Source organism: Hemiscyllium ocellatum, chromosome 2, assembly GCF_020745735.1.
Source record: "Hemiscyllium ocellatum isolate sHemOce1 chromosome 2, sHemOce1.pat.X.cur, whole genome shotgun sequence".
In the NCBI taxonomy this organism is placed as follows: domain Eukaryota; kingdom Metazoa; phylum Chordata; class Chondrichthyes; order Orectolobiformes; family Hemiscylliidae; genus Hemiscyllium; species Hemiscyllium ocellatum.
Window position 1 is genome coordinate 139,737,300 of NC_083402.1, and position 71,196 is coordinate 139,808,495.

The following is a 71,196-nucleotide window of genomic DNA, read 5'->3' on the forward strand; positions in this document are numbered from 1 at the left end:
ACTTTGTGATATACATAAATTACCTGGAAGAGGCCATTGGTCTGATCAATAACTTTGCAGATGACACGAAGATTGGTGGAGTAGCTGAAAGCATAGGGGACTGTCAAAGAATACAGGAGAATACAGATAGAGTGGAGAGTTGGGCAGAGAAGTGGCAGATGGAGTTCAATCCAGGTAAATGTGAGGTGATGCATTTTGGGAAGTCTAATTCTAGAGCGAACTATATTGTAAACAGAAGAGCCTTAGGAAAAGTTGATGAGCAGAGAGATCTGGGAGTTCAGGTCCATTATACCCTGAAGGTAACTGCACAGGTTAGAGTGATCAAGAAGGCAGATGGTATGCTTGCCTTCATTGAACAGGGTATTGAGTATAAGAGCTGGCAGGTCATGTTAAATTGTACAAGACTTTGGTTCGCATTTAGAAAACTGTGTATTCTGGTCGCCACATTACCAAAAGGCTGTGGACGCTTTGGAAAGGGTGCAGAGAAGGTTTATGAGGATGTTGCTTGGTATGGAAGGTGCTAACTATGAACTGAGGCTGAGTAGGATAGAATTGTTTTCCTTAGGAAAAAGGAGATTGAGGGGGAACCAGAATGAGGGCTAAAAATCCTGAAAGGTATAGACACGGTGGATAGAAATAAGCTTTTTCCCAGGGCGAGGGATTCAATGACGAGAGGTCACGTGTTCAAGGTGAGAGGTGAAATGTTTAAGGGGGATACACATAGAAAGTACTTTGTACAGAGGGTGGTAGGTGCCTGGAACGCGTTGCCAGCAGAGGTAGTAGAGGTAGGCATGGTAGATTCATTTAAGATGCATCTGGACAGATGCATGAGTAGGCTGGGAGCAGAGGGATATAGATGCTTAGGAATTGGGTGATAAGTTTAGACAGTGAATTTGGATCAGCTCAGGCTTGGAGAGCCGAAGGGCCTGTTCCTGGGCTGTAAATTTTCTTTGTTCTTTGTTTGACCAAAACTCTGGTGTGGCCACATTTGGAGTATTGCGTACAGTTTTGGTTGCCGCATTATAGGAAGGACATGGAAGCATTGGAAAGGGTGCAGAGGAGATTTACCAGGATGTTGCCTGGAATGGAGGCAAGGTCTTATAAGGAAAGGCTGAGGGACTTGAGGCTATTTTCATTAGAGAGAAGAAGGTTGAGAGGTGACTAAATAGAAGCATACAAGATGATCAGAGGATTAGATAGAGTGCACAGTGAGAGCGCTTTTTCCTTGGATGGTGATGGCTAGCATGAGGGGTGATAGATATAGGACAGAGGTTAAAGGTAAGTTCTTTACTCAGAAAATAGTAAGGGCGTGGAATGCTCTGCCTGCAACAGTAGTAGACTCGTCAACATTGAGGGCATTTAAATGGTCATTGGATAAACATATGGATGATAATGGAATTGTGTAAGATGGGCTTGAGATTGGTTTCACACGTAAGCACAACATCAAGGGCTGAAGGGGCTGTACTGCGTTGCAATGTTCTATGTTCTATAAATGATTCACTTTCACATTTATGAGTAGTTTCAACTTTATTAGTTGCAAGGTTCATTTCTGCAGAATAGTTAAACAAGACATTCCACTTTTATAAACCTATAACTAATTAGCATTGCATAATGTTTCAGGACACAAGCTCTACAACAGAAGTCCCCTCACAGCTAGGGCACAACCTCCAACCTCACAAGGTCAGCTCCTTTGGCATCGGTTCATCTTTGAGGCCAGCCAGGAGATTATTGGCAGCCAGCACAGCCATGGTAGTGCGAGTGGCGAGGGTGGCACTTGCAATATGTGGCAGAATAACTGGAAGTACAATGTAAGATAAACCATTTTTTAGATATGGACCATGGCTCACTTCAAGCTATTTATAAAGTGAACATCAGAGAGCTGAACAAATTGGATTGTGAGTGATCACATTTACTTCATTTTACAAAATAGCAACGTCTAAATTATTGGAGACATTAAAGGACAGCAAGTTATTCCCAATATTGTAACTTACCACAGTTTTTAAGGGCAAATAGAGGATGGTTGGTGGGTAATGGCTCAGGAACCGTGACATCTAATCCTGCTGCAGCAATCTGACCAGTGGAGAGAGCTTGATAAAGATCATCCTGGTTCACTACAGCTCCTCTGTGGAAGAAAACAAGAGACTTAAAAGTTGAGAAGATCTTAGATGTTTTCCCAAGCTCCACAAACAGGATGAGAAAGTTTCCCTCACTCTTACTGTCTGCCATGAGCATTTGTTAAATAGATTTAAAAGGTGATAATCACCTTTTTGGCCTCGTTGGGAATGTGCCTTCCTCACTGTCAAATCCTGGGTTTTCTGGTTCAGGGATAGGGGAGTTACCCACTGCCCCATACAACAATCCCATCCAAGCTCTGAGAGATAAAATCACTATAGCTCGAAGCAGAGGGTTCTTCATACTTCTAGCTGCATTGCTGAAGCTTCATGGCAGGTTCTCCAAAGCCAGGTATAATTGCTGGTTTCCTTTTCACAGATAGTCCCCTCAGTTCTGTCCTGTTCAGAATTGGAAGAAGGCCTCACTCTCCAGCAAGCTCCCTCCTGACATGTCTCAGGGCCTACTGCTGCTCTTTGGTGGTGGGTGCAGACCATTATTCATCACCATTTAATTCAGGTAGAGTGGCAATGTCTGTGCTAGGGTTACAGAATTATAGAATCCCTACAGTGCAGAAGCAGGCCCTTCAGCCCATTGAATCCATACTAGCCCTCCGAAGAGGATTGCCCAAAATAACAAGCTTTGGGATTGAAGGTGATTTAGCGAGTTGGATAGGAAATTGGCTATCTGAAAGAAGACAGAGGGTGGTGGTTGGTGGGAAATGTTCATTCTGGAGCTTAATTACCAGTGGTGTGCCGCAAGGATCGGCTTTGGGGCCAATGCTGTTTGTCATTTTCATAAATGATCTGGAGGTGGGCATAGAAGGATGGGTTAGTAAATTTACAGAGGCCACTAAGGGCGCACAGTTGTAGATAGTGCTGAAGGATGTTATGGATTACAGAGGGACATAGATAAGATGCAGAGCTGGGCTGTAAAGTCACAAATGGAGCTTAACGTGGAAAAATGTAAGGTACCTCACTTTGGAAGAAATAACAGGAATGCAGAGGAGAGTCAGAGAGATGTACAGCATGGAAACAGACCTTTCGATCCAACCTGACCAGATATCCCAACCCAATCTAGTCCCGCCTACCAGCACCCGGCCCATATCCCTCCAAACCCTTCCTATTCATATACCCATCCAAATGCCTCTTAAATCTTGCAATTGTATCAGCCTCCACCACTTCCTCTGGCAACTCATTTCATACACGTACCACCCTCTGCATGAAAAGGTTGCCCCTTAGGTCTCTTTTATATCTTTCCCCCTCACCCTAAACCTATGCCCCCTAGTTCTGGACTCCCCCACCCCGGGGAAAAGACTTTGTCTATTTACCCTATCCATGCCCCTCATAATTTTGTAAACCTCAACCTCCGATGCTCCAGGGAAAACAGCCCCAACCTGTTCAGCCTCTCCCTACAGCTCAAATCCTCCAACCCTGGCAACATCCTTGTGAATCTTTTCTGAACCTTTTCAAGTTTCAGAACATCTTTATGATAGGAAGGAGACCAGAATTGCAGGCAATATTCCAACAGTGGCCTAACCAATGTCCTGTACGGCCGCAACATGACTTCCCAACTCTTGAACTCAATACTCTGACCAATAAAAGAAAGCATACCAATCGCCTTCTTCACTATCCTATCTACCTGCGACTCCACTTTCAAGGAGCTATGAACCTGCACTCCAAGGTCTCTTTGTTCAGCAACACTCCCTAGTACCTTACTATTAAGATTTGCTTTCCCAAAATGCAGCACCTCGCATTTATCTGGGCTAATGGTAAAATTCTTGGCAGTGTAGATGAACACAGAGATCTCGGTGTCCAGGTGCATAAATCCCTGAAAGTTGTCACCCAGGTTGATAGAGTTGTTAAGAAAGTATATGGTGTGTTGGCATTTATTGGTAGGGGGATTGAGTTTTGGAGCCACAAGGTCATGCTTCAGCTGTACAAGACATTGGTAAGGCCGTACCTGGAGCATTATTGGAAGGATGTAGAAGCTTTGGAACAGGTTCAGAGAAGATTTACTAGGATGTTGCCTGTTATGGAAAGAATGTCGTATGAGGAAAGGCTGAGGGAACTGAGTTTTTCCAGCAATTTCTATTCTTGTCAGTGGAAAGGTCAGTAAGCTTTTTACTTTTTACAGACTACCAATTGAGATACTGTCTGATCAGAGTTCTAACTTCATCTCTAAAGTTTTCCAGGAAATCATTAATAGTTTGAGTATAATTCAGTTGAAGTCACTGCATCTTATCTGCCAACACAGGGAGATTTGGAGAGATACCATCAGACTCTCAAAGACAGTCATAATGTCACACAAACCGATAGGATTGGGACAAGGAATTAGAATTTTTAATATTTGCTACCAGAGATTGCCCAGATGAACTTGTATGATTTAATCCAATTGAATCGGTTTATGGTCATGAGATTAGAGGTCTATAAAAATTGATTAGGGAGAAGTTCTTAAATGAAAGAGAAGTCTTCAGTGTCTATGTTTCTAGAAAGACTCACAGGAGCATGTAAGCTAGTACAGGAACATTTCACAGGCGAAAATCAGAGAATGGGCAGCTAAACATTCAGCAACCTGAATGTTTCAGGTGGGAGATTAAATATTGGTACCGATACCTTTACAAAGTGAACCTTTGGAAGTAAAATTCAGTGGTCTGTATAGAGTAGTTAGAAGGTTTATTAAAGTGACCTATAAATAGTCCTGATTGTAGGAAGAAGAATTGGTTATGTCACGTAAGACATGGTAAAAAGGTTTTTTTAATTCATTCATGGGATGAAGACGTTGCTGGGCAGGCAGAGTTTATTGCCCATCTCTAATTGCCCAGAGGGCAGTTAAGAGTCAACCATATTGCTGTGGAGTCTGGAGTCACATGTAGGCTAGGTAAGGATGGCAGTTTACTTCCCTAAAGGACACTCGGGAACCAGGTGGGTTAGACAATTTATTCCAGATATTTATTGAATTCAAGTTCCACCATCATACTGAGGCAAGGTTCGAAGCCAGGTCCCCAGAACATTATCTGGGTCTCTGGGTAAATAGTCCAGCAATAATACTACTAGACCATCGCTTCCCCTATCATCCTGGGAATGAGGATAAAGAAGAGCAAGTGTGTCGGAACATAAGAATAGTGAAAAATGATGGCGATAATGAAAATGAGGTAGAGTGACAGGTAGACAGTTCTCAAAATGAACTTTCAATAATTCACTGAGCTAACACAGAAATACTGGAACAATTAGATAGTGTTCTCATAGTTAGAGCAAGGACAATAGGAGGCTATTGTAAGACTTACTGAGAAAGCATGAGGTAATCGAGAGGTATACCTGATTGCACTACACATTAGCAAGACATGATGTGGACATAGTAGAGTCAGGATCAATAAATGGTTAACCAATCCTAATTGGTTAAGCTCAGAAAAAATAAGCTCAAGTGTAAACAGAAATTCAGTACATGCTAGTGAACTGTTTGTTTGAATCTCAAACCAGCTGGATTTCAGCATTGTATAGATTATAGAAAGGTGAATGGGGTCACAAAGACAGATTTATACCCAATTCCATGATGGGAAGATTGAATTCATAACATTGGCAGTGCCTCATTTCTTTCTAAGATTGATCTTTTGAAGGGGCATTGGCAAGTGCCAGTAACATCAACGGTGAAAGAAGTTTCCACTTTTGTTACACCAAATGAGTTATACCAAATGGGTGATGCCATTCAGGTTAAGGAACATCCCAGTTACATTCCAGATGCTTATGAATTGTCATAGCTGGAGTTTGTAACTGCATAACAATTTAGATAATTTTGCAGTTTATAGTAGTACTTGAGAAAAGCATGTAAGACAAGCTGAAAACCTATTTAAGCAATTACAGTTTGCTGATTTAGTAATAAATTTAACATAAAACGAATTTGTGAAATCAAGACTTACCTACGTGGGATATGTGGTTGGACAAAGAGAAGTCTTGCTAAGAACAGTGAAAATGAAGGCTTTAATAGAATTCCCTATTTCTAAAACTAAATGAGAAATCATGAAGCTTTTAGGAATGTATAGATTTTACTGGAAACATGTGCATAATTTCAGTACAACATCTCTATCATTAAATTGCACCTTTAAAAAACTTAATATTTGGTATTACTCCAGGAATTGCAGGGTTCAATTTACAGCACACCATCCTCGTTGGTCATAACAATATCTGTTTGAGAACCTCCATTCATAGGGAGTGTTGCTGAGCCATTTCTAATTTGTAAAACACTGAAGTGAACAACAATAAATATAGACCTTTTTAAAAAGTGTGCACAGAGGAAAAATCTCAGCTAATACACTAACTAAAAACAAAATCTTATCAAAAAAACCTTAGTAAATCACAATGTTCATGTCTCACCTGCTCACATTGATAAATACGGCCGTCCTTTTCATTTTTGAGAAAAACTCTTTGTTGCACAGACCAACTGTCTCAGGCGTCAAGGTACAATGTATTGTCACAAAATCTGATTGCTCTGCCAGTTTATCCAAGGATACTGCAATGGAAGATTCAACATCAATACTTCTATTATCCTGAAACAAATTAACTTTGTTAACATCTTCCTGATTATTGGAATGAAGGATTTTTCACTTATTCATAGAGTCATTGAGATGTACAGCATGGAAACAGAGCCTTCAGTCCAACTCGTCCGTGCCGACCAGATATCCCAACCCAATCTAGTCCCACTTGCTAAAACCCTGCCCTTTCTATTCATATACCCATCCAGATGCCTTTTAAATGTTGCAATTGTACTAACCTCCATCACTTCTGCTGGCAGCTCATTCCCCCCGTGTGAAAAGGTTGCCTCTTTTATATCTTTCATATCTTACCTCTCTCACCCTAAACCTATGGCCTCTAGTTCTGGACTTCCCCACCCCAGGGAAAAGACTTTGTCTATTTATCCTGTCCATGCCCCTCATGATTTTTTAAACCTCTATAAGGTTACCCCCTCAGCCTCCAATACTCTAGGGAAAATAGCCCCAACGTATTCAACCATAGTTCAAATCCTCCAACCCTAGCAACATCCTTGTGAATCGTTTCTGAACGCTTTCAAGTTTCAAAACATCGGAAACCAGAATTGCACAGAATATTCCAACAGTGGCCTAACCAATGTCCAGTACAGCCGCAACATGACCTCCCAACTCCTGTACTCAATACTCTGACCAATAAAGGAAAACATACCAAATGCTTTCTTCACTATCCTATCTATGAACCTGCACTCCAAGGTTTCTTTGTTTAGCAACACTCCCTAGGACCTTACCATTAAGTGTATAAGTCCTACTAAGATTTACTTTCTCAAAATGTAGTACCTTGCGTTTATTTAAACTAAATTCCATCTGCTACTTCTCAGCCCATTGGTCCATCTGATCAAGATCCCATTGTAATCTGAGGTAACCTTCTTTGCTGACCACTACACCTCCAATTTTGGTGTCATTTGTAAACTTACTATCTATACCTCTTATGCTCACATCCAAATCATTCATATAAATGGTGAAAAGTCGTGGACCCAGCACTGATCCTTGTGGCACTCCACTGGTCACAGGCCTCCAGTCTGAAAAACAACCCTCCACCACCTTCTGTCTTCTACCTTTGAGCCAGTTCTGTATCTAAATGGCTAGTTCTCCCCATATTCCATGAGATCTAACCTTGCTAACCACACTTCAATGGAGAGCCTTGTCGAACACCTTACTGAGTCTTTAAGCCCAGGGTTGTGTCATTATCTAGGTAAAAACAATGACTGCAGTTGCCGGAAACCAGAGTCTAGATTAGAGTGGTGCTGGAAAAGCAGTTCAGGCAGCATCCGAGGAGCAGTAAAGTCGACGTATTCCTGATGAAGGGCTTTTGCCCGAAACGTCGATTTTACTGCTCCTCGGATGCTGCCTGAACTGCTATGCTTTTCCAGCACCACTCTAATCTAGACTCTTGTGTCATTGTCTGAACAGGGTTTTGTTCATAATTTAGTATTTAATTGATTAACATATCTTCCTGAAAATGTCACTGCGTGAATCTTAAACCAGATGATGCTAATTCATGCTTCTTTTTTCCTGTGGTTTCCATTCTCCATATCACACCTCATTCAATGATGGAGTTTTCCAAAACTACACGAAATTAACCAGTACCAGTGAAGAAGTGTTACTTGGGTTGGCTCATCTTTGAAACTTAACAACAAGCATTTGAAAAGGCTCCCAACCTATTTGTTCTGACTAAAATTATCCTGTGAGAAATCTACAGTGCACAAACAGTTTACTGCGCCATCACATCAGTACATCTTTATGGAGAAATTCCAGGTATTCAGGTCCATGAAAAGCAAAATCAATTACATATTATGCTGATAGCCTACTTCCAGTCAACTGAGTGTTGCATTGTTAGGTTAAAATCCTGTAACTAAGACTTAATAGTACTGTAGGAAAATCTTCACCCTGCAGACTGTAGTGAAGGTACAGCACGTTCTCAATGAAATCTACAGACAACAAATAAATGCTGGTGTTAATGCGAATATTCCAAAAATAATTATATTTTAAAAATTAAAAGTTTCTAGTTGGCTGTGTTCAATTCCTATGTCCATAAAAGGAGCCACTTAAAAGCTTAAAGTAGGTGTGGAGATGAAAGCCAAACACAGGAAAAAATGTACAAAGTCAGAAGTAGCATTGGGCGAGTTGCTATGGCTAGACGGAATAAATTGGATTGAATATCCTTATCAAATATCTTGTGCTTTTCTCATAGTTGTTTAATCCAACCCTTGAAGTAATTTATTCTGATTAACCCACACAATTTTTAGTGGAGAGGACCGATGACTGTTCAAGTGACATGTAAGGGAGATGAACATGTTGTCAGCAGCATGCTATTTAATCTCTTCAATCTGCTATTTTTATAGAAAAACTATTATAAATTATCAACACAGAACAATGCTGTTTATGCTGGTAAATAAAAGAATAATGCCACATTGCACATATAAATCATCAATCTCACGTACTATTATAGAGAGGAAGTTAATATGAAGGACTTCTCAGGGGCTTCTTCTGTAATGTTTCTCTAGAAACACATTTACTAATGTGAACAGTTTTCTTTTCATTTAGTGAAGTTTTACTGCAAAGTGACTGAATCAAGAGGAAATTGCTTTCCCCTGTTCTCCAAAAGTAATCTTTAGGATTACAGAGAAATTTATCGGTTCTCTGTAAACCCATGCCATCTGTAATAATTAACTATTTTATTGTTCTATTAAATAAATTGACAAATTTGTAAGATCACATTTATATAGGTGTTGGACGGGATGGGGAGGGGAGGGGGTGGGGGTGGGGAGGTGGTGTTGGATGGGGTTGGGGCGGGAGAGGGGTGAGGGAAAGGGGGTGGTGTTAGAGGGTGGGGAGCGGTGTTGGATGGGGTTGGGGGTGCTGGCAGGGTCGGTGCTAGGGCAGGAGAGGAGTGGGGGGAAGGGGGGTGGTGTTGGACGGTCTGGGAGGTGTGGGCTTGCATGCGGTGTTCTGCGACCTTGTCTTCTGAACGTGGAGCGGACTTACCTGAAAACTCCAAGCCCCGGAGGCAAGGCATTCAATCAATTAACTGAATAATCAATTATCAGAACGAAATAGATAATCGAGGTTCCTCTGTATTCTATAGAATTGAACTAATATTCAATTCACAATGTGACAGATTCTTAGGATGTGTTAATAAATCCTACAAGTTTTTTAAGAAGTTATAAAAGAGGGTTACTGGAATGATTCAAGGAAGAGGAATTGTAGCTATGTGTATATATTGGAAAAACTGGGGTAGTTATTGTTACATGTCATAGAATCATACGGTACAGAAGAGACTTTACAGCCCATCAGGTCTGCATCAACAAAACTACTGTGAATCCACAATAGTCCCACTTGATATTACAAGTCCTCATTGAGGTACTTTTTAAAGGTGGTGATGTTTCCCACCAACTGTCCTCCCACAAGGGCCATTCCAGATTCCCACAGCCTTCAGTGAAAACCTTTTCCTCAAATGTCCTCCAATTTTCCTGCCTTTCACCTAAAACATATGCCATCTTGTTACTGACTGTTCAACTAAAGTGGCATTCTATCCACCCCCTCCATGCCCTTTATAACTTTATTGTAGTGATTGGGACCAGGTGGACCTCGTTAACTATGAGGCTCTTGACTGGGATTATTAACCTGGGCCCGAGTGTCCTTGGAGAAGGAGCACGCAGTGCCCACCAATACCCTGGAGTTGTTCAGGGAGAGGTGGGCGCCGCAGGGAGTGGAGTGCGTCATTTCCCCCTCCAACTCTATTTTGATTTAGTCCCTGCCCTCCCCTTCACTGTTTGATCACACAGCATTGCCCTTTGTGAGGGGCACTGCTTGTCACAGGCCACTCGGCTGTTTCCTTTCTTCCTGGTGGTGGAAATTAAATAAAGATTTGTGCACTTTGTGTCTCTCACTGTGTCTCACACCTGCACACACACACACCATGGGTGCTGGGGAAAAAATAAGCACTACCGCAGTTAGGCGGTAGTGTGGGGGTTAATAAAAAATAAACAAAAAGAAGAAAAAAATATATAGGGTGAAGGCTGATCACACACACAAAAAAATAAACAGGAGTGTTAGCACTACTGCAGTTAGGCGGTAGTGCGGGGGTTAATTTACAAAAACATATAACCAGGAGAACTCCCCTTCACTGTTTGATCACACAGCATTGCCCTTTGATGTGAAGGGCACTGCTTGTCACTGGCCACTCAGGTGTTTTCCTATCTTCCTGGTGGTGGAAATTGAATAAAGATTCGTGCACCTTGTGTCTTTCACTGTGTCTCACACCTGCAGACACACACCATGGGTGCTGGGAAAAAATAAGCACTACCGCAGTTAGGCGGTAGTGTGGGCGTTAGCAGTAAAAAAGAAAACAAAAAACGGACAAAAAATATATAACCAGGAGAAAAATAAGCATAACTGCTGTTAGGTGATAGTGTGGGGGTTTATATGAAAATATATATATATAAAAAAACTAGGAGATTAGAATCTCCTCAGTTGAGGAGTGACTCCAAGCATCCTGGCTACATCAAATGTATTGTGCAGTAGTAAATAGAGGGTGACTTGGTGACGGGACCAAGCCTCTCAGCAGCTATTTCAGTAGTGACAGGAGAAAACACGACGTGCCTGAAAAACATTTGCTCGCAACAGTCAGCTTGGAATTGTGTTAAGTATTCCTTGTATCATGCCTCTATTTGGGAAGCTTGGCTCATTTGACCCTGCTGCTGAAGACTGGGCCCGGTATATGGAAAGAAAGCAATATTTATTTCTGGGCAAATGAAAAGCATTTGGACCTGCAGCATTTTTGGTAATAAAGGGCTTAACTTTCCCAGAGGCACCAGACACTAAAACATTCCAAGAATTGATGGAATTGGTTAAGGAATAACCTCCTGTGATGGTATCAATTTTACTTGGCTGTTAGAGAACCAGGGGAACAGTGTTACAATGACTGACAGAGGCATGTGATTTTGGGTTAACCCTGAATGAGATGCTGAGAGACGGCTTGGTATGTGGGATTAATGATGTAACCATGCAGAAGCACTTACTAGCTGAACCCCAAATGGACTTCAAACAAGCACTGCAGTTGTTTATCATTAGAAAATGTGGCAAGTGGAGCATGGGAACTACAGGGCATCCCAATGGAAGTGGACACTTGGAACTGTCCAATTGAGCTTGGGGAACACCACTTGAGTGTAGGCAATCACAGAGCCTCACACAGAGGTACCCTAGGCCAACCCACGACTGAATCCCACAGCTAAGCCTTGGCCAAGTGGCTAAACAATTCTTCAGGATGTGGGCTGTCGAGCCATTTTAGCTGCTGCCAGTATGCAGACTCGACACAGCAAAGGGGTCCTACAAGGCGTGACTTGAGTAGGAAAACTTGTAGGTTGGTACCCAGGAGAGTGCACACCTTGGCAAGTTCCCCTCCATGTGGGTTGGAACATTTAAATTGCTTAGTGACACCCACATTGGAACCAATTAAAATTAAAGTTTGGTTAAATGGTCACCCAGTTACCATGGAGGTAGACACTGGTGCAGCTGTATCTGTGGCTGCAGAATTTGTCTTTAACAAGATTCTCTTGGGACTCCAACCTTTAAGCTTGCACAAGACCTCAGCCAGGTACTGGCCAAACCCCACTCATTCAGGGTTTCCAAGTTGAAAATGCTGGCAAGAAGAATGGTGGCCAGGGGTTGGATGATGACACAATTGCATAGCAGGGACAGTGCCCTGAGTGCCAACAAAGAGAAAAAGTGCCACCTGCAGTGCCTCCACATTGGTGGGAATGGCCAGGTAAACCCTGGGCTCAGTTGCATGTCAACTATGCTGAGCCCAATGTTCCTGGTCATTGTGGATGCCCATTCAATGTAGTTGGACGTGCACAAATTCAGGGATGATGATTGAGAAGCTGCGAGTGTTGCTCGTGACACACAGAATCCCAGAAGTATTGATCACGGAAAATAGGGATGACACTTATCAGCAGGGAATTTGATTATTTCCTGAAGTTCAATGGCATTTGGCACATCAGGACAACTCCATATCATTCGTCGTCCAATGGTCTCACGGAAAGGGCGGTCCAAATGTTGAAGGCAGGCTTAAAAAAAGCAGCCTACAGTGTCAATTAATACCAAACTGTCCCAGTTCCTGTTTGATTATAAAACCACCCACAACCAACAACAGGGATAGCTTCAGCAGAGTCTATGATGTGGAGAAGACTCCACACCAGGTTACACCAGATATTTCCACACCTGGATGGGGTGAAACGGCAGCAGGAACACTAATGCTGACCAAATGTCTCTTCTAAGTGAGAGAGACAACTTAATTCAGGGATGAAGTTTGATGCCAGAACCATGGAAATAGCCTTGTATGGGTACAAGGTGAGGTTGATGAGATGTCAGGTCCCTTGACTTACAAAGTTTGGGTTGGTGATACAGTCCTGAACAAACATGTGGATCACCTGAAAGCTGTTATCTCGCAAACACAGCAGGAGCAAAACACACCTGACATCTCAGAACAGCCAGAAGGCCTGGCGTAAGCTGCAGGTGCTCCCCCTCCATCTAGGATCGAGCAAACCTCAGAGTCTGCGATGGATGCAGCCATTGCCACCAGAAGGAGAGGAAGAAACTCTCCCGAGATGTTCTGGATGCAAGAGACTGGTCATGGTCCAGTACACATTGCCTGTATCTGTGTCTGAATCAGAGGAACCAGACCTGAGTCAACAACATCGCAAGAGAAGCTGCATGAGAAAGACCTGGCTTACATCCCCAGATGTGGGGGAGCAGGGATTGTAGTGATTGGGATCAGGTGGGCCTCATTGACCTACAGATTCTTGATTGGCCCAGGAATCAGGAAAGTCTTTTCTGGCCATTATAACCAGTTGAGGACTGATCCTGAGCTGGCTGGTCACAGCCAGTGTACTGTGCTCTAGTGAACAAAGGGTGACTTGATGACGGGACCAGGCCTCCATGCAGTTATTTCACTTATACATCTCAATCAAGTTACTCCCACCCCACCTTCTCTGCTCTGAAGACAACAATCCAAGCTTATCCAGTGTCTTTCATAGCTAAATTGCTCCATTTCAGGCAATATCCTGGTGCGTCTCCACTGTATCCCCTCCGGTGCAATAACATCTTTCCTGCAGTGTGGTGACAAATCTTACATAGCTCAATATGTTCTTCTTTTAAGAGCAATGTTTAAAATCATCATGTGTTTAGGCAGAGGAACTAAAGATAAAATTTCCAATAGTTAAAAGGCCAATAGCCAGAGAGCACTGATTTAAGCTCATTGAGGAAGTGGTGGAGGCTGATACAATTGCAGTAAATAAACTAGATGTGATATGAGGACAAGAAAAATTATGAATTGAGGGTTTCTTTTGTCCTGCCTGAGTGGTTAAGGGATATATATTCAATAGTAGCCTTCAAAGTGCAGTTGGATGAATACCTGAAGAATGAAAAAAAACTCTTCCCAATAAAGAGCATCTCCTGACATTTTATCAGCACTTGGGAGGACACTTCACTACATGGAGTATCACCCAGTTGGCCAATGGGGGTTTGGGGTGTGGGGAAACGCTGCATATTTGTACACCACATTTGAGCACCATGGTCCACAGAGGCGACTCCCCCCCCACTATTGGGGGTAGTCAGCCATCCTTAACAGGGCTTTGTTAAGAATTAATTGGCTGTTGCTGACAAGATGCATTCCAGGTCTGACTGATTGCTGAAGTAGGATTGTGCAAACCCCACGATGAGCACTAAATCCAGCACTACAGGGCAAGTGAAGTCCTCTGACTTGTCCTCTTCTACAATTCTATGATTGTTCCGTAATCAGTCTTTTGCAGACATTATTAAACACAGCGGCAGTGCTTCAGTTAGCCTGCAACGTGGAATACAATTGTGACTTATAGATGTGAATCTGGCCTTTCAACAGAGGAAGGCAATTAAATGGAGCCACTTCTAAGCAAGTGAGGTCAATCAAACAGTGACTTTGACTGGTCATAGGTTTCAGGCTGCAAATCAGTGGATGACTTTCATTCTCATATTAAATTGGTGGCTGCCATCTGAGGAACACGTGCTAGCAATGACATTTTCACTGTGTGCGTATACATGGTTTATCTATTGTTTATACAAAAAAAGACTTGAAACTGTAGTGAAGCTTTATCAAAAACAAAATCATTTTCAGGATATTTGTCTCTCCGGTATGTCAGCATTTATTCTCCAGGCTTAGTGGTAAATTGGAGAGTGGTAGATGGATCTGCTTTCTAAATTGCATTCTTTTTAAAGGATGAGATGTCTTCTGGAGCACATTTTATGGAATTGGGAACACACAGCCAGCTTCCCAGCCTAAAGGGTATGACTGAGTCAGTTGGATTTTTATATTAACCCAGCAGCTTCACAATCACCGTAATGTGACAAATACATTCTCAGACTATCACTGATACCCTCAAACATTTTGCCAGTTATTAAAGGCTAAATAGCCAGTTGTCACGGGTCCCTCACCATACTCAGCCTGTATCTCTGCAGCAGCCTCCGGCTTTGGCTCATAATCCGTATACAGGAATTTCTTCACACCAAATGGCTTCAAACGTTGTGCAACAGCAAAACCTTTGGAGAGACAAAATAAGTGTCAACCCATCCAGACATTAAAATTCTTTCAAATATGGTCTGCACACATGGAGAACCAAGAAAGTGTGGCGTCTTCGGGTACAGTGAGGATAAAGATCTTGGATAACCATTGACCCAGCCTGACCAAATGCAATAACTCATCATCAATTCCTAGTCAGAACTTCCACATTTATTTCAGTACTTTGAAATTCCACAAGTAACAACCCCACTGGACATGTGAGAGAGCATATTCTTTTCAGATTTTACATTAATTACACCAAATTCGCAAATAATTTTGACTGCAGAGAGTCTGTACCGGAGATCATGGAGGCTGTTTTGTTGTGAGATGGGTATTGTTTGATTGGAAGGGCATTCATTGCATTGCAGTCAGTATGTTAATTGACACTGCTTGATGTTTTAAATCATTACAGTGGGCAACTAGTATTATTAACAATGTTTTTTGGGGATGCATATCAGTTAGGAGCCTTGCTATCACAATTGGTTAGCATTACTAAAAGGAGAAGGTGAGGTCTGCAGATGCTGGAGATCAGAGCTGAAAATGTGTTGCTGGAAAAGCACAGCAGGTCAGATTCCTGATGAAGGGCTTATGCCCGAAATGTCAAATTTCCTGTTCCTTGGATGCTGCCTGACCTGCTGCGCTTTTCCAGCAACATATTTTTAGCATTACTAAAAGACAAGTGCACTGTGGTTGCAAGATTTACAAGGATGTTGCCAGGGTTGGAGGATTTGAGCGATAGGAAGAGGCTGTTTAGGTTGAATAGGAAGGGTTTAAAGGGTTATGGGGCAAGTGCTGGCAAATGGGACTAGATTGGGTTAGGATATCTGGTCAGCATGGACGAGTTGGACCGAAGGGTCTGTTTCCAGGCTGTACATCTCTATGACTGTAAGTGGTGGGAGTTCTTTCAAAAATGCATCTAGACTGTGATGATTTTTTTGAACAATGGCTGAACAAGTGAGAGAGAACGTGCTGAGAATTTCTGACGACTCACTATAGGTCTTTGTTCAAGAAGGAGAGACATCTTGTATCTGTCGGAGAGTCTCTCACATATATCTGCTCAGGATGCAGTGAGAGAATCAGTGGGCGATTGTGCCAGGAGTGTTGCTCCACAAGCATGCAGTGCAGAAATAAGTCTCATGATTTTTGATGACTTGTCAAGATGAGTGGATTTACGTTAAAATGATAATGCAGCTGCATCACTGACCAAATTCACATCTTGAATTACTGTCTTCCATTATTCATCCAACAATCTTTATCAATCAGTACTCAGCTTTAATACTCAATTCTTTACTTCACCCCAACACATTTATCACTGGTGCATGGCTTACACTTATGGTTCACAGCTCATACAAACAGGTAGCTACTTAATTGTGATGGCAACTGCAGGACCCTCACGGATATAATTCCCTCTTTTTGGAGGAGAAGATGGCAGTAGGAAAGAACTGGAGGAGTATGCCCTGACGTAACCAGTAGGGCTGAAATCATTGATGATATCTACACCTAATCTTTTACCCCACAATCTGTACTGATTCACAAGTGGCAGATGATGAAGTATGCCCTCATTACTTTCCTCTCTCCTCTCACCTCAATGCTTGAGCCCTTTTCAATCCAGATACCCAAGAACTAAAAATTTCCCAGTTAGAGGTGGAAGAGGAAAAGGGCAGAAAGGATGAAGAAATACCAATGATTCATTTTTAAATATAATCAGAGATGGCACTACATATATTATAAAGGCTGGAGAAGCAGGGATTTGCGCACAGTGTGACACTGGGCTTATGTTTATACAAACTAATATGAGTGCAGAGACATCAGTTCACACGAGTACAAGATTGAACACTGGTTCTGCTGTAATGGAGTCAGATGAGAACTTTGAAGAAGCTCAGTGGGTATATAACCAAATGCTTGTTGTACTTCAAAGTCTGTACATAATGTCAAGGAATATGGAAGTATTGATCACCAATTTCACACAGGGTTTTTGCACAGAATCTGCACTCCATCTTCTGCATTTACAGACTGGGTGGTCGTCTCCAGCAATATACCTGCGGCATCCAATGTAATGCAACATATGATGGCTGATATCACTACTTCCATTGTAGTTCATTCTGGCTCGAGATACCACTATTCAAAGCAGTGCTTAGACAGCTGTGGAAAGATGGCGCTAATATCCCGAGGGAAGATAATGGGCCTATTAGCAAGTAACCTGTCAATCTGAATGGTCAATGTCCAGTCTAGCTAATCCACTGCATAGGCCATCTTGATTGAGGTGTAGCTTGGCTGTTTGTTATGGACCTGAGTAGTCATTGACCAAGTACGATGTGTCAAATTAAATTTTGTCAGGACCAGGGACCCATGTGAAGATTGTCCAGTTGTGATTTTTGGAGACATAATCACAGAGCTGTATAGCAAGGAAACAGACACTTTGATCCAATTCGTCCATGCCAACCTGACATCCTAAATTAATCTAGTCCCTTTTGCCAGCATTTGGCCCATATCACTCTAAATCCTTCCTATTCATATACCTATCCTTATGCCTTTAAATGTTGTAATTGTACCAGCCTGCACCACTTCCTCTGGCAGTTCATTCCATACATGCATCACTCTCTGCGTGAAAAGTTGCCCTTTAGGTACTTTTTAAATCTTTCCGCTCATCTTAAACTATACTCTCTAGTTTTAGACTCCACTACACTGGGAAAAGGCCTTGGCTATTCACCCTATCAATGCCCCTCATGATTTTGTAAACTTCCAATAAGGTCATCATTCAGCCTCTGATGCCCTAGGGAAAGCGGCCTCAGCCTATTCAGCCTCTTCCCATTGCTCAAATCCTCCAACCCTGGAAAACAGCTTCAGTCTACTCAGTTATGGAGTCATAGAGGTGTACTGCATGGAAACAGACCCTTTGGTCAAACTTGTCCATGCGGACCTGATATCCTAACTGTCTCTCCCTTTCTTCTCTTCAGATCTGATTGGAGGCTGCTGGAGTACAAAATAAGTTAAAGCACAGAAAGTCTTTCCAAAACATTTCTCTCATGATAGTATGTAGTCCCAAATGGGGCCTTACCTGTAAGAACATAAAAGCAAAATTAAGCCATTCTGCCCATTGAATCTGTTCCACTATTTGATCATGACCCGATATGTTTCTCAACCCCATTCCCCTGCCTTCTCTTGGTAACCCTTGAGCCCCTGGTTAATTAAGAGTTATCTATCTCTGTCTTAAATACAGTCAATGATTTGGCCTCCACAGCCTGCTCAGGAATGGCCCCACAGATTAACCATCCTCTAGCTGAAGTAATTCCTCCTCATCTCAGTTCTAAAGGGTCATCCCTTCACAACCTGATGGTCCATTACTACCTCCCTACCAACAGCATTCATGCTCTGCACATCTCCAGATGATCTACCCAACTCAACCACTGAATCCTTGAATAGGTCTTCAATTGTGCATGGTTTTCCTGAGAAATCTGTTGAAGAGCAAATTGACACAGAGCTAAAATGTCCAAGTTATGAGGCTGCGAGTAAATAGTACGCAGATTAACAAGCTGTGATTAGAGCTGACTCATATGGATTATCTAGAACACATTCTGTCATTTTGAGTGGTGTGAATGCTTTTTGGGCTGACTGTGCCTCAATTCAGTTTTGAAGATATTGGTACAAAACCTGGACATGGGGGTGGTATGACGTGATTTCTGCTGCGATATTTAACACTAATGAAATATGGGTCGTGCAGACTTGGATAATTCAGTGAACTTTTAATACAGCTCTTGGTATTTGGATATGAACATTACAATCACAAGCATTTGCGTGTCTGGGCTGAAACTAAGCAATTCATTGTGCTGTAGTGCACTGCCCTCAACGTGTCATGCTGCAAGAGGTCTAGGTTCAATAAATGGACATTGCTAGCATTATACCATTAAGTCACTTGCCATTGTATGGAAATGACAATGGCTAGCATGTTTTCAAAAGGTAAATCACGTGTCTGCTTTGATATATAACAGCCCCACACAGATACTACTTTTTAATTCCTTCATGAATGAGGGCATTGCTGGTTAGGCCAGAATTTATTGCCCATCCCTAATTACCCACAGGGCAGTTAAGAGTCAACCACATTTTGCTGTGGGTCTGGAGTCTCATATAAGCCAGACCAGGTAAGGATGGCAGTTTTTTTCCCTAAAGGGCATTAGAGAACCAGAAAGGTTTTTCTCGACAATGCACTCATGGTCATTCTTAGGACCTTAATGCCAAATTTTTAAAAATTTAATTTAAATTCCACTTACTGCCAAGGTGAGATTCAAACCCAGGTTCCCAATTACCTGGCTCTTTGGATTAATAGTTGAGTGACATTGCCACTAGGCCATCACTTTCCCAAGTATGATAAGTGATAATGCAGGTATAGTAAGATAGTAAGGCAGGTTTAGACAGGTGGAGATAGTGGATGGTCGTCTTCAAAATGAAAATGCATTCCCTTTCTTTCCCCGCTCCTAATCCACACCCAGTAAACAGATAAAGAGGTAATCAGTTTCATAATAAAATTCATTAAATTGCAAAGAGATAATTACATGATACTTTAAGATTTCAACAGCCATTAGTTTCTGGCCACATTTTCCCTTTGTTCCCAAGGGTGACTGCCCTTCTCTCCCCTTTGTAGCCACTAACTTCTCCCTAATCGGTCTTGTGAGCCTCCCATCTTTGAACCCACTTGGAAAACTGTCTGCTCCTGCTGTGGCCTCACCCAGCAGTTTCTCTGGACACTCTGGCAGCAGAATGTCACTGGCCTTGGCTTTGCCCGGCCGACCTGCTCCACCCTGGCCTCACTGAGCCTCATTTATCGCTGCTACCCACCTTCTCTAACAGAGGCTGTTTCATTCCCTTCAGCAGCAAGTGCCACGGAGAAGTAACTTTTGACTGGTGTAGCATCTCCTTTCAAACTTTTTCAGTTTCTGAATTGGGCAAGACTCTTTTCTGTTTGGTTGTCCCTGTGATCCATCCTTCTGAGACAATCTGGCAATTTTCCCTGCCTAATTTGCCAGCTGACCCTGTGCATTTTGAAAGTTGAACCAAAGATATCTCAAACATCAAGCCTTACTGAAGTGCAGCTAAGGTAATTAATCCTTCAAGACCCTGAGTGGATATGGCTTCCTGCTTTCTCCTCCCTCCTTTCTTTTAGCAACTTGTCTGGTTTTACATGTAAAAAATGAGGTCTGCAGATGCTGGAGATCACAGCTGCAAATGTGTTGCTGGTCAAAGCACAGCAGGCCAGGCAGCATCTCAGGAATAGAGAATTCAACGTTTCGAGCACAAGCCCTTCATCAGGAATGAAGGGCTTGGCCTCTCTTCATTCTACTAGTCATATTTAATTCATCGATGAAGCCCTTGTCAGGAAGCAACTAGTTTTAGTTTAAATTTTTAAACAAATAGAGAAGCACTTTAGTATCAGCCAGATCTCTTGATGTAGACTACTCAAACCTTAGTCAAGTACTGTATAAGAAAGCTTCAAAACTGGGTTGAATGGTGCCACGAGCCAAAAGAGAAATTATTCAGCTGCTAGTTTGTAACTATCACTCATAAGGGTAAGGGATTCTTCATCTCATTTAACCTTGGGGGAGGGGGGTCAGCTGTGGAAGTTACAGATACTGCGTTACCAGAGCATGGAAGTGAGCAGTGATTCAGTATTGCAGATTGCCTGACATTTCAATCTGCCTGATCTATAAGCTGTCAGTGTTAATTTGATGTGCATGCACAAACCCCTTTGCCAAAATGATGTCCTGTACACTTCCTAGCAGAAGTGAGCATGCACTTTTCAGATGCCAAAATTATTCAGTGGTTTTGGAATGCCCCTTAAAGTGCACAGCTCCAAGTGAGGTCCCCATCATCCTTAACAGCATCAAGATTGGACAATAGACCTGAAATATGTTAGAGGCCAGTCTCAGCACAGCTGCATTAAGTTCTTTCCAGTATCAGTGATTGGGGTACAAATAAATACAGCATTCAGATCTAACAATCAACATGGTTATTACATTTATCTAAATCTGCAAGTATTTCAATAAGATGGTCTGGAGTTTGAGAGGCATTTAGTCTTCACACTGAAACCCCTCCTGGAGTTTTATATTTTTAAATGAGACCTTCCAATGAGTCTGCATATAGTGAAGGAGAAATGCAAGTACCTTTATTAACAAAGCTTTTTCTTAAAAATTACTTGTTTTCCAACTTCCAATTGAATTTTCAGTCTAAATTGATTATTCCTACATAATCATTATTCTCTGTTGGGCTTAAGACTCAATTGTTTCTCCCTGTGTGATCTATTATTCTTGGTTTAAGGACTGGGAAGAGACTTGTGTCCATCCTCCCAACAACACCATCCTGCATCCAACAAATGCAAACGTGAAGGAACATTAATCCTGTGGATTTTCTTTTGCTTTCTGTGAAGTTCAATTTAAGGTGGGCCAAATTATCTTTATTTGTCCATAATAATCTTGTGATCAATGACTCACCTATTCTTCCCAGTCCAACGATGCCCACAGTGCTGTCTGACAGTCCATAACCACAAAGCCACATGGGTTTCCACGTGCCCCAGCCACCACTGAAAGTAGAAAGAATTCAGTTATTGGAGCATGACAACTAAGATCAAGTCAACACAAATCTATATTTCAAACTGAACATTTTAAATCAAAATAAAAGAACTATTCTAACATATAAACTTTGAGCTGTTAAAATACATAGGGCTAGAAAGTGATTAGAGCTGAAAATGTGTTGCTGGAAAAACGCAGCAGGTCAGGCAGCATCCAAGGAGCAGGAGAGTCAACGTTTCGGGCATGAGCCCTTCTTCAGGAATCATGCCCGAAACGTCGATTCTCCTGCTCCTTGGATGCTGCCTGACCTGCTGCGCTTTTCCAGCAACACATTTTCAGCTCTGATCTCCAGCATCTGCAGACCTCACTTTCTCCTAGAAAGTGATTAGAGTCTACTTTTAATCCACATGCCTCTACAGGTAGGCCTGAGGTCAGTGTGGGATTGGGTCCCAATCACATTTACATCAATGGATCTGCTAATACCAGGTAAAAAACCGAAAGATCTGCAGCTGTTGGAAATCAGAAACAAAAACAGAAATTGCTGGAAAATATCAGCATCTGTGGAGAAAGATCAGAATTAACATTTTGGGTCAAGTGGCCTTTTTCCAGAATAACAGATGCTTGCCACATTGTCAGTGGTTCAAAGGTAATTCATAGTTTGTGGTGAAGTACACCTGGAGGCCCTATCATGTGTAAGGAGGTATTGTAGAGGAGCACTCCTGCTAGATCTGGATCAATGCATTTCTGGCCCAATTGGAACAGCCCTGACTCCTGCTTCACTCTGCAATATCTAATTTAGTAGAGTCCAAATAGGGACTCAGCTAGTTCAAATTTCCACACAACAGTGGTTGTGTACAGCTCAGTGCCTCAGTGTTTTTATCATATATACTTCGAATACAGTTTATGGTGCAGCCAAGTCAACAGGCATTACTTTTGTTGGTTGGTAATCAGGACATACAGAACAGCAAGTCCAGCAAAGAGCTGAAACAAAGAAAGCAAGACGAACTTTTAAAGATTGTTTTTGCTCTCCTCTAGAAATATTTCCAGACGGGCAGAACACCTCATGTTAATTACAGCCATACTATTTGAGCAAGAAGCTTTAGAATGGCAATAGGACTGACTCTTCATTGAGGATGAGTGTCTGTTAAAGTATTATCTGGGTAAAAGATTAATTACTCTTTCTGATATTTATGAGGAGATTGTTCCAATAGTTCTTGTCTAGTATATTATAGTTAGTGTTTTTCTTTGTGTTCTTAACTTTTATGTTCTTCTGTTGAAAGTATATTGGCAGCCTCTTGCAAATAATTTCAGAATTGACCTTCATGGTAAACAAAATGAAAAATAAAACTTAGTCTATCAAGCTAGGTTTCATTTTGGGATTTCACTTGTCCAGTTTTACCATCAACTGGGATCGTAGCAGGGTGCAGTATTAATCTTATATATCCAAATGAGGTTTTGCTTTAACAAGACTTGCAAACCAACAGAGTAAACAGACTTCAAAATAATTGCATTTCTACAGTTCATCCAATGGTAACAAGTCAGTACAATCAAGCCTTCTGCATGACAAAAATAGGAAAAGCAAATATTGAAAATAAATTTTTGCCTTTGCCTCTAAGAACTATAATATATGGAAGGACAAAGCAAATCCCTTTTCTGAAATGGACACAGGTTATCGTATTTACAATTGACACAGTAACTGCTCAAGACTAAATGTGATCACTTTTGCTTTGAATATTAAGTGCTCCAATTCAGAAAGTTTCAGACAACAAAACAAAAGTCAGTTTACTTTTTGGCTTCAGCTACTGCCTCCATCAGTCGACGAGATGTTGCCAGGAGCAAGGCGACAGTGAGTTCAGCGGAGGCATTGGTCAGGACGTCAGGGGTATAGCCCACTCGAATTCCCCTTCAAACACAGGAAATGGAAATTAATATTCCACTTTGCAACAGGCTCAATGTTCATGTCACTGCATAAAATTCAAACTTGTGTTGAATTCTATTTTATAAATTAAAGTTGTTGTCGCACACCTAGAAACCAGAGACCAAACAATTAGTGCAGTAGGAAATATCCTTTGTTCATTATTCTCAGACTGTTTTGAAGTTCAAATTACATCAAACAGACCCTGTTACTCAGCGGTGAAGAACACTTCTGCTACACCAAGTTTTCAAGCAAACATTACTAGAGACAGATGAAGAAAGGCAAACCCAAAACTTTTCATCTCATTGAATGCACAGTGATGTCAGGATAAATCAAAGAGTCAAGGGATGTGGGGTTGCTGGGAAAAAACAGGAACATGACAAACAGACTTATGTGAGGAACAAGTTTGTGATTCAAAAACCCAGTGGCCGTGAGTCAGAGTCTGTGGGTGTTCTGAAGAAGGGTCACTGGACCTGAAATGTTAATTCTGCTTTTTCTCTCCACAGATGCTGTCAGACTCCTGTGTTTTCCAGCAATTTCTGTTTTTGTTTCTGATTTCCAGCACCCGTAGTTATACAGTCATGGAGTCAGAGTCATATGACATGGAAAGAGAGCCTTTGGTCCAACTCATCCATGCCGACCAGATATCCTAACAATCTAGTCCCTTTGCCAGCACTTGGCCCATAACCCTCTAAACCCTTCCTATTCATATACCCATCCAGATGCCTTTTAAATGTTGTAATTGTACCAGCCTCCACCACTTCCTCTGGCGGCTCATTCCATACATGCACCACCCTCTGCGTGAAAAAGTTGCTCCTTAGGTCCCTTTTATATCTTTCCCCTCTCACCCTAAACCTATGGTCTCCAGTTCTGGACTCCCCCACCCCAGGGAAGAGACTTTGTCTATTTATCCTATCCATGCCCCTCATGATTTTATAAACCTCTATAAAAGGTCACCCTCAGCCTCCGACGCTCCAGGGAAAACAGCCCCAGCCTGTTCAGCCTCTCCCTGTAGCTCAAATCCTCCAACCCTAGCAACACCATCATAAATATTTTCTGAACCCTTTCAAGTTTCACAACATCCTTCCGATAGGAATGAGACCAGAATTACATGCAATATTCCAAAAGTTGCCATATAATGTCCTGTACAACCATAATCTGACTTTCCAACTCATAAACTCAGTGTTCTGACCAATAAAAGAAAGCATACCAAATACCTTCTTCAGGATCCTATTTACCTATGATTCCACTTTCAATGAACTATGAACCTGCACTCGAAGGTCTCTTTGTTCAGCAACACTCCCTAGGACCTTACCATTAAGTGTATAAGTTCTACTCTGATTTGCTTTTCCGAAATGCCACAGCTCACATTCATCTAAATTAAACTTCATCTGTCGCTCCTCAGCCCATTGTCCCAGCTGATCAAGATCCCGTTGTACTGAGGTAACCTTCTTCGCTGTCCATTCCAACTCCAATTTTGGTGTCAACTATACCTCCTATGTTCACATTCAAATCATTTATGTAAATGATGAAAAGCAGTGGACCCAACACCGATCCTTGTGGCACACCATCGGTAACAGGCCTCCAGTCAGAAAAGCAACCCTCCACCACCACCCTCTGTCTTCTACCTTTGAGCCACTTCTATGTCCAAATGGCTAGTTCTCCCTGTATTCCATGAGATCTAACCTTGTTAACCAGTCTACCATGAGGAACCTTGTCAAACGCCTGACTGAAGTCCATAGGTTTAATATGAGAAGACATTTAAAACGGACCTAAGGGATGACATTTTCAAGATGATGGTGCACGTATGGAATGAGCTGCCAGAGAAGGTGCTGAAGGCTGGTAGGATTACAACATTTAAAAGACTTCTGGATGGGTATATGAATAGGAAGAGTTTAGAGGGATAATGGCCAAATGCTGGCAAATGGGTCTAGATTAATTTAGGATATCTAGTCAGCATGGACGAGTTGGACCAAAGAGTCTGCTTTTGTGCTGTACATCTCTATGACTCGACGTGTCTTCTTGACCACCTTATCCACTTGCATTGCTACTTTTAGGGAACTGTGGAACCGTACACCTTGATCCTGTTGTATGTTGATGCCACTAAAGATTCCTCCATTTGCTTGGTATTAGATCTTTCAAAATGCATCATTTCACATTTGTCCAATTTAAACTCTATTTGCCATTTCTTTGCCCAAGTCACCAGTCTATCTATATCCTGCTGTATCCTCTTGCAGTCCTCCTCACTAGCTGCAGCTCCTGCAATCTTTGTGCTTTTGTCAAACTTACTAATCAGGCTACCGACATTGTCTCCAAATCATTTACTTATATTACAAACAACAGAGGTGTCCTTGCATTAATCCTGTAGAACACCACTGGTCACAGATCTCCAGTCAGAAAAACACCCTTCCACTACCACTGTCTGTCTTTTGTAACTAAGCCAGTTCTGTATCCACCTTACCAGCTCACTGCAGATTCCATGTGACTTCACCTTTTATATCAGCCTGATATGAGAGACCTTGTCAAAGGCCTTTCTATAGTCCACAATGACAACATCTTCTGCCCTGCCCTCATTTTTATCACTTCCTCAAAAAAACTCAATTATGTGAGGCATGATCTTCCCCACTCAAAGCCATGCTGCCTCTCACTAATAAGCCCATATTTTACCAAATCCTATCCCTAAGAATCTTCTCCAATAATTTCTCTGCCACAGATGTAAGGTACACCGATCTATAATTTCCCAGATTATTCCTGTCACCCTTCTTAAACAAAGGGCCTGTTCCAGTGCTGTATTGTTCTTTGTACTCTGCTGTTTGAAGGCAAATCTAAAATAAAGGAGTTCCTCAGGGGACTGTCTTAGGCTCAGCCATCTGCAGCTGCTTCAACAAACACCTTCTTCAATCATAATGGCTAGAAGTGGGAATGTTTATTATTTATTGCCAAATATTCAACATCATTTGCACTTCCTTGTGGACTGAAACAGCCTGTGTCTATGTGTAGCAAGATGATTTACTGATAAGGGGCAAGTAACATTCACAACATATCAGTGCCAAACAATGAATATCTCTAACAACAGAGAATCTAAAAACACCTCCCTTGATAGTGGTACTACCACTACTGGATCTTCCACCATCACCACTCTGGGAGTTGCCATTCACCAGAAACTGAAATAGCCACATAAATGCTATGATTACAAGAGTAGGTATCAGATGAGGAATTTTGTAGGAAGTAACTCACCTCTTGACTCCCCTATACCAGTCTGCCATACAAGGCACGAGCCAGGATTGTGATGGAATACCTGTCTGGATGAGTACAAATCTAACACATTCAAAAAGCTTGACCCCGTTCAGGATAAGGCAGCCTGTTTGATTGGCACCCCATCCACTACCTCAGCATTCATTCCCTTCAACACTGAATAAAGCAGTATGTATAATTCGTAAGATGCATACAGTTCCTTCAACAACAACTTCCAAGCCAGTTGCCTCTATCATCTAGAAGGAAAATGGTAACAAATCAGCTACAAGTTCTCCTCCAAGTCCTGACTCGGAACTATATCACCATTCCTTCACCACTCCGGGGTTAAAATCCTGTAACTCCCTTCCTGACAGCACAATGGAAGTACTTACACTCAGTAAGACTCCAGTAGTTCAAGAAGATGGCTCACTATCACCTTTCCATGTGCAATATATGCTGTTCTGGCCACTGATGTCCACATCCCAGGAATAAATGGTCAGAAAAATTGAAATATCATTAACTGGTACAGAAAATAATCAAAAGGTCAATGGAATGCTGAAATTTGTGTCTAGAGGACAAAAATACAAGGTCATTGAAGTCATACTATAACTATTCAAAGCCACGAATAGAGAACAGTGAGCAGTTCTGGGAACTACACCTTTGGGAAGATATATTAGTTTTGGGGGCTGTGTAGCATCGATTTACCAGAGTGATACATGAACTCAAAGGTTTAAATTATGAGACATGACAAAACCTAGGGTTGTACTCCCTGAAATTAGAAGGTTAATCAGTAGTCTAATGGACTTTTATGATATTAAAGGGAACTGATAAAGGGAACCTATATTCTCTATTTGATTAATTGGTAAGTCTAGAAATGTGAACATCTCTGAGGGAAGAGTTTAAAAATTATAGCCAGACCTTCCAGGAATGAGGCTAGTAAATATTCCTTTCACAAAAATGCTGCTGGAAATTTGAAAATCTCTTGTGAAAATGGTGATTGATGCTACCTCCATTATTCATTTTAGGTTGGAGATTGATAGGTTTCTGTTAAGCAAAGCTTTGAAGAGGTATGGAGCAGAGGTAATTGTATGGAGTTAAGACTAGCTGTGAACTCAATAAGTGATGGAAAAGGTGTAAGTAGTTACACAGTCTCCTCCTCCTGTCATTGAATCCAAGTCTCAGGGATGAAAGGCTTGTTACAATCCACTGTGTTACTCAGTTCAAAATTATACACTTGTCAAGAATGTAGATACTTCTAAATAAGGAAAATTATCTTCAGATAATAATATTGTACATTGCACTATAGTTTCTTAGATACTATATACTGCATAAAAAGTTAAGTTTTTGAGTGTGTTATGTTGTACAAAATGAATAACACTGACATTTTATTTTTAATAGTTTACCTTTTTTTAATTTCTTCGAGAGAAAGATGATCGAACCCCACAGACATGGTGCTGATAACTTTCAAGTTGGGTCCTATATTAGGAGAATAATCTTAAAATGAAACCAAGCTAACTTGGTTAGAATTAAAAAATTTTCATCTTATACTGGATAGAATTTCATTCTATATTATAGCATCTATTATTAAATTTCAAGCATCTAAGGAAAGTTGCAAAAGACTTGGCTTAGTGGCAAAATTTCTGCCTGAGAGTTGGGAGGTTGTGAATTCATGACCTATTTCAGACTTCTGTTCTGGGCATGTGAGTTCTAAAGCTGGATTTAGTGGAGTGCCATAGTCTCTACACCCCAATTAAAAATTCAGGGTTGGGGTGGGTGGAGACAGCTGCTTTGCAACATTTAAACAGCAAATTGACAACTGAATGACTCCCTCAACAACGCAAAGTCCCACATCAGAGAGATGCCAGTGAAATGTAGGCTGACTGTTCTCAGCATGGAGTGGAGGCATGAACTGGAACTGCAGCAAGGCCCATTAGGAGATTACAGCACTGGATCTGGAATAACATGCAAACCAGGGTTCTCATGAAGATCAGAAAAAGGATGTTACTTGTTTGGGTCCTGCTGGTGAGTCATGATGGGGCATTAAGAAGGGAAGGCCACCCTACTCAAACTCCACTAACTCATACAGAGAAATCTACTGGGCTGGATGCTTGTCATTGACCTCTTCTGCTATGGGCTAAGTACCATCTCTATGAGTCATTATGCAGGTATGGGGATGGGAGTTTGCATTTGGAGGCTCAGGAGGCCAACAAGGAAAATGATATTTAAGAATGTATTTAAGTGTATTTAAGAATGAGATAGATAGGTTCTTAACTATAAGGGGATCAAAACATATGGGGAGAAGGCAGGAGAATGGGGTTGAGAAACATATCAGGCATGATTGAATGGCTGAACAAACTCAATGGGCCGAATGGCCCAATTCTACTCCAACATATTATGGTATTCTGGACAAAAAGACCAAATTTTCAAGGATTAAAATCAATGAGAAATGGAAGATTTTTGAGTTAAGAAGATAATATCCTGGAAAACACTCATTGTGAAAGCTTATGATTAAAGGTTACCGGGCTGGGAAAGGAAAAGAATGAAAATAAACTCTCAGGGGCTAAGAATTACTTTGGAATGGGTCCAGGAGAATTGAATGCTTACTTAAAAATTAGCATAAATCTTAACTTTTTTTTTAAAGATATTTTTATTAGAAATTTAATATTTTGACAGATTTACAAAAATAAACAGAACTTTCAAGCACAAACATTAATATAAAAATAGATCTTAAATATATAATCATCAAAATTCAAAGGAATTATACTAAAGAAGAAAGAAAAACAATGAAACTCAGTTAACTACTAATCTAATCCACAATTATCCAGAGTGTATAGTTGAGTCACTTACATCCTTCAAACAAGAGAAAATGTTCTCTAATACACTCATAACAGTATAATAAAAAGGAAACTATTTCCAAACAATAAGAACAAAAAAAATAAAGCATGTTTGAATGGAGATCCTCCCCCTTGTTCTCAGGGGGCCTTACTTCCTTTCTAAAGGTCCACCATATCCTCTCCCAAACAGTGTCCCACCCTTGACCCGGGCGCTCCTTAATAGGATTTAGATATAATACCGAGCTAGAGTTGACAGTGAGCGCCCCACCCCCACCCCTCCCCACCCATACCTGAGTATATCTGATAGCATCAATGCCACGTACAAACACACATAACTATAAAATTACAACTCCAACAAATTACAATTAAGTATAATAACATAAAATAGCAAGAGAAGACAACCCTGCTCCCAGAAGCAAAAGTAAAGTAGAGTAAAGTATCCATTTCTCCCCACGGAGTGTGGAAGAGGCAAGCCAACATAAATTGTCTCTTACGATTTATTTAAACGAGTCTAAAAGTTCCTTAGCCTCTTCTGGTGATCTAAAATTATACTCGGATCCTTCGTGGGTAAAGCATAACGTCGCTGGGTAGCGTAAGGTGTATTGAATATTTAAGTTCCTTAGACATTTCTTCACCTCATCAAACGCCTTCCTCCTTCGTGCCAAAGCCGGGGAGAAGTCCTGAAATAACATAATCTTGGATCCTTCATGAATCATAGCTTTAGGATCCTTTCCAAGATTTCTGGAGGCATCCAGGAGTATCTGCCTCTCCCTATAACTCTGCAGCCGGAACAGGACCGGGCGTGGGCGCTGGTTTGGGCCAGATCCGCGTACTGCGACCCGGTAGGCCCACTCCACCCTTACCCGGTCAGTTTCAGCCCCCAGGTTTAAAAGCTGGGGCAGCCATCGCTCCAGAAATACTACTAACTGTCCCTTCTCTTCTTGTTCAGGGAGGCCCAGAAGACAGATATTCTTTCTCCGATTTCTATTATCCAGGTCATCCATGTAGATTTCAAAGGCCCGGACTCTCTGCTCCAGAGCTGGCACCTGTTCTGCAGCTGTTTGTGCTGCAGCCTCGGAGGTCGTGGCCTTTAGCTCCGCCCCCTCCACTCGGCCCTGTAATTCCTCGAGAGCCTGGCTGTACTTTTGTAACTTTTCTTCGAATGAGTTCCATCTCTGTCTGGATTCTGCGATGAAATTGATGAGTGTCGATTCCAGCCTGGCAATCATCTCTACAAGGCCTGTTTTTACATCAGCTGCAGCCGGAGGAGGAGAGGAGGGTGGGGGAGGGGTCTTTGTTTTCTGAGAGCTGCGGGATCCCTTTGGTTTACTCATTATCCACTTAATATTAAACTGCTTAAATATAATAGTAAACAGCTAATTAAGGTTAGAAAATTTTTTTGGGTGGTTTGGTAAGTGTGGTGGGGGTTAGTAACTCACTTTACCCAGGTTTTGGGAAGAGCTCTGTAAACTCAGACTTGCTGAGTCGCCGCCATCTTGGATCTCCCATAAATCTTAACTTTAAAGTGGCATTTTTCAGTTGCGGTAAATATAAAAGGGGCAATTTCTGTTCTGTTCTTGAAAGTATGATTTGTCGACTGTAATAGTGCTTAATCTATTTTGCCCTCACAGCAACATTCTTAACACTTGAAATCTTATCATGCCAGCCATACTAGAAGTTCAAATTTCTTTTTAAAAGTTATTAGTCTCTCAGGCATTGTATCAAAATGCTCCTTGGATTCCAAATAAAAGTAATTACTTACTTCAGTGTTTTAAATTTAACAAAGATTCATTATAGAAATCATATAAAATTGTACCTGCAGTATCTAAAAGTTCTTTATCTATTTTCTCGGTCAATAAACAGTATAATCCATCTACTCCAGCAACCCCTTTTAACAGATCTGTGCGAGGTACAGGGTCATCAGAATCCCAGTGCTTAATATCACAGCTGAAATTTAAAAAATACACAAAATGAACCTATTAGTGTTGACTGTAGATCAGCAGTAGCCTTTGAATCAGAGTTATGCTCAAGTTCTACTTCATACTGAATACAAACCTACATTTAAAAATCAGTGCAGTGATGAATCTCCTCAGTACTGATGGAGGTGCATTTTTCAGTTCAGATGTTAAAACCTAAGATGTCTCATGGCATCATTTGAGTTTTCCTCAGTGTTCTGACCAATGTTCATTCCCATACAACACCCAAAACCAAATTATTCAGTCATTACCTTGCTATATGTGGAACATTGTTTCTTCTATTATTATGACAATGACTACAATTCAAAACTAGGAGAAAGTGAGGACTGCAGATGTTGGAGATCAGAGCTGAAAAATGTGTTGGTGGAAAAACGCATCAGGTCAGGCAGCATCCAAGGAGCAGGAGAATCGACGTTTCGGGCATAAGCCCTTCTTCAGAAATCCTGAAGCATTCCTGAAGAAGGGCTTATGCCCGAAACGTCGATTCTCCTGCTCCTTGGATGCTGCCTGACCTGCTGCACTTTTTCAGCAATACATTTTTCAGTTATAATTCAAAAATACTCCATACTTCAGTACTTTGAAACATCTTGAAATGTGTTCATGAAAAACTAAGACTAATGGAAGATTACCTCAGAAAGGGTGAAGGCATGAGAATTGTGCCTGAGTTTTGATAGAACTGTGTTGAGGTTATTTTCCAGAAATAATAAAGTTCCAAAGTACTAGTGAGATTGAGATATTGAAAACAATTAAGTTTAGAGGATTTAACAAAACCAAAAGTTGAAAAATTCCCAAATTTTATCCTAGAGCATCGAAATAGTTATCCAGTAGTTGTAGAAATAGTGGAAGCATTGATATTATTTCAAACTTCATAGATTCTGGAGTAGTGCCCACAGGTTGGAAGGTTGCAAATGCAACATCAACATTTAAGAAAGGAGCGAGAGTGAAAATGAGGCACCATTGGACACATTAGCCTGATGACAGACAATACTAGAATTCATGATAAAGAATATGATAAGTAGACACTTACAAAACAATAATCTGATTAGACAGTCAACATGGATTTATGCAAAGGAGAATTATACTTGACAAGCCTGTTGAGATTTCTGAGGCTGTTACACCAATAGAGCAGATAAGTGGAACGAGTGGATGTGGTGTCTTTGGTTTTTCAGAAGGCTTATGATAAGGTCCCAAACAGAAGATTAGTAAACAAGATTGGAACACCTGGGATCTACTGGCATGGATCAAAGAAATGTGAATGAAAAGAGTAGGAATAAACAAGTCATTCTCATTTGGTGCTTTGTGATGAGTGGGTTGGGGGGTGGTGGGGGAGGGGGCGCGGTACTGCAAGGATCAGTGCTTGTATCCCAGCTGTTTGAAATCATTACAATGACTGGGATGTGGGGGAACCATATATACTACTTCCAAGTTTGCAGCTAACAAAATCTAGGTGGGAATGTGTGTTGAGAAATTGGTGCAAAGAGATTGCATGTGATTTGAACAAGCTGAGTAAATAGGAAAGAACATGGTTGATGGAATATGATGTGAATAAGTGGTCAGGGGAATGGAAGTACAGTGTGAGATTGGAAAGTACAGATGTCAAGATAGGACTTGGGTGAACTTGTTCATGAGTTATTTAAAGTTTACATCTTGGGTAACAAACAATCAAGAAGGAAGATAATGGTAGGATGGCCTTTATTACAAGAGGATTTGAATGTAAACGTAAAGATGTCTTCCATCAATTGCTTAGAAGGTTGGTGAGAACGCACAAGTATTTCATACATTTTGGACCCATTACCCAAGTATAATCTTGTCATAGAGGGAGGGAAATAGAGTGCACCAGAATGGTTCCTGAGATGATGGGGCTATCCTGTGAGGAGACTGGACCTGCATCCTCTTGAGAGTTTCAAAGAGAGAGGCCTGATTTGGTTGAAATCTACACAATTCTTTTTCAGGGCTAGAAAGGGTAAATGCATATAGAACCAGGGGAGGCAATCTCAGAATAAGGGGCATGCCATTTGGAACTAAGATGAGGAAGATTTTATTGACTTAGAGGATAGTGAATATTTGGAATTCTTTACTCCGATAACTGAGCTTCCTCTGAATACATCCAAGACAGGAAGGCTACTTTTCTGGATACTTATGACACCAAAGGAGATGGTAGTAGTGTGGGGAAATGGTCATGAGGTAGATGATCAACCATGATCTATTTGAAAGCAGAGCAAATTAAAAAGGAGGGTCTCACCCTCCTCCTATGTTATCTATTCTTTGTAGTTCCAATTATTATTTCAGATTTTCTGCTTTTGCAATTTAACTTTAATTCTCTTACTTTATTTTTGTATGCATGTCTTGCTTCCTACATTTTCATGCCCTCTTTGTAGCCAGATGTATACTCATTTCACAGAATTATAGAACGATGAAGCACTAAAGAAGCCCATTCAACCATTTTAACTGTGCTGGTTTTTTGAAAGATCTATCCTATCTTTTCCCCTGCAAATGTTTCCCCTTCAATCAGTTCTCCAATTCTTTTTTATCAGTTATTATTGAATCAGTTTCCAACATCTGTTCAAGTAGGCAATGCACTACAGATCATAACAATTCACAGTGTACATTTTTCTTCCTTCATGTCACCAGTGGCAAATAACCTTGTCAATGTTTTTTTGGTTAACAACCTCTCTGTCACTGAAGTATTATTTAACCAATCAAAAACCATGAATGATTTTGAACATTTCAATCAAATCTTCTCTTAACTTGTTCTGCTTCACAGAGAACAATGTCAGTTTCTCCAATTCCTTCACACAATTGACCTACCTCATCTATAGTACTATTATAGAACATTACAGCGCAGTACAGGCCCTTCAGCCCTCGATGTTGCGCCGCCCTGTCATACTAATCTGAAGCCTATCCCACCTACACTATTCCATGTACGTGCATTTGCCTGTCCAATGACGACTTAAATGCACTTAAACTTGGCGAATCTACTACCGATGCAGACAAAGCGTTCCATACCCTTACTACTCTCTGAGTAAAGAAACTACCTCTGACATCTGTCTTATACCTATCTCCCCTCACTTTAAAGTTGTGTCCCCTCGTGTTTGCCGTCCCCATACTTGGAAAAAGGCTCTCTCTGTCCACCCTATCTAACCCTTTGATTAGCTTGTATGTCTCTATTAGGTCACCTCTCAACCTTCTTCTCTCTAACGAGAACAGCCTCAAGGCCCTCAGCCTTTCCTCGTAAGACATTCCTTCCATACCAGGCAACATCCTAGTAAATCTCCTCTGCATCCTTTCCAAAGCTTCCCCATCCTTCTTATAATGTGGTGACCAGAACTGCACACAAAACTCTAAGTGTGGCCGTACCAGAGCTTTGTACAGCTGCAGCATAACCTCCTAGTTCCGGAACTCAATCCCTCTATTAATAAAGGCCAAAACACTGTATGCCTTCTTAACAACACTGTCAATCTGGGTGGCAACTTTCAGGGATCTCTGTACATGGACACCAAGATCTCTCTGCTCATCTGCACTCCCAAGAATCCCAAAGTGTATCACCTCACACTTGTCCACATTAAACTCCATTTGCCACCTCTCAGCCCAGCTCTGCATCCTATCTATGTCTCTCTGCAACCTAGTACATCCTTCGTCACTATCCACAGCTCCACCGACCTTAGTGTCATCTGCAAATTTACTAACCCACCCTTCTAAGCCCTCATCCAGGTCATTTATAAAAATGACGAACAGCAGTGGACCCAACACTGACTCTTGCGGTACGCCGCTAGTAACTGGACACCAAGATGAACATGTTCCATCAACTATAATCCTCCGTTTTCTTTCAGCAAGCCAATTACTGATCCAAACTGCTATGTCTCCCACAATCCCATTCCTCCGCATTTTGTATATTAGCCTACTGTGGGGAACCTTATCGAAAGCCTTGCTGAAATCCATATACACCACATCAACCGGTTTACTCTCATCTACCTGTTCGGTCACTATTCTCCTCTGCACGTTCTGTAAAGCTTTGACATTAAAATAACTGTGCAGAGTTGGTATCCTGTGGAGTAGGCCTAGGCCAAATGTAACAATGCAGAACAAACAGGATACTATCATTACTGGGCATCAGCCTCACATTCCTCAGGCCTTTGCTGAGGGGCAGTTGGCACTCCTTCCACTCTCAAGTGCCCACTCCTCTTGCCTACAGGGCTACAGTTATCTGCGGGAGATCCAGGACCATTGCAAATATTATGATTGAAAATTATACCCTTTCCTATAAGGGGATCTCAGTCTTCCCACCTGGTGTAGAGGAACACAGCTTGTTTGGTTCTGCACACTGGTCAAAGTGCAAGCCCCTGCCAGGTGTATGCCAGTGCAGGGACAGTAGGCAGGGCATGCTGGGAAATTTTGCTGCACCTCTGGTATATGTATTAGTGGTAGAGAGAAAAAATATAATTATCCTGCTCTTCCCTGGCATTGACATCATGCAGTTTTCAAGGCAGGAAGGGCTGAATACAGATGGTATATAAATCTCAAAAGCAGCGTTTTAAACATGAATTGCACAGACAGGGCAGACTGAAATGACATTGTTGAATTGTCTCTGTCCCACTAGAAGTGACATAGATGTATGTTTATTATAAATTTATTCTATAAAAGGGGTCTAAAACTTTCATTATACCCCTCCCCAAAAACGAACTGGTGCTAGGAACAGAGGATGTCTGCTAGAAGTCTATGGGCGTCCATCATAATTCCTGTATGCTCCATGCTTCAATCAAACCCCTCACTATTGCACTCAATTCTCAACACACATCTCTTAACTCCTAACACAATTTGTCTGCTCAGATCGAATCATTAATTTGAACTCCAAAATTCTCAGATAACATAGAGCCATCGACCTCACAAAATGCTGGGACTGGGCTTGAAGATAAAGATGAAACTAACCGATTGGAGAAAGCCATAAAGATACCCAGGGCAGGCCTGAGAACGAAGCTTGTGTCAATGAGTACATGCCCAACAACAATGTCTTTACTCAATGTCTACTTCTGTGTGGCAATTATCCACATCTGGATTCCTAATTAAACATGTGCCCAGTGGATAAATAAAGGGATAACACTGCTTTATATCTATCTGTGAGGTTTAACTCCTAATCCAAAAGAAGATTTTAAAGATTTTATCTATTTTATTTCAAATCAGTATCAAGTTGCACTTGAAGAATAAAGTCAAAGTTCATCCAAAGCACTTTGAAGTGATGTAGTTGATTACCCATTAATTGAACTGTCACTGATTAACTGTGGCACATCATGAAAATGGGACATTCTGATGAAATATGGGAGAACTCTTGTTTTTTCACAATGTGGCAACCCACTTATGAAGTGCAGGAATACCTGGCTTGTAATATGGATTTTTAAGTAGGTTTTTATTTGTGGAGAATATCCTTTTCTTTAAAAGAGCCAGAAGAAATTTTACCTCAATCAGTGGAATCTAGGATAAGTAACCAAGGAAGATAATTGCTGTTTGAGAGATAACGATGCATTTAAAACAACTAATGTGTTTGATCAGCTAACTGTAGTCCCTACATTTTTTTCTGAAACTTCTCTAAAACCTTCACATATAGTGCTCAGGTCTGGACAAAATATTCCGTGACTTCCTTGTTTTGGTACTCTATTCATAAAGCATAGGATTCCCAAAGCTTCCAAGTTTTGTATCTCCAAGTCTTGGTCAATTATAAATATCAAGCAAAGCAATGGTCCTAACATGAACCCTGAGGGACTCCCTCTCCCATGATATAACTTCCTCCAGTCTGAAAAACAATTCTTCACCAGAATTGTATTTCCTGTTATTTCAACTTTGTGTCAATGCTGCTATTGACTCTTTTCTTCCCATCAGCTCTAACTTTGCTGATGCAGCATGTTATCAAATCAGCTGCATTTCCCGCATTAACCTTCTGTTACCTAATCAGAGCAGTAAATAATTCAGGGGTGCACAATTTGTGTTAACTTTCCTTAATTGATCTATATTTGTTCCAAGAGATTATTAAACTGTTAGCTTTTAAAGCGTCTCCACCATCAAGGATAAATTGACAGGTTTGTACATAGTTGTTGGGTGTACTTTATACACTTTTTTGACCAAGTGCATAAAATTTGTGATTCTCTATACCTTTGACAGAATTATTATCTAAACAAGGAATGGAAGATTTAAAAATGGATAATTAAAGTAATCAAATTTAATTAATTTAAACACATTAAAGAATTACAGCAAATGTGATATGTTGTGTTTGCAGAATATGGGAGCATCTGGATGCCAGTGTACACACAAACATATCAAATCGGAACAGAACTAGATCCTTCAGTTCCTCAAGCTTGCTCCAGCATTCAATAAGATCATGGCCGATCTGGTTGTGTTCCAAATTCCATGTTCCCATCCATCTTGATTATCTTTGATTCCCTTGCTGAACAAGAATTTATCTACCTCTGCCTTAAAAATATTCACTGATTCTGCTTCTACTATCTTCTAACGCAGAGTTTCAAAGTCAGAAAACCCTCTGAAAGGAAACAGATGTTACAACATTGTAGTGGACCTCTCTGTTAATTAAAGCTCACTTCACCTCGTAATCTGTTAAAATATGAGTGACACAGAACTCCAAAATTCCACTATTTAAAGAAACAGCATCAATTAATGTTCTAACTCTAAAAATGAACATTAAAGAACAACTATTTATAACTCTAAGCCCTCCCTTTCTCTTAACTACTTCTTACCTGCCTCCAACTCTATAACAATATGCTGTTGCAATTATTAAAATTATATCCACTTTATTTCAAAACCACACAGCCTCTGTTGTCTTCTGTGACGTCACTCTTCCAGGCTGCTGAATTTACTGGGTTGTCTGCTTGCTTTTTACTGCGAGTATGTTTCATATGAAAAAGTACCTTTTCGTGACAAATGTTTCCTAGTTTCATGGGTCTGTCTCGATGGCAGTTGCTCTCTAACCAATTTTCAAAATGCCCACATCTTTATATCAGATTGTCTCATTGGTTTGATGTTGGCCAAACAATAAATTCAAACTCAATTTGGCTTTTGTATCCTGGGACATAATTTAAACTGGTTAAATTTGAATTGTTGTCAAAACAGCAACCAAAACTCAGGTATCCATTTTACAGCCAAATGTTACATATTTTCAATTTTCTAGTACACTCTGGGACTGCCATCTAGTCATGTACACAGATGCCTGTAAGATCTCAGTTCAGAGCAGCATTCACTCTCTCTGAAGGAGTGGCATGATGGCTCAGTGATTAGCATTGCTGCCTTGCAGCGCCAGGGACCCGGGTTCAATTCCAGCCTTGGGCGACTGTCTGCGTGGAGTTTGCACGTTCTCCCCATGTTTGCTTGGGTTTCCTCTGGATGCTCTGGTTTCTTCCCACATTCCAAAGGTGTGCAGGTCAGGTGAATTGGCTATGCTAAATTGCCTGTAGTGATAGGGGAATGGGTCTGGGTAGGTAGCCCTTTGGAGGGTCAGTGTGGACTTGTTGGTCCAAAGGGCCTTTTCCACACTGTAGGTAATCTCAATCCAATCTAAAGATACATTACATGCCTTTAATCAGGTCATTCCTCACTCTTCTCTAAGCTCCAGTAGAAACTGGTTCAGCCTGTCCAATCTATTGTCATAAGACAACCTATTCATCCCAGGTATCAATCTAAATTTAACCTACCTTTAACCAAAGAAAACCTGCCCTGCGAATCAATCTCTGAGTCTGTGTTGATTTGTGTGTGTGGAGTGCACCAAACAACACAATCTCCCAGTTGCCATCCATTTCAACAACCCCCTCCCACTCCCCTAGCAACATGTTCATCCTGGGCCTTCTCAACTGTCAAAGTAAGGTCAAGTACAAACTGGGTGAACAACACCTTGTATTTCGATTTGGGAGTTTACAGCCCAACAGCCTCAATATAGAGCTCAAGATCTCTCCATCCCTAGCTTCATCCCATGTCCTGCCCTCCCTGTACTTCCCGCCTCCTTGACTTGACCTAACCTGTCCCTCTTCCTCTTCACCTATCAGCTCCATCCCTCCCCACCAACCCGTCATGATTACCCCATCTGCAACAACTTAACACCATCCCACCCATCCTTCCCCACCACCCCCCTCTCCCTAGTCCCATGCCTCGCCTCTCTAATTACTTAAGTGCTCCCTTCCTTGTCTTATCAACCTTCCCTCCATTGACCACGCTATTTGACATCAGGTACATCACGGCAGAGGGTCATTGAACAGCGATCAGGGTTAGGAGTTCTGGCTAGTTTTCTAGATATCGTGTTGATAACTACAGCACGCTATTAATATTCAGTTTGCAAGACTCAGTTTTCTAACGGATTCTAACTAACCTGACACACCCTTTCCATGGGGATCTTGCCTGTCCCTATGTCTAATTACATCTGTGAGCCGACTTCGCTCAACTGAAACTGTGCCCTGCCAACATTTCTCTTACAGATTTATGTTGGATTGAGTTACCGCGGGAGATAGTTGCACCTAAACATTTCAAAACGATTTCTCTTCCCTGGCCCATGTAAACACTCGCTGTACATTCCAGCACATTTAAATTTTGCTGCAATAGATGGCCAATTAGAATTCTAATAGTTAATAACTTGGAGATTAGGTAAGAATCATCCCCAGGTAAGGAAAATAATTCTTTCAATTTTCATTACGAGAAAGCAAATAAACAACTTTAATTTAAAGACGTAATCAATCTTGATCTCTCCAATGTTCTTTGCTTTCTGGAACTGAGGGGCTGGGGTATCTTGTTCTGCTGATCAACACCTGCTCTGTACCAATAATTTAAATTATTTCATTTTTAAAGCCCAAGTGTAAGGTAGCTGGCGAGTTAGGTTAGAGTTGGCCAATGAAGGTTATAAAGTATCTGCATACACAAGTGGCATTGATTTTTTTTGTCTCTGGACCAGGAATCCTGTAGTCATGAAAACACTCACATGCCCGAGTCTCGGAGCAGGCTCAGCGCTTCCTGTGGGACCCGCCGGCTCACAAACACCCTGGCCAGGGGCCGGTTCCTCTGCATGGTGTGCCTCGCTTCGTTGGTCACAGCTCGGCTCAGCTCTGTCAGGGTGCCGCGGCTGAAGCCCCGAAGCCACATGCTACCCTGCTTAAGGTGCTGCCAAATCAAACAGGGACTTTGAGACCTCTTAACGGGGCCGTACAGTTCATTCAAACCAGGGGAGGCTCCCATTCTGACCAATGGTGAAAGTGAGGACTGCAGACGGTAACGGTCAGAGTCGATAAGTGTGTTGCTGGAAAAGCACAGCAGCTCAGACAGCATCCAAGGAGCAGGAGAGTCAACGTTTCAGGCATAAACCCCAAATCAGGAATATTGGGGGGGGGGGGGGGGGAAGGGGCTGGGTGATAAATAGGGATATGGGTAGGGCTGGAGGGGAAAGTGGCTGGGAATAGACAATAGGTGCAGGAGTAGTCCATTCTGCCCATCGAACCTGCACCACCATTCAATATGATCATGGCTGATCATCCTTAGTCAGTATCCTGTTCCTGCCTTATCTCCATAACCCTTGATTCCACTATCCTTGGGAGCTCTATCCAACTCTTTCTTAAATGAATCCAGAGACTGGGCCTCCACTGCCCTCTGGGGCAGAGCATTCCACACAGCCACCACTCTCTGGGTAAAGAAATCCTGTATTTTTAAGCTGTGTCCTCTGGTTCAGCACACGCCCATCAGCGGAGACATGTTTCCTGCCTCCAAATTGTCCAATCCTTTAATAATCTTATATGTCTCAATCAGAGTGCCTCTCAGTCTTCTAATCTCAAGGGTATACAAGCCCAGTCGCTCCAGTCTTTCAGTGTAAGGTAATCCCGCCATTCCAGGAATTGACCTCATGAACCTACGCTGCACTCCCTCAATAGCCAGAATGTCTTTCCTCAAATTTGGAGACCAGAACTGCACACAGTACTCCAGGTGTGGTCTCACCAGGGCCCTGTACAGCTGCAGAAGAACCTCTTTGCTTCTATACTCAATCCCTCTTGTTATGAAGGCCAGCATGCTGTTAGCCTTCTTCACTACCTGCTGTACCTGCATGCTTACCTTCATCGACTGGTATACAAGAACACCCAAATCTCTCTGTACTGCCCCTTTACCTAAATTGATTCCATTTAGGTAGTAATCTGCCTTCCTGTTCTTGCCACCAAAGTGGATAACCATACATTTATCCACATTAAGCCGCATCTGCCATGCATCTGACCACTCACCTAACTTGTCCAGGTCACCCTGTAATCTCCTAACATCCTCATCACATTTCATCCTGCCACCCAGCTTAGTACCATCAGCAAATTTGCTAATGTTATTGCTAATACCATCTTCTATATCATTAACATATATTGTAAAAAGCTGCGGTCCCAGTACTGATCCCTGTGGTACCCCACTGGTCACTGCCTGCCATTCCGAAATGGAACGGTTTATCACTACTCTTTGTTTCCTATCAGCCAACCAACTTTCAATCCAAGTTAGTACTTTGCCCCCAGTACCATGCGCCCTAATTTTGCTCACTAACCTCCTATGTGAGACTTTATCAAAAGCTTTCTGAAAGTCCACTTACAATACATCTACTGGATCTCCCTTGTCCATCTTCAGAGTTACATCCGCAAAAGATTCCAGAAGATTAGTCAAGCATGATTTCCCCTTCATAAATCCATGCTGACTCTGACCTATCCTGTTACTACTATCCAGATGTGTTGTAATTTCATCCTTTATAATAGACTCCAGCATCTTTCCCACCACTGAGGTCAGACTAACTGGTCTATAATTTCCTAATTTCTCTTTCCCACCTTTCTTAAAAAGTGGTACAACATTAGCCACCCTCCAATCCGCAGGAACTGATCCTGAATCTATCGAACTCTGGAAAATAATCACCAACGCATCCACAATTTCTTGAGCCATCTCCTTCAGTATCCAGGGATGTAGGCTATCAGGCCCTGGGGACTTATCAACTTCAGACCTAACAGTCTCCCCAACACCAATTCCTGGCAAATATAAATTTCCTTAAGTCCAGGTCCTTCAGCCACTGTTACCTCAGGGAGATTGCTGTGTCTTCCCCAGTGAACACAGATCTGAAGTACCAATTCAATTCTTCTGCCATTTCTTTGTTCCCTGTAATATATTCCCCTGTTTCTGTCTTCAAGGGCCCAATTTTAGTCTGAACCATTTTTTTGCCTTTCACATACTAAAAAAACTTTTACTATCCTCCTTTATATTATTGGCCAGTTTACCTTCGTACCTCATTTTTTCTCTGCGTATTTCCTTCTTAGTAATCCTCTGTTGTTCTTTAAAAGCTTCCCAGTCCTCCGTTTTCCCACTTATCTTTGCTATGTTATACTTTTTCTCTTTTAACTTTATATGTTTCTTAACTTCCCCCTATAGGTATATAGGTAGAAGGCTTATAGGTAGATGACGGTGAGGCAGTGATGGTGATAGGGTGGAGCAGAAGGTGGAGGATAGGTGAAGAGGAAGATGGACAGGTGGGACAGTTCAAGAGGGTGGTGACCAGTTGGAGGGTTGGATCTGGGATGAGGTGGGGAGAGGAAAGATGAGGAAACTGATGAAATCCACGTTGATGTGTGGGTGGCGGCTCCCAAAGCAGAAGATGAAGTGTTCTTCGCCAGGCATCAGATGGCTAGGATTTGGTGGTGGAGGAGGCCCAGAACTTGCATGTCCTTGGTGGAGTGGGAGGGGGAGTTGAAGTGGTCGGCCACAGGGCAGTGGGGTTGTTTGGTGCATGTGTCCTGGAGGTGTTCTCTGAAACGTTCCACAAGTTGGTGTCTTGTCTCCCTAATGTAGAGGAGATCACATCGAGAGCAATGGAGACAGTAGATGAGGTTGGAGTCAAGAGTGTGGTGCTGGAAAAGCACAACAGGCCAGGCTGCATCCGAGGAGCAGGAGAGTCAACGTTTCTCTACAGTAGCTGAGGTGTTTGGATGTGGAGGAAACTCTCTGCCAGATGTGGAAGAATGTTTGATTTAGCCCAGTCCACCCTGAATACTGTCTGGACAAGCAGCTCTGTGTGACAAGTGGGCCATTGGTGCATCAGGGTCAAATAGAAGCACCTCCGTCACCCCCCCTGACCTCTTACTTCCAAATTCAGCATCATTCATGCCATGAAAAGTGTTTTAATTAAAAAAAACACAAAGTGGGTGAAACATATGAGGGGTGAAACTAATTTCCTTGATAATGGAAAATAGGCTTAGCAGAAGGTCCCTATTTAATGCCATGTTTGATTTTCTTTATGAGTAGATTAATGCTGTTTCACCCCATACAGAACCATTCTAACTCCCCTGTCCCAAAGCCTGAAGGAGGTGTCAGCCTTGCTTCTGTGCAGTAAAGAGGAGTCCTGCACCCTTAGGTACCATATTCATTGGAATTTAGAGGAATGAGGGGGGAGTCTTAGAGAAACATAAAATTATGAAAGGAATAGATAAGATAGAAGTAGAGAGGTTGTTTCCATTGGTGAGTGAAACTAGGATAAGAGGGCATAGCCTCAAAATTAGGAGGAGCAGATTTAGGACTGAATTAAGAAGGAACTTCTTCACCAAAAGGTTTGTGAATCTATGTATTCCCTGCCCAGTGAAGTAGTTGAGGCTTCCTCAAGAAATGCTTTCAAAGCTAAGATAGATATCTTTTTGAACAGTAAAGGAATTAAGGGTTATAGTGAGAGGGTGGATAAGTGGAACTGAGGCCATGAAAAGATCAGCCATGATCGTATTGAATGGCAGAGCAGGCACAAAGGGCCAGAAGGCCTGGTCCTGCTCCAAGTTCTTATGTATCAGCATAGGTAGAATTTACTGTCATTTTTTGAGTAAGGGTGGCATATTTGCTGCTCTCCACTCCTTATGTACCTCTCCTATACCTATGCATGATTGGAAGATTATGACAAACCCTTTCACAACATTTATCTCTACCATTTCATAGAATCCCTACAATGTGGAAGCAGTCCATTCAATCCATCAAATCCATATTGGTTCTCCAAAGAGCATCCCAACCAGATTTAGTCCCCTATCCTATCCTCGGGACTCTGCATTCCAATGGCTAATCCACCTGGCCTGCACAGTGCTGGACACAACAGACAATTTATCATAGCTAATCCACCTAACCTGCAAAACTTTGGACTGTGAGAGGAAACCTACTCAGACATGGGAAGAATGTGCAAACTCCACACAGTTTCCCAAGACTGGAATTGAACCCAGGTGCCTGGTGCTGTGATGTAGCAGCTCTAACCACTAACCACATCACCATGCTACCCCAATTTTCAATTATTCGATACATCCCTTTTCAGTAAATCCACCCTCTTAACTTTCATCCTATCATTATCTCTACCATTGCTATTTCTAATGATATTTTCTTAGCATCCTTTTTCTCCCAGTAAACACTGATACAAAGTACTTATTAAGTATTCTAGTCATGCTCTGCACCTCTTAGTATTTATTTAGCACCTCTTTCTTCCCAAAGATGTGTGGATATTGAAAAAAGACCTTGACACTGTTTGTTGAGTTTTGAATTCAAGCAGTTTAATTAATGCGCATGGGAGAGTTCAGCCTCCAGTCAGTCCCTGCTGAGCTCTCTACAATTGCTCTTTCTGAACAATGATGGATATAAGGTTTTATACAGTCTACATTTACTCAGCTTAGTTGCTTGATTTGTTACAGTTATTCAACCTATCATGGCTGGGTACATATGGGTTATTTAGCCGACTACTACTGGATACACTGGTTTTATGTGGACCCTGAATATGCCTGGAATTCTTTCCTCAGTTGACATGGACTGTTCTAACTACCAACTAGTCGTTTAATCTCATTTAACTGAAATTATTAATCAAGTTTAACTATTAGCTTGAGGTATTGTCTTCCCATTGTCGCACAAGGTAGGGTGCACCTGCCTGGCATGCATGGTTTTATTGATGAAGGGCTTTTGTCCGAAACGTTGATTTCCCTGCTGCCTGAACTGCTGTGCTTTTCCAGCACCACTCTAATCTAGAATCTGGTTTCCAGCATCTGCAGTCCTTGTTTTTACCTGCACTCTCTTATTTGTAATGACATTAACACCCTGTGTAGTTGTCTTGCTTCTGAGAAGTTATTAGCTCTGGTGGCGTTGCTATGTGTGTTTACATTTGTACTGACCTTCTATTTCCCTAGTTCTTGATTTTTTTAGTGTGACCCCTTCTGACCCCTTCTCATCTCTTTTTACCTCTTCACTATTTACATGGTAGATGATATTTGGGTTCCCATTTATGTTAATTGCATTCTATTTCATATATCTCTTTGCCAGTCATATTTTCTTTCACACTATTTCATTCATGTTATTGTATTTGGCCTGGCTCTGGTATGCATCAGACACCTTAGATTTGTTTCATTATTTTCTCTATCTTCTGATCATCTAAGAAGGACTAACTTTGGTTCCTTGACCTTTCTTTTTTTTCTTACTTGTGAGACATGGGCATTGCTGGTTGGCCAGTGTTTATTGCCTGTACCTCATTGCCCTTGAGAAGGTTTCCTTCTTGAACCACTTTAGTCCATATGCTATAGGTTAACACACAATGCCCTGAGGGAATTCCAGGATTTTGACCCAGCAACAGTGGGTATTTCCACATCACGATGGTGAATGGATTGAAGGGAAACTTGCATGTGTTGATGCTCCTCTGCATCTGCTGTCCTTGTCCTTCTAGATGGAAGTGGTTGTGGGTTTGGAAGGTGCTGTCTAAGGATCTCTGTTGCATTTCTGCAGGGCATCTTGTAGACAGTGCACACTGCTGTTATTGAGCTTTGGTGATGGAGGGACTGGATGCTTTTGGCGTGGTGCCAATCAAGCAATCCAGACTGCTTAGTCCTGGATGGTGTCAAGCTTCTGGAGTGTTGTTAGAGCCACACCCGTCTAGGCAAGTGGGAGCTTTCCATCACACTCCTGACTTGTCTTTTGTAGATGATCAACAGGCTTTGGGGAGTCAGGAGGTGAGTTACTTGCCCGGTATTCCTAGACTCTGACCTGCTCTTGCATCCACTGTGTTTACATGGTGATTTCAGTTGAGTTTCTGATCAATAGTAACCCCAGGGATGTTGATAGTGGAGGATTCACTGATGGTAACACCACTGAATGTCAAGGTGATTAGTGTGTTTCTTTTCAGAGATGATCTTTGCCTGGTTTTTCTGTGGTCCGAATGTTAGTTGCCACATGTCAGCCCAAGTTTGGAAATTGGCCAGATTTTGTCACAATTGACTATGGGCTGCTTTGGTATCTGAAGTGTTGTGATGGTGCTGAACATTGAGCAATCACTGAATATTTCCAACTCTGACCTTATGATAGATAGAAGGTCTTTGATGAAGCAGCTAGAAATGATTGGGGCTGGGAGAGCAACTCCTGCAGAGATGGCCCAGGAGCTGAGATGACTGACCTCCTACAACCATAACCTTCGTCCTAACTGCTAGGTATGACTCTAATCACCAGAGAGTTTGCCCCTGATACCCATTGATTACAGTTTTGCTCGGCCCTTTGATGCCAGACTGTCACTCTCACTTCCCCTCTGTAATTCAGCTTTTTTGTCCATGTTTGAACTAAGCCTGTAATGAGGTCAGGAGCAGAGTGGCCTGGCAGAATCCAAACTGGGCATCACTGAGCAGGCTATTGCTGAGCAGGTGTTGCTTTAAAGCACTGTTGATGACATCTTCTATCACTTTACTGATGATCGACAGTAGACTGAGGCCAGTAATTGGCTGGATTGAAAATGTCCTGCTTTCTGTGTCCATGATATACCTGGGCAATTTTCCACATTGTTGGGTGGAAACCAGTATTGTAACTATACTGAAAGAACTAGGGGAGTGGCAAGTTCTGGAGCACAAGTCTTCAGTACTATTGCCAGAATGTTTGTCAGGGCCCACAGACTTGGCTACATCCGCTGCCTCTGTCAGTTTGTTGATATCACAAAGAGAATGTCAAAATTATTGAAGACTGGTATCTCTAATGCTAGTGACTACTTTGTTTTATTCAATAACATTGAGAAGTTAAAAAGCTTGTTATAGCTAGCAGTTGTAATTAATTCACAAATACTGACTGGCTCTGGAAAATCATTCTACAATGCAAAATCCTACTTCTTTAACTTAAGGGTTACAACTGAATGAGTGACTCTGCTGGTGCAGTTCAACTGTATTGTTAGCTGATGTACATTTAATGGAGTTTAGTGGCTTCTCTCATTGAGACTACATATTGAACAAATTACTCAAAGTGTGAGTCTACACTCACATTGATTAGACAATTTGACAACAGATAACTTGAATAGTACGTAATCCAACACAAGTAACTGGGATACAGCAATGGTAGGATTATAAAGTTTACCTTACAGTGGATGATACTGACTCTTGATTTATAAATCACAGTGATAAGCATTAACAATACCTTAATTCTTATACTTTGCAACCTCAGGCACCACTGTTTTCCATTGTCAGCATCTTCAGTTACTCATCTGGCATATTAATTTGTTAACAAGGCATTTAATGCCCCAAGCTCCTGATAGCAAGTGACCGCTCTTATAGGGTAGCAGAAAGTTGAGTAGCTCACTGGACAGTGGGTATTGCCACAGTGGTATTGAGGCTTGCTGGTGGTCACAAAATTTTCCCTTTCTCCACAGTATGCCACCAATGTTGGTTCGTGCCAGGCACTGGAAATTTCAAAGGTACTGTTTAGGGTTATTCTAAAGCTGTTTGGCATGGTTCCGCTTAGAGTCATAGAGATGTTCAGCATGAAAACAAACCCTTCGGTCCAACTCATCCATGCCGACCAGATATCCCAAACCAATCTAGTTCCACCTGCCAGCATTCAGCCCATGTCCCTCCAAAACTTTCTTATTCATATACTGTCCAAATACCTTTTAAATGTTGCAATTGTACCAGCCTCCATCACTTCCTCTGGTAGCTCATTCCATACACGTACCACCCTCTGTGTGAAAAAGTTGCCCCTTATGTCTCTTTTATATCTTTCCCCTCGCACCCTAAACCTATGCCCTCTAGTTCTGGACTCCCCGACTCTAGGGAAAAGACTTTGCCTATTTACCCAATCCATGCCCCTCATAATTTTATAAGGTATCCCTCAGTCTGGTTAGCAATGTTAGATCATATGGAATCTAGGGAGGGCTAGTCATTTGGATACAAAATTGGCTTGATTGTAGGAGACAGAGGATGGTGGTGGATGGTTGTTTTACGGACTGATGTACCCAGCAGTGTGGAATTTTAAGGTCTTATTGAATTGAACTTACATAATAGTAAAACATTTAAGAATATCGGGGTCATGACAGACTGCAAAGGACTTCCCTGAATCCAAACAGATGGTTTGCTACTTATAAGTAGAAAATATTGGCCCACATCCTATAGGGATAGGGAATCCTGTACAGTACCCTTGAAATTTCCAATGTCTGACATGAATCAACATTGGTGGCTTACCATGGAGAAGAGTAAAACTGTGTGACCAATAGGCTCAATGCCACAATGGTAATACCCAGTGCCCAGTGAGCAACTCAACGTTCTGCTTTCACCTTCTGTCTCCAACGACATTTGGAATTCCAGGTACCCCACCACCACCACCCCCACCCCGCCCCCCCAGGAGCAGATAAGCGTAACTGATGATCTGAGGACTTGCTGAGATATCTACTTCCCAAGGGAAAGTGAATCCTAAAACTGCCTGAACACTTACAGAAGATGAAGAGAGAGACTTGGACAGCAATAATACAATATCAATGAGTCCAACAGGAGAACGGTGGGGGTGGGGGGGGGGAATGTAAAAGCTAATGTAGAACACCTGCGATGGGGACAGACAATTTGAGTTTTGGGAAAATTAGGATGGATGCTTACCCCTGCATGGCTACTAACTCACTACCCTGAACCTTCACTGCTCATTGGGTGAGCATCTCCTCAAACATGCAGAGTAGGAAATGCTTACTCTCCCTAATGCTTTCTAGTAACTTCAACTGCTTTATAAGCCCAGAAATTCTGAAGCAGGTAGAAATGCATCCCATATATGTGATAATTCCACGATGCATGAAGTGTCCTAAGTTCCCACGTGGCTCAGGAATTACAATTTTCAGGTTATAGCTGTTCATCCATGATCGGCGAAAAATATTCCATTTCCTCTTTCATAATCTAATTGTACCTTGTGTAAACTACTAGCTTTAATTTAAACCTCTGGTACTCTTTACTCAGAGAGTAGTAAGGATGTGGAATGCATTGACTGCAATGGTAGTAGATTCGCCAAGTTTAAGTTCATTAAGTTCATTGGACAGACATATGGATGCAAATGGAATAGTGTAGATGGATGGGCTTCAGATTAGTAAGACAGGGCGGCGCAACATCGAGGGCCGAAGGGCCTGTACTGCGCTGTAATGTTATATGTTCTATGTACTTAATTAAAGTTTTATAAATTAAGCTTTTGGAAAAAATCTTAAGCCAAAGCCCTGAGTGCTCTCTGAAGTGGATGTGAAAGATCCCAAGCCACTATTTGAGGAAAAGTTTGGCAGTTTATTTCAAACTTGGCCACACCTACAACTGGATTTAATGTATGTTTCTAAATTTCATTTACTGTCGCAAACTTTTGACCAACTTGAAAATTTGTGACCAATGGGTTATTTTCACTGGAGCAGAGAAGCCCATGAGAGGACCTGATTAAGGTGTATAAGATTAAGAGGGTCATGGATAGGATGCATAGAAAGCATCTGTTCTTCAATAATGATCAGTAAGGATTAATAATGAGGCATGGGGGGGGTGGGTTGCATAATTTTAGAGTGAAGGGCAGGAGGCTTGGAGGAGATTTGGGGGTGAAAATTTAGAATCCCTACTGTGTGGAAACAGGCCCTTCAGCCCAACAAGTCCACACTGACCCTTCGAAGAGTAACCCCCCCTTTTCCATTCCCCTACCCTATATTAACACGTAACCTAAACATCCCTGAACACTATGGGCAATTTAGCATGGCCAATTCACCTAGCCTGCACATCTTTGGATTGTGGGAGGAAACTGGAGCACCCGAAGGAAACCCATGCAGACATGGGGAAAATGTGCAAACTCCATACAGACAGTTGCCTGAGGTTGAATTGAACCTGGGTCCCTGGTGCTGTGAGGCAGCCATGCCACCCATGAGGGTGGTGGGAATCTGGAATTCAGTGCTTGGGACAATATTTGAGGTGGAAAATCTCAACATTTGGAAAGTACTTGGATGAGCACTTTACATCCATTAACATTCAAAGCTATTGACCAAGTGCTGGAAAGTGGAATTAAAAGAATATTTTCAGAATCATAGATTCATATAGTACAGAAGAGACCCCTCGACCCATTGAATGTGTGCTGAGGAAAAGCTACTGTAAATCTGCACCCTCTTTATAATCTTGCTGTTATAGTTAATCCAAAGTTGAGCTTCCAAAAACACACTTGTGCCTTCATGAAGAATGTCTACTTGGACATCCGTAATGTTTTAGCTTATCTGCTACTGAAACTTGAATTCATACATTAGTTATTTTTAGGTGCAACTTTCTGATACATTCCTATGTGGTATCCCATCTTCAGCCACTAAACTTGAGCCCATCAAAAACTTTAAAGGGATAAAACTAAGTCCTATGCTAAGTGTAAATTGCTCATCGTGAGAGTGTTTCCAAGGAAGGGTCACATCAGACTTGAAACATTAACTCTATTTCTCACACCACAGATGTTGCCAGACTTGCCGTATTTCTTTAGCAATTTCTGTTTTTATTTCAAATGTTTTACTACCTGTATCTTAACTCATGCAAACTCTAGTTCATCCATTGTCTCTGCTCACTGATCTGTGTTGGTTCCTGGTTGAATAACACCTGGATTTTAAAATTCGCAATCTTGTTTTCAAATCCCTCTATCTTCATGCATCCATGTCTCTAACCAACATCAACCTTACAACTCTGACCTGCACTCCTCCAATTCTGGGTTCTCGAAAATCATGGATTTCAATTATTCCATCTTTAGTAGCCATGCCTTCAGCTGCCGAAGCTGTGCTTCTGGAAATCCCACCCCATAAACTGGTACACTTTTTAAGAGGCTCCATAAAACCCAACTCCTTGATTTAAACAATTGTAACTTGCCTTAATAAATCTTCATGCTTCATGCCAAATTTTGTTTGGTAGTGCTTCTATAACGTGCCTTGGGAAATTTTGCCATGTTAACTGAATTTCTGATACTGGTTTTGAGACGGTCAAGAAGTGACTTTTAATTGGCGTTCAAAAAAGCTCTTTTATGAAAGCATGTTCCAGTTTAAATGACTAGCAATCTACCTGGGAAGATAATGCATAAATGTTTCTAAGTGAAACTTTTATGATATACAGAGACAGATAGAATCATAGAGATGTACAGCATGGAAACAGACCCTTCGGTCCAACCCACCCATACCAACCAGATATTCCAACCCAATCTAGTCCCACCTGCCAGCACCTGGCCCATTTCCCTCCAAACCCTTCCTATTCATATACCCATTCAAATGCCTCTTAAATGTTGCAATTGTACCAGCCTCCACCACTTCCTCTGGCAGCTCATTCCATACACGTATCACCTTCTGTGTGAAAAAGTTGCCCCTTAGGTCCCTTTTATATCTTTCCCCTCTCACCCTAAATCTATGCTCTCTAATTCTGGACTTGCCCACCCCAGGAAAAAGACTTTGTCTATTTATTCTATCCATGCCCCTCATCATTTTGTAAACCTCAAAGGTCATCCCTCAACCTCCGACACTCCAAGGAAAACAGCCCCAACCTGTTCAGCCTCTCCCCATAGCTCAAATCCTCCGACCCTGGCAACATGCTTGTAAATCTTTTCTGAACCCTTTCAAGTTTCACAACATCTTTCCGATAGGAAGGAGACCAGAATTGCACACAATATTTCAACAATGGCCTAACCAATGTCCTGTACAGCCACAACATAATGTCCCAACTCCTGACTCAATACTCTGACCAATAAAATAAAGCATACCAAACGCCTTCTTCACTATCCTATCTACCTGCAACTCCACTTACAAAGAGCTATGAACCTGCACTCCAAGGTCTTTTTGTTCAGCAACACTCCTTTGGACCTTACCATTAAGTGTATAAGTCCTGCTAAGATTTGCTTTCCCAAAATGCAGCACCTCGCATTTATCTGAATTAAACTCCATCTGCCACTCCTCAGCCCATTGGCCCATCTGATCAAGATCCTGTTGTAATTTGAGGTAACCTTCTTCGCTGTCCATTACACCTCCAATTTTGGTATCATCTGCAAACTTACGAACTATACCTCTTCTGCTCGCATCCAAATCATTTATATAAATGATGAAAAGTAGAGGGCCCAGCACCGATCCTGTGGCACTGCACTGGTCACAGGCCTCCAATCTGAAAAACAACCCTCTTCCACTGAGTTCAGAAGAATAGCTTCATTCTAGCAGAGGAGTAATTTATTTTTGTCAGTCTTCAGGCCATCAGAGATGGAAAGAATTATTATGCTGTTTTAGCAGCCATAAGTCTATTTTTTTAGAATTCATTGAAATGGTCTGTGTGCCTCAGGAAGAAGAACATTTTATTTTTTTTTTAGATTACTTACAGTGTGGAAACAGGCCCTTCGACCCAACAAGTCCACACCGACCCGCCGAAGCGCAACCCACCCATACCCCTACATTTACCCCTTACCTAACACTACGGGCAATTTATCATGGCCAATTCACCTGACCCGCGCATCTTTGGACTGTGGGAGGAAACCGGAGCACCCGGAGGAAACCCACGCAGACACAGAGAGAACGTGCAAACTCCACATAGTCAGTCGCCTGAGTCGGGAAATGAACCCAGATCTCAGGCGCTGTGAGGCAGCAGTGCTAACCACTGTGCCACCGTGCCGCCCACAAACATGTCAGTTGAGTAAAACATTTAAAGTCAAAATAGGAAGGATACTTCATGGGGATGGTGGAAGATATTACTGGGGAAAATGTTTTTCTTGTTGCCTTTGGTCAGATTATTCATAATTGTCACATATAAATAGATCTTTCTTTCCTTTATGTAAAAACCTATTTGTTTTATTAAAAGCATATTAGCAGCATCACATGAAAATGATCAGTGACTCAGCATATTGGTAATCAAATTGCAAAATTGAATCGTATGTCAAACAAGCCAGGTTACATGCTGGAATCTGACTGATTGTAGAATATCATCAGCTGGGATCTAGGTAGTTTGCCAGCTAGATATTTTTGTTGGCCCACATGCTTCCCTGTTCCACCATCCTCACTTTGATGGTGAAATGGAGGTAGTCTACTAATTGACCACCATGTAGAAGAGCTCCTAAGCTGGAACAATGCAAACCCAAACAAGTTGGGACCTGGAAATGCTCACAACTTATCGGAATTTTACAAGTCCGCAAGGTTCTGCCTATCTACTTTTGTTCTTGCATGATTCCTGTGATGCCCACATTTAACATCCTACATGATCAAAACCCATTTGCTCTTGGAAGTTAGATTTTCCCTCTTTGAATCTATTTGTGCTACAGCTAATACTGTTAAGTGTATACAGAAAATTAAATAGCAGGAAGTTTAAGCCAACAACAGACTGGAGGATTTTGCAATTCAACCAAGCAATCAGTGTGCCTGATAGCTCAGTTGTGTTGTACCATCCCACTGTGTATATATCATGGGATTGACACACATAGTTTCAAAGTGCAGCATTTTAAAAGTTCAATGTGTTTAATCAGTAATGCTTTTGTAAATAGAATATTTGATTCCTTTTTTGCTGACATTTTGGCATTACATAATATTTTGCAAGCACTGAGCATTTAACAGATTTTGGTAAAACTTATTTTATTTGCTTTATCTTCTCTTTTTTCTCTTCTTGTTCTTTAAATTTGGTGTGAAGAGTTGTGAGTAGATATTCAAGATTGAGATTTAATCATAATCCTCATTGGTGATTCTTATGACCACTTTTCTACAGATTTAATTGAAGTGTAACAAACCAAACAATCTCCCTTTTCCCTTCTCTTCAAATAGAATATTTCCACACAGTCCAGGGTTCAAGTCAATGATCTGATAATTTAGACAGAGCAGTGTGAATGACAGCCAGTCTCAAGATTTGGGCTGACATTTGGTTGTGAGTCAGGCACTTAACTGCTTGAGCTATTGGGCCACCCCCATTTTTTTGTAGATTAGATTCCCTACAGTGTAGAAACAGGCCCTTCGGCCCAACCAGTCCACACCAACCCTCCAAACAGTAACCCAACCAGACCCACTTCTCTCGGACTAATGCACCTAACACTATGGGCAATTTAGCATGGCCAATTCACCTGGCTGTGGGAGGAAACCCACACAGACACGGGGAGAATGTGGAAATTCCACATAGACAGTTGGCCAAGGCTGGAATTGAACCTGGGGCCCTGGTGCTGTGATGCAGCAGTGCTAACCACTGAACCACGGGGGATCCAAGATGGCGGCGACCCAGCAAGACTGAGTCCACAGTGCTCTACCCAAAACTTGGGAAAAGTGGGCTATCCACCCCCCACCACACTCACTAAACCATTTATAATAGTTGTTAACCTTAAATAGTTACCTATTAGTACATTTAAATAGTCTAATACTAGCTGGAAAATGAGTAAAGGGAAGGGAACAGGCGGCTCTAAGAAAGCAGGGACCCCTCCCCCACCCTCTCCCTCTTCATCTGCAACAAAGGTGTCTTCAGCTACTTCAGGAGATTTACCAATGAAGATGAGCTTTGAGGAGATGTTTGCCAGGTGGGAGGCGAAGATTGATGCTTTTATCGATGAGTCTCGGCAGAGCAGAGAAGCACTATCAGCCGAGCTGCAGAAGCAGGGCAGAGACATTCAGGAATTGGAGTGCCGAGTCAGAGAGGTGGAGTCGAAGGCCGCAGCCTCAGAGACTGGGATAAAATCAATAGCCGACCACATCCGTTTTCTCGAGAATCGAGTCCAGAACCTAGAAAACCACATTGATGACCTCGAAAATCGATGTCGTAGAAAAAATATTCGGTTGTTGGGCCTGCCCGAGCAGGAAGAGGGAGGTCAGCTGACAGCATTCTTAGAGCATTGGCTGCCACAACTTTTAAATCTGCATAATGGATCAGGCCAGGTAAGGGTAGAATGGGCCTACCGGGTCACAGTACGTGGGCCCGGCTCAACCCAGCGCCCACGCCCGGTCCTGTTCCAGCTGCAGAGCTATAGGGAGAGGCAGATGCTCCTGGAAGCCTCAAGAAATCTGGGAAAAGATCCCCAAGCTATGACCCACAAAGGATCCAGGATCATGCTGTTCCAGGACTTCTCCCCAGCTTTGGTCCGAAAGAGGAAGGCATTCGATGAGGCGAAGAAGCGTTTAAGGGACTTAAATATCCAGTACTCCTTACGATATCCAGCGACGCTACGCCTTAGCCACGAAGGATCCATATATAACTTCGGATCACCGGAGAAGGCTAAGGAATTCTTGGACTCTCTTAAATAAACTGTAAGAGATTGTGGACGCTGGTCTGCCTTTCCCATTATTTTGGTTTACATCCCTTCATCTTTTCTTATCTTTCCCCCTATGTGTGTATGTATATATATATATGTTGGGGCGTTTGGTTAATGTTGATGGGGAGAGGTGGTTACCTTATTCTATTTTACTTCTGTTTTTAGGAGCGGGGTTGTTTTTCTTTCCCCTGTTATTTTGTGGTATTATATTTAAGTATTACATGTTGAGATTGTAATCTTATAGTTATATATGGTATTAATATTCCCAAATATATTTAGATGTGGGTGTGGGTGGGGGTGGGGTGCTCACTGTTAACTCTAGCTTTATATTATATTTGAATTCTCCTCATTTTATTGAGGAACACCTGGGTCAAGGGTGGGGCACTGGTTGGAAGAGGGTAAGATGGACTGTGGGAGAGGAAGTGACGCTCCCTGGGAACAAGGGAGAAAATCTCCAATTCGGAATGTTTTATATTTTTTATACTTAGAAAGAGTTTTTTGTTATATTGTTTTGAGTGTATCAGAGAATCTTTACTTTTGTAAATCTTGTATGCTCCATGCTCGGGATGTTCTAGATAGGGTTTCCCCTCCCGAGGGGTCTCGGATCTGTCCAGATGATTATGGCTGAACAGTCGGTTAAGTGGTGCACCTGGAATGTCAGGGGGAGTAATTCGTCAGTTAAAAGGAAGAAAATATTATCAAATCTTAAGAAGGAGAGAGTTGATATAGTTCTCCTACAGGAGACACACCTGTCGGATAAAGAACACTTAAAATTACGACAGGGCGGATTTGATCAGGCCTTTTTTTCCTCTTTTAATTCAAAAAGCAGGGGAGTCGTTATCCTTGTCCGGAAGAACTTCCCTTTGAAAATTCTAAATCAGATAAAAGACAAATCTGGACGATATATTTTGATTAAAGCCCTCATAAATGGAGAGGAATATGGGATCTTAAATGTATACTGCCCCCCGGCACACCCCTTTAAATTCATAACGGAAGCTTTTTCAAAACTGATGGCCTTTGGTGCCCGTCATACAATTATAGGGGGAGACTTTAATTGTATTATGGATCCGGAAATAGACAGGATTCCCAAGAGTGCCGCTGGAGTATCTCCCAGATCTAGACAACTGGCGGACCTGAATAAAGAATTAGGATTGGTAGATGTATGGAGATGTCTCCATCCACAGGGTAGAGATTTTTCTTTCTACTCTAATCCACATAAATGTCACACAAGAATTGATATGTTTTTTGCCCCATCGATTTTTCTAAACTCTATAGCAACCTGTAAAATAGGTACTATAGCAATCTCTGACCATGCCGCTGTATACATGGAAACTAAGGTAAAGAACAATGGGACATCTGCTCGGCATTGGCGTATGGACCCCTTCCTGATAAAAGATAGCAAATTTTTAAAGTACTTCTCCCAAGAACTTAAAACTTTTTTAGAAATTAATACTGGTACGGCTAGCAATCCGTCAATGATGTGGGAGACCATCAAAGCTTATGCACGAGGTTCGATCATCTCCTATTCAGCGACCCAGAGGAAAATGAAGGGAGAGCGTCTGCTCGAAGCTCGCCTAAAAGCAGCCGAAACAGCATACGCTGATAGACCTTCTATCACAAAATTGCAGAGGATTACAGCTCTTAGGACAGCTTTAAACACCGCGCTTACTTAAACGGCTAAAAGGGAAATATTATTTGCGAAACAAAGATTATATGAATATGGCGACAAACCGGGTAGATACTTAGCATTTCTTGCAAAGAAAAAGAAAGCCCCTCAAACTATTCCGACCATCAAGGAAAGTACAGGTACCCTGACTCATGATCATAAAAAGATCAATGCGACCTTTAAAGAATTTTATTCTGAACTATATAGATTGCAGGATTGTGAAGATAGGATTAGGAGGATGCAGTCATTTTTAAAAAATTTGACCTTCCCGGGCCTGACTCCGGAACAGGTGTCGGCCCTAAATACCCCTTTAACAGTCCAAGAAATACTTGAGGCAATTAGGCAACTTCAGAGCGGAAAAGCACCGGGCCCGGATGGTTTTCAAGCTGAATTCTATAAAGAATTTACAGGAATATTGGTTGACCCACTTATGGATATGTATAATTTTGCGCATACTCAGGTCTGTCTCCCGCCCACGCTGAAAGAAGCAAATATTTCTCTTATCCTCAAAAAAGGAAAAGACCCAGAAGATTGTGCATCTTACAGACCAATATCCTTACTAAATGTAGACTTTAAAATTCTCTCAAAAATGTTAGCACTAAGACTAGAAAGGGTACTGCCATATATTATAAAAGAGGACCAGACGGGATTTATTAAGGGCCGCAGATCATCCAATAATATCAGAAGGGTCTTGAATATGATCCAAGCCTGTCATCATGGAAAGATACCAGGAGTAGTAATTTCATTGGATGCGGAAAAGGCATTTGATAGGGTTGAATGGTCATATTTATTTTACACATTGGAAAGGTTTGGCGTTGGACAGGTGTTTACCAAATGGGTTTCAACATTGTATAATGACCCCAAAGCAGCTGTTATTACTACTGGGTTAAGATCGGATGGCTTCAGTGTGGGTAGGAGCTGCCGTCAAGGATGTCCTCTCTCACCATTGTTGTTTACACTGATAATCGAACCATTAGCAGAAGCCATCCGGACTGATCCTAATATAACGGCCCCGAGGATTGGTACAGGTAAACACAAAATTACCCTCTATGCAGATGACGTTCTCTTATTCCTCAGTAATCCTTTAATGTCAGTGCCTCGTCTAATTCAAGTTATTAATACATTTAGTGCATTCTCAGGCTATAAAATTAATTTTTCAAAATCGGAAGCCATGCCAATGGGTGGTCTGGCTATGATACCCCACTTAATGGACGGATCCCCTTTTCCCTTCCGTTGGTCCCTGGAGGGCTTCTTATATTTAGGTATTTTTATCACGCCAGTATTTGATCAGCTGTATAGGGCTAATTTTGTACAATTAATGGAAAGGATAAGGCAGGACCTCCAGCGATGGAGAGACCTTCCGATTTCCTGGCTAGGGAGAATAGCATTAATTAAAATGAATGTTCTGCCCCGTCTCTTATATCCTATGAGAATGCTCCCGCTGATGCTGCCAAGGCTAGCCCTACGTAAATTATATGGCTGGTTGGGCTCCTTTATTTGGAACCATAGACGGCCCCTTATTAAGCTGAAGAAGCTACAGCTTCCACAGGCAAGGGGAGGACTGGACTTCCCAGACTTTAGGAAATATCAGTTAAGCTCCCTACTAAGTTACATAGCTGATTGGGTTTCATCTGATCCACAATCAATTTGGCTGGATATCGAAGCCTCCCAAGTAAAATACCCACTTATTAACCTTTTATTTTCAGATAAGAGGAAAATCATTACAGACCACTGTAAAAATCCTATAATATTAAACACAATTAAGGCCTGGAATATAATGCGGCAAAATGAGGGTAACTCACATAAAACATCCCCCCATGCACCAATAGTAGGCGCATGGGGATTCCAACCGGGGATTACAGATGCCACCTTTAAACTCTGGAGATCCAGGGGCATCTCATGCTTAGGGGACCTATTTAAAGATGGGATCCTGATGTCCTTTGAGCAGCTGTGTCTGAAATTCGGAATACCTAACGGGGATCTCTTTTGATACTTCCGAGTTCGAGATTATATACAGAGGAAGACTACATTAATAGATAGTCTTTATAAATCAGACAGAGAACGTAATGTCTTACGACCAGCGGGGGCATCCTCCGTTAGTACTATATACCATTTGCTACATGATGGAGTCTCAGGAGACATGGATGACCTGCTTAAAACATGGGAGCAGGACTTAGGGCTAGAAATCTCTGAGGATATGTGGAATGACATTTGGGAAAATGCTAGAAGAATTGCTATCTGTAACAGAACTCAGGCTATCCAACTAAAGATACTTCATAGGGCCCATATAGCTCCGGCTCGACTGGCAAAATTTAAGGCAGGAGCATCTCCAATGTGTCCTAAATGCAAAATAGAGGTGGGTACTCTTGTACATTGTCTGTGGACTTGTCAGAAAATCCGCAGATACTGGACTAAAGTGGCAAATACCCTGACAGAAATTTTAGGAACGGAAATTAGGGTGGACCCTGTATCTCTCCTTTTGGGCTTTTCGAACCTCTCATCTCTGGATATGCATGGGAAGAGACTATTTTCTATTCTCTCTTTCTGTGCAAGGAAAAATATTTTGGTGAACTGGGTGGCTGAGGGCCCCCTGGACTTTCAAATTGGCACAGATTAATTATGGAATATATCCCCCTTGACTTCCTCACAAATATGGTGCACCGAAAGACTGAATTATTTTATAAAATATGGCAGCCCTTTTTGAATTATATAAATGCAGATATTTCGGCTATCCTAACAAGGGCTTTTATTTAGTGAAGATTTCAGACCGGGCTGCTCCGGGGCCCCTTGGGAGAGGAATCCTGCGCGAATACGGGTTTTATTATATTTGATGTCTATACATTCCGAGCATGTAAGAGACTTAGGTATACACTCTGGTTAGTTATATGTTAGATTAGTAGAAAGTTGAGGTTTTTTTTCTTTCTTTTTTCGTTTCTTTTTTTTTCTTTTTTTGTTTTCTTTCTTTCTCTTTTCTTTGTTAAATTATGACTATTGTATATATGATTTAATTGTACATCAATGTTTGTATTTGAGAGTTTTGTTTATTTTTGTAAATTTGCAAAAATGTTAAATTTCAATAAAAATATCTACAAAAAAACCCACTGTACCACCATGCCACCTGTTGTTAAGAGAGCGATGAAACTTCCAAAGTGTAATTCCTTAACAAAATATGGCACGCATTATCCAGTCATGGGAGCAAAACACTCAGCAACCATGAATCCTCTGAGATGTTACTTTATTTCCAGCACTGAAATCAGTGACTTGTTTTCAAAACTTTATTCCTTGATAATTGTGAATTAAAGAGACCCCACCATTACATATTTGTATTTTCCAAAATAGAAGGCGATATCTCTTGTGAAATAGAGAAATACAATAAAGATCTGCCCAATTTTTCACCTCTGACTTGCCGAAGCCATATAGAGAAAAACAAAAATAGACCACATGTAGATACTAGTTACTGATAGTTAGAATTTTTACTAGTTCTGCTAAAACACTCATGCATGCTTATAATTTTGTTGTGTGCAGAGAAAAATGTGAGGACAATACAGTCTAATCCTACAATTTTAATGAAAAATATTGTTTTACAGAAACAGTGGAAAAACAGGCCAGTGAGCCCAAATGGTCTAAGTTAGTGTTTATATTTGGTGCTAACCTTCTCCCACTCTCCAGCTCATACACACAGGAACAAACTCTTTCCATGTTATACAGGCTCACTATCCTCACAATCATGTTAGATCATGTTCTTGAACTTGTCATAATCTGTAAAATCATTTGGCCCATCAAACCTGCTCTCTGATTCAAGAGGGCACTGTTGATCTGATAGTCCTCAACTCCACCTTCCTATAAATTATCATACAATCCATATTCCCATGCCCCATTTCAATCACAGTGCTGGACTAAAATAAGAAGAGATGTCCCTAATCAAATGTTTTAAATTGCCAGTTATTTAACCGTTTGTCCTTTGTTCAAAATACGTACTTGTGGAGTCAATGATCAGATCAACAATTCACTTACTCTCTCTTTGACATCATTATCCTCAACTAAACATTTACTCCTCCCACCAATAACTCAAAATAAAGGCAACTATTTTGTCAATTAAGCCAGCTTTTTGGGAGAGCTAGCCAATTAACACCACTCTCTGCTCCTTCTCCATTACCCTGCATGGTATTTCACTTCATAAGAACATAAGAACTAGAAGCAGGAATAGGCCGTCTGACCCTTCGAACCTGCCTCGCCATTCATGGCTGATCTTTTCATGGTCTCAGATCCACTTACCCACCCTCTCACTGTATTCCTTAGTTCCCTTACTGTTCAAAAAAATCTATCTTAGGTTTAAAACGTTCACTGAAGTAGTATCCACTACCACTGGGCAATGAATTCCATAGATTCACAACCCTCTGGGTGAAGATGTCACTTCTCTGTTCAGTCCTAAATCTGCTCCCTGTAATCTTGAGGCTATGCCTTCTTGTCCTAGCTTCACTTGCCAGTGGAAACATCCTTTCAACTTCTATCTTATCTATTCCCTTCATAATTTTATATATTTCTATAAGATCCCCCTCATTCTTCTGAATGCCAATGAATTTAATCCCAGTTTACTCAGTCTCTCCTTATAAGACAACCCCCTCAACTCTGGAATCAACCTAGTGAACCTGCTCTGCACCCCCTCCTGAGCCAGTACATCCTTTCTCAGGTAAGGAGACCAAAACTGCACATAGTACTCCAGCTGTGGCCTCACCAGCACCCTGTACAGCTTCAACATAACCTCCTTGTTTTTAAAACTTGATTCCTTTAGCAATGAAGGACAAAATCCCATTTACCTTCCTAATTATCTGTTGTACCTGCAGACCAACCTTCTGTGATTCATGCACAAGGACACCCAGTCCCTGTGCATAGCAGCATGCTGCAACTTTTTACCATTCAAGTAATGACCCTTTTTACTGTTACTCCTACTGAAATGGATGACTTAACATTTATTAACATTGTATACCATCTGTCAGGGGCAGCATGGTGGCTCATTGGTTAGCATTGCTACCTCACAGCGCCAGGGACCTGGGTTCAATTCCAGCCTCGGGTGACTGTCCGTGTGGAGTTTGCACATTTTCCTCATGTCTGCATGGGTTTCCTCCCACAGTCCAAAGATGTGCAGGTTAGGTGAATTGGCCATGCTAAATCACTCATAGTGTTCAGGGATGTGTAGGTTAGGTGCATTTGTCAGGAGTAAATGTAGAATATTAGGGTAGGGAATGGGGTTTGGATAGGTGGGCGGCACGGTGGCACAGTGGTTAACACTGCTGCCTCACAGCGCCAGAGACCCGGGTTCAATTCCCGCCTCAGGCGACTCTCTGTGTGGAGTTTGCATATTCTCCCTGTGTCTGCGTGGGTTTCCTCCGGGTGCTCTGGTTTCCTCCCACAGTCCAAAGATGTGCAGGTTAGGTGAAGTGGCCATGCTAAATTGCCTCTAATGTTAGATGAACAGGTAAATATAGGGGTTTGGGTGGGTTACGCTTTGGCAGGTCAGTGTGGACTTGTTGGGCCGAAGGGCCTGTTTCCACACTGTAAGTAATTTAATCTAATCTAAAGGTTACTCTTCAGAGAGTTGGGTGTGGACTTGTTGGGCCAGTTTCCACACTGTAGGGATTCTATGATTCAGACCTTTGCCCACTCACTCAAAGTCTCTATGTTTCACAGTCCTTTGCACACTTTGCTCTGCCACTCATCTTAGTGCCATGTGCAAACTTTGACACCACTACATGTGATCCCCAACTCCAAATCATCTGCATAAATTGTGAATAATTGCAATCCCAACACTAATCCCTGAGGCACACTACTAGTCACTGATTGCCAAGCAGAATTGCACTCACTTATCCCCACTCTTTGATTCATGTTAGTCAATCAACCCTCTATCTATGCTAATACTCTACCTGTAACACCACGCATCATTATCTTAAGCAGCAGCCTCTTGTGCGGCACCTTGTTGAAGGCCTTTTGGAAATCTAGGTACACCACATCCACTGGGTCCCCAATGTCCACCTTGCTCATAATGTCTTCGTAGAATTCCAAAAAATTTGTTAAGCATGACGTGTCCTTCATGAACCCATGTTGCATCTGCCTAATGGGACAATTTTTATCAAGATACTTTGCTATTTCTTCCTTGATAATAGACTCAATAATCTTCCCCACTACAGAGGTTAAGCTAACCAGTTTATAATTACCCATTTGTCTACCTCTATTTTTAAACTTTGGTGTCTCATTTGTTGTTTTCCAATCTGCTGGGACTGCCCCAGAGTCCAACAAATTTTGGAAAATTATCACCAGTGCACTTGCTATTTCTCCCACCATCTCTTTTAGTACCCTGGGATGCATTCCATCAGGGCCAGGAGATTTGTCTATCCTTAGCTTCATTAGCTTGCCCAACACTACCTCTTCTGTAATAATGATTGCTTCAAGGTCCTCACCTATCTTTGACTCTTTGTCAATTACTGGCATGTTATTAGTGTCCTCCACTTTGAAGACCTATACAAAATACCTGTTCAATGCCTCGGCCAGTTCATCATATCTCTTAACTAAATGTCCCTTCTCAGCCTCTAAAGGACCAACATTTACTGCAGCCACTCTTTTTTGTTTTATGTATTTATAGAAAATTTTGCTATCTGTTTTTATATTCTGTGCTAGTTTTTTTTTCTCATGTTCTATCTTACCTTTCTTTATAGCTCTTTTTGTGGCTTTCTGTTGACCTTTAAAGTTTTCCTAGTCTTCTAGATTAGATTGCTTACAGTATGGAAACAGGCCCTTCGGCCCACCAAGTCCACACCGACCTGCCGAAGCACAACCCACCCAGACCCATTCCCCTACATCTACCCCTTCACCTAATACTATGGACAATTTAGCATAGCCAATTGTGGGAGGAAACCAGAGCACCCGGAGGAAACCCACGCAGATACGGGGAGAATGTGCAAACTCCATACAGAGAGTCGCCTGAGGCGGGAATTGAACCCAGGTCTCTGGCACTGTGAGGCAGTAGTGCTAACCACTGTGCCACCGTTCCGCCCACATTTTTAGTTTCATGCTGTTTTGGCTACTTGGTATGCCTCCTTTTCGAATTTGATAGCCTTCGGGTATGTATTCCTTTTGAAAGTTATTACGGAATCTCTTTTCAACATTCTTTCAGGCATTCTTGATCAAATGTCTTGTTCTTTGCAAAACAAAACAAAAAATATCCTCAAGTTGCCTCTCGCTCTTTTGCAAAATATCCTAAATCTAGGTCCACTGACCTCTCTAACACTGGAAATGGTTTTGTTTTATTTGCAACAAAGTCCTTGATGTTTTTGAACACTTCTATCAATTATTCTCTTAAACTCGGCTTTAAGGACAAAAAAACTATTTCTTTGGTTTTCCCATATACCAAACTCTTTCAGCTCTGGTGTCATTCTTGTAAATGTCATTTGCATTGTCTCTGAGGGTTTCTATTCACTCTAATGTGCTCTGCTTAGATTTGCCTGCAATAACCCAACTAGGATCTTGACATTTTGTGCCAGTACAGCACTTAAGCAATTCATATCACAATAGACATCCGCAGTGTACGATAGGACTGTACAGCAGGCCCATGCCCTTCCCACAATGAATCATTTGTCCCTGTGTTTTAAGAGTGTTACAACTGCACTGATGAGTGAACTTAAGGCCGCTGACTTGATCAAATCTAACTGCTGCTTTTAAAACCAGTTCGTGCTCTTTGACCAGAAGGTGAAGGAAAATGATACACTGCTGAAAGAACCAAAACCTTGCTAGTTTTAAAAAAATATGTATTTCAGTTCAACTTTAAAACAACCAGAAGTGCAAGTTAAATTCAAACTAATGTAATTTAAAATTCCATGTGTCAACCATCCCCAAGCAGCGGGAATTGTAGAAAGAGCCAATGGTACCTTAAAAGGTCAGCTAAGCAAGATAGTAGAAGAAACGGGCCTTAATTGGCTGCAAGTATTCCCAATTGCCCTTTTTAACATGAGAACCATGATATAGAACAAGACAGGATTCTCGGTGGCTGAACTGATATATGGGAAAGCCCCTGAGGACTCCCTAGTCTGCACCATTAACTGCCCAACACCCTGGTGATGTGGATGTCATGGTAGAAGAGAAGCACATGTACCTGATTAAGCTAACCAAAGCATTGCAACCTTATCATCAACAGAACAAAGAAGCCCATCGACTACTAGGGAAGGAAGAAGAAAGAGCTTCAACATTTAAAGACATTAACCCTGGTGACTACATACTATTGAAAGACTATAATCATGAGAAATTGGGCCCCCACTGGAAAGATCCTTATCAAGTTCTTCTGACAACTGAAACTGCAGTAAAAGTAGAAGGACACTCAACATGGGTCTACAAAGTACATTGCAAGTACATCCCCCTCAGAGTCCTAGTGTTAGTACTGATACAGGCATTTGATGAAAACCCAACCTAAGTGCATATGCCCAGATGTAACCAACCCATCTATGACATCTCAGACCGACTAAAACTCCAATGTGACTGTATAAATGAAACTCGCACTAATACCATTGGAAGTCATGAATGCATCTGCCCAGCTGAAACTCATTTAAACTACTCACATTGCATATCCAAACATCACTCTCGACCTTATTGTCATCCTCACGACACTTCTATGCCATTCATCATGATGGCACAATTCCTTAACCTCATCCGCTCCGTCAACCGAAAACTGTTACTTTGAAACGTTTGTCTGTTCCCCTCTCAAAATGAACCGTACATATTGCAGAATTGAGCACATAGTACCGAAATCACCAAACCCTAAGGTCCCATGAGAGAGACCACCTATACTTTCTCGACAGAACCCTCTCCTATCCAACCTACCGCCACGGACAGAAAAACTTTTACACGTTTTCTGTATTCAGTAGCTACTGTAATTAACAACACAAGCCGGAAAGATGAAGAAAGACTATGCACTCCCAATCCTCCTCCTATTACTAATGGTTTCTTTTTTCAAGCTAAACAGTGTTACCTGCTCACCCTTCCATCATTCTGATGTACAGTGTGTAAATAGGACTCACCCCACTTTTGCAATCCCTCATTTGTGATAGAAAAACCCATTTGGTAGAAGAAGCATGTCGCTGTGTGAAGTGCACTAACAAACCTGAAGGATTCAACATTAACATTGATCCGCTGTTAAAATGGTGCATTGAAAGAATTTCCAGTACCCACGACATGGGCAAGTAAAGCAAAAACTGTGCAAAAATATTATCAAAGACTCTGGTCATACTCCTGCTCTCCATCCATTAATATACTTGGTCAATCGAACATTTGATAACACTCACCGCTTACAAGGTTCAGCTCTCGCTCTGAATGGACTCGTCATTCACGCACAGAAGTGCACCCTTGGAACTCCTTTTAGCCTTCATTGGCTCTGTGAAAACAAAGCCTACCCATATCTACCTAATGACTGGGTGGATGCTGTGCCCTAGTACACACCTTACCACTTTTCACCATCCACTATGAAGTTCCTGAAGTAGATGATGAATGGAATGCCCACCAACATGTGAATCAATATGGAACAAAAAGTAGAGGAAAAACAAAATGGCACTTACACAACTTCTTCCATCAACAGACCATAAGACCATAAGACCATAAGACATAGGAGTGGAAGTAAGGCCATTGAGTCCACTCCGCCATTCAATCATGGCTGATGGGCATTTCAACTCCACTTACCAGCGTTCTCCCGTAGCCCTTAATTCCTCGAGACAACAGAATCTATCAATCTCGGCCTTGAAGACATTTAGCGTCCCGGCCTCCTCTGCACTCCGTGGCAATGAATTCCACAGGCCCACCACCCTCTGGCTGAAGAAACGTCTCCGCATTTCTGTTCTGAATTGACCCCCTCTAATTCTAAGGCTGTGTCCACGGGTCCTAGTCTCCTCGCCTAATGGAAACAATTTCCTAGCGTCCACCCTTTCCAAGCCATGTATTATCTTGTATGTCTCTATTAAGTCTCCCCTTAATCTTCTAAACTCCAATTATTATAATCCCAGGATCCTCAGCCGTTCCTCATATGTTAGACCTGCCATTCCAGGGATCATCCGTGTGAATCTCCGCTGGACACGTTCCAGTGCCAGTATGTCCTTCCTGAGGTGTGGGGACCAAAACTGGACACAGTACTCCAAATGGGGCCTAACCAGAGCTTTATAAAGTCTCAGTAGCACATCTCTGCTTTTATATTCCAACCCTCTTGAGATAAGAGACAACATTGCATTCGCTTTCTTAATCACGGACTCAACCTGCATGTTTACCTTTAGAGAATCCTCGACTAGCACTCCCAGATCGCTTTGTACTTTGGCTTTACGAATTTTCTCACCATTTAGAAAGTAGACCTGGTGGTCCAGGTTGCTGGGAGGCCTTATTCCTGGCTGGAGTGTTGAGATGGCCCTAGGTCAGATAAGTGACCTTGCGTATGACATCAGAAGACTTGCCAACTCACTGCCCACACTTTGAAGCTGGTGAACAAAGATTTACAGGAGATACGGATGATGACGCTTCAGAATCGGCTAATGCTAGATTTCCTCCTTGCTAAAGAAGGAGGCGCTTGTTCAGTCATTGGCCTGCAATGCTGCACCTACATCGATGATTTCTCAAAGACATTTTGGATGACACAGATGTTATCAACAAAATGAGTCAAGACACAGGGAAGGTACCTGACCCACTGTCATCCGATTCATGTGGATGGAGTGATACTTGCTGGCTATGGTTGCTGTAACATTCAGCCTCAGGTACAGAATGATTCAGTGCTTAAAAAGCAGGAGACAGTTTTCCCTGCCTCTTTCTCGCCTCCTGAACACATTTGAGGATGAAGAACCTCTTGATGTCCCCTTTTACTGTTTCCCACTAGTCCACTAGAAACTCAAAGAGGGGCTTCACGGTTCTCCAACCTGCGTAGTCCCTCTTGAGCTCCTCAATGTTTCCCGGGGTCAACAGCTTGGTGTTCAGCTTCCACGTTCCCTTACCAGCCCGCAACGATCTGGGCAACGGGGGAAAATACACACCTAATGCCACCCTCACCCTGATGTCCAGTTTACTGACCCCCCCCCCCCGGCGGATCGTCCATCTGCATCAATGACACAGTTGAAGTATCCGGCCAGAATGACCAGCCTGAAAGTAGCCAGCAACAGTGGAAGCTGCTGCAGGACGGCCAACCATTCACTCTTACCCACTGGGGTGTACACATCAATCAGTCTTAGGCCATCTTCCATTTTATATGGAGATCAAAGATGGACCAGGTCCGAAGGGACTCGATGTATAAAGATCTGGGCAACGGAGAAAAACACACACCCAATGCCACCCTCACCCTGATGGCCACCTTTGTGTGTGGCTGCATCAAGCTGTGCGTGGATTCCTGGTACACAAACACCAAATGTCACTATGTACTTATTTTCAGAAACTTCACTGAAGACTATGACTCTTTGTCTTTTGTGAGCTCCTCCACACTTAAGCAACCATTGGGTCCCATCTTTTTGTACTCACCCTTTCTTGGTGGATCTGATTCCCTTGAACCATTTGATTGGGCCTCCTGCCTCCCTGTGTCATCTGCTATCCTTAATTAAACCACAAGCAAGGAGGCAACCTTCTAAGTGGCTGCCTCCCAAAACTCCCCCCTGACATGCCACTGCCTGAAATGGATTGCAACTCAGAAATGTCTGAAGCCTTTATTTATGCTAAAGATTCCTTCCACAGTATCCTAATACACTATTATTAGTATATACGCAAACACCAAGTGTCACTATGTACTGAGGTTCTACCTGTCCCCGGTGTTTCGAAGGATGAGCCTAACCTCGCTGCCACAGAATGCTCCAAGTAGTTGGACCATTCCATATCACCTGTCCTTCATGGAGAAATTTATGAAGTAAAACAACTTTGACCACAAGTCCATCAGGATGTGGTCAGCACATAGTGTCCTTGAGACCCTTCAGATCCTGTCGAGCGGTTCCTGGGCAGACTGTCAAAGTCATTTGGTAGAATGCCTCATTGCCAGAACTTTCCAACAAGCACCAAAACATGGCTTGGCTGGTGGTGAGAAGGGCTCTGCCTGTGAGATCCATTATGCAGGCCCGGACTCTCTGCCACACTGCACGCTGACCTCGAAGCGGCTGTGGAGGGGACGAAACTGTCACACACCTCCTTCTGGAATGTGCCTACGCAAAGGAAGTCTGGAGACGAATGCAGTGGTGTTTGTCGAGGTTCGTTCCGAGCAGCTCCGTGACGCGGGACTCCGTACTCTACGGCCTGTTCCCCAGGATGCACACCGAGACAAACATCAACTGTGCCTGGAGGTTCATCAACTCAGTCAAAGATGCTCTTTGGTCCATCTGAAACCAGTTGATCTTCCAGCTGAAGGAGCTGACCCGACAGAGTGTTGCGGACTAGCACATTCCAAGGTCCAGGACTACGTGTTGAGGGACGTGCTGAAGCTTGGGGCAGCTGCCGCCAAGGCGCGGTGGGGAAAGACCACCATGTAACATCTGTCTGCCAAAGAAGAACGGGGGCCCACTCAGTAAGTGGGCTCACTGACGCCTCAGCTAAATATATGGATGGTAAACGTATAGACCTGTATATACGAATGATTAATTCCGATCTCTGTATGTAAAGAAATAGAATGTATATGTATGTATGGCACCATCAATTGTACAGATCATCAAAATATTTTATGAAAAAAGTATATTTTTTGAAATAAAAAAACAGTATCTGACGTGCGAGCTGTGCAAGGTTATCATATGACATCTCCCACTTAATTCAGACTGGTACTTCTCTATGATAGGCACTTTTCTCACCAGCAGATGCCCAACATGGCTGGATTTGTTTTTCCCACCTGATGAATGGCTTAGGGCCTGTAGGAGTGATCAGTCAAGCGCACACAGACTTGTTGATTAACTTCTCTCCCTTATGAATTATTGTCCTTCACTGTTATCAATGGCTTTGGCCAACTGATATTTAACCATGGAAGTTACACTGTTATCTGTCTAGTTAAGAACATGCAGTGTTTTTGTGAACTTTTTGAATCAAGGGAGCCTGTTTGTAACAGTACAGCAGAGTAGACTGCAAGGGTTCTTAAAGGAAGAGTGGGTTAGGCTCCTGGGCTATTAGAACCTAGTTAGTTTAACTTATAGATGTGAGTGTTATGTTGTAACAATGATGCTATTGGTAAATAAAGGGGATGACTAAAATTAAACTAAACTGTCTGTAAGAGGTTTTTTATTCCAGACTACCAACGAATA

The 71,196-nt window shown here is 41.9% G+C and overlaps 1 protein-coding gene across 1 annotated transcript; it reads right to left on the reverse strand.

Moving 5' to 3' along the window:
- Positions 1-1,611: 1,611 nt before the first annotated feature.
- Positions 1,612-40,887, reverse strand: LOC132829186 (glyoxylate reductase/hydroxypyruvate reductase-like). Its single transcript, XM_060846551.1, has 9 exons — positions 40,727-40,887; positions 31,605-31,735; positions 28,358-28,430; positions 23,592-23,708; positions 21,728-21,816; positions 15,122-15,226; positions 6,480-6,615; positions 1,992-2,122; positions 1,612-1,795 (listed from the first exon to the last, which is right to left on the reverse strand). The coding sequence occupies exons 1-9, from the start codon at positions 40,885-40,887 to the stop codon at positions 1,674-1,676; spliced, it is 1,065 nt and encodes a 354-aa protein (XP_060702534.1). The 3' UTR covers positions 1,612-1,673.
- Positions 40,888-71,196: the final 30,309 nt, after the last annotated feature.

Bases quoted from the DNA above. Each gene is read 5' to 3' on its own strand.
- LOC132829186 (XM_060846551.1), bottom strand. From the start codon at position 40,887: ATGTGGCTTCGGGGCTTCAGCCGCGGCACCCTGACAGAGCTGAGCCGA. The intron at 31,736-40,726 runs GTGAGTGTTTTC...TTTAAATTTCAG, and splicing joins CTGCTCCGAGACTCGGGCAT to CTGTGATATTAAGCACTGGG. The intron at 6,616-15,121 runs GTGAGGGACCCG...CTTCCATTGCAG, and splicing joins AGAGATACAGGCTGAGTATG to TATCCTTGGATAAACTGGCA.